The sequence below is a fragment of the Phyllostomus discolor genome, chromosome 5, assembly GCF_004126475.2.
Source record: "Phyllostomus discolor isolate MPI-MPIP mPhyDis1 chromosome 5, mPhyDis1.pri.v3, whole genome shotgun sequence".
Lineage (NCBI taxonomy): Eukaryota > Metazoa > Chordata > Mammalia > Chiroptera > Phyllostomidae > Phyllostomus > Phyllostomus discolor.
The window spans coordinates 174,391,540-174,452,487 of NC_040907.2; the positions used below are offsets into that span (position 1 = coordinate 174,391,540).

A 60,948-nucleotide genomic window follows, 5' to 3' on the forward strand; every position below is an offset into this window, starting at 1 on the left:
AGTGCGGGGCGCTCGGAGGAGGACGGGCGGGAGCCGGGGCGCAAGCTCGGGGCCCAGCAGGTCCAACGACGTCAGCCCAGGGCCCCGACCGACTGACGCGCGCCGGCCGACGCACGGCAGATAAGCGGGGGCCCGGCGGCGGCGGCGCCTATTGGCCGCGGGGGGAGGCCTGGGCGTGCGCGGGGGCGTGGGGCGCGCGGGGCGCGTGCGGCGCGTGCAGCGCGTGCGCGGGGTGGGTCCCGGGCGTCGGCGGAGGCTCGGGGCGCGCGTGCGCAGCTGGGCTGTCAGGAGCGAGTCCCTGGAGCACGGGGCGGGCTCTGACGAGCAGGGCTGGTTTACGCAGGCGCGGGGCGGGGCCGTGTCCTGGGGCGGGGGGCGGGGCCTAAGCCACTGGGGGCGGGCACTGGTGGTGGGAAAAGGACCTCGCGGGTCCGACCGGCTCGGCAGCCCTGCTGGCGGAGCGGGGACGGGCGTGTCCTGCGGGGAGACGTGCGCTCGCGGAGAGGACTCTGAGGCCGGCAACGGGCCATCTGTCCTGTTGCCCGAGGGCTTGCTGCCCCCCTCAAACGCGGTAGACAGTGCAGGAGAGGACCCAGGGGCTTGTCGGTGGCCTGCAGAGAGCCAGAGCAGGCCAGGCCATCCGTGACAACTGCGACACTGCCCGCGGCCGCCAGCCCCGGAGGCCAGCCCCGCGCCTGCGGGGGCGGCCAGGAGGCGGCCAGCTGCAAGCCAGACTCGCAGGAGGCAGCCCAGCGTCTCCAGCGACCGGAAGCCCCAGCACACCCCTGTGGCCGTCAGCCCCCGACGGCCAGGGCGCCATCAGCACCTGACAGTTCCCCGGGTCGTCCCGCTTCCAGCCCAGGGCCCACCGGAGAAGGCCAGGGCTCGCCCTGACCCCTCCGAGGTTCCCCGGCCCAGGCTCCGCGGGCCCCGCCTCCCTCCCCTCGGGGCACACCTGGAGCCCCTGTCCCCTGCCTGCCTTTGGGTCCCTGCCGAGCCCAGGGCCACGGGCCCCTGTGGCGGCGGCTCTGACGGAGCCGTCCCCCTGTCCGTCCCTGGGGTCCTCGTTTCCCGTCCTGACAAGGACATGCACTTAGTTTCTTCCCGGAGGCCGCAGCGCTGGCCTTTCCTTCCGCTGGACCCACGGTTCTCATTCTCATTCATTCAGCCAGTGTGCGCCGGACACCTCCCTGTCACAGCAGGCGGGGACGGCAGGGAACGCTCAAAAAGCAGATGCCCCACAGCACACAGGCAGCAAGTCCCCACAGTGTCCCCACCCCACACCGTCCTCTCCAGACCCGGCCCAGCCCCTCAGACCCCTTTGCTGGGGAAGCTGCCAACACCCAGCCTGCCAGCCCAGGCGCACAGGGGGCCTCTCCCTGGGCCAGGTGTGTTCCGATTTCTCTCAGCAGTGTTCTGTCGTTGAAACATTGGCTGGCAGACGGGGCCCTCAATGTTCCTATCTTAATGTTGCTGTAATTAGTATCACTGTCATATTTCGTTGGCTTGGTTACTGCTAGTACATAGACACATAATGGATTTCTGGGAGTTCTCTTCCACCGCGACCTGCTAGGCTCCCCCAAACGTGAAGCTTACAAGTCCTCTGAGTCCCTACAGGCCGTTTGCCCAGAAATGTTTAACTGGAAATGTTTCCTTTTGCCACCTGGGTCTCCCTCCCCAGGCGGAGCCCCCACAAGTCCGTGGACGAAGAAGGGGCGCTAGGGAAAGTCAGCTCACAGGGCAACCTGATGGTGAGTTCCTGGCCGGGCAGGTCCTGCAGGGCGTTGCACCCCAGCTGGCAGCTCCGGTCTGAAAGGCTTTGGGCCCGCCCTGCCCGTCATCACGGTGGGTCTGGGTGTGCGCACCCCTGAACTGCCCCCCTCGGCCCCCCCTCCTCCCGGAGCGGACGGGAGAGCACGTCCTCCTGCCTCGCCCAGACCCTTCCGCCGTGCCTCCTCCCCCTCCCCTGCAGCCTTCCTTAGTTCCCACCTGAACCTAAAATGCACTTTAAAAACTGCAAGGTGTTATTCTCTGAAGCGTTCATCTCGATCTTGCTCTCTTGGCTCAAATAAACTTTTCAAAGGACTCTCCACAGGTCTGGACACTCTTGCGCTGACAGGTCCCAGAAACCTCCATCCTGCGAGGACCCCACGGGAGGCTGAGGCCACTGGACACCTGCCTTTGGGGGGTGGTGGGTGGGGGAGGTCATAGCAGATGGTGTGCTGGCTGCCCAGGGGAAGACGGAGGACCCCACTCAGAGGGGGGGATCCAAGGAAAAGTGAGAAGTGGGGGAGGAAACTCAGGGACCTGAGTTTTCTTAAATGCATTTAAAAAAAAAAACATGTAAAATTGTCAACATAAGAAACGTCCAAGCCCTGGCTGGCATAGCTCAGTGGATTGAGTGTGGGCTGCGAACCAAAGTGTCCCAGGTTCAATTCCCAGCCAGGGCACATGCCTGGGTTGCAGGCCATGACCCCCAGCAACCGCACATTGATGTTTCTCTCCCTCTCTCTCTCTCTCTCTCTCTCTCTATCTCCCTCCCTTCCCTCTCTAAAAATAAATAAATGAAACCTTTAAAAAAAGAAAAAGAAACGTCGAAACCTAGAAGAATGTTTAGGAGTTTATTTGAGCCAAACCGACAATTGCCAGGAAGCAAAACCTCAATGGATTGAGAAAATGTTCCAGAAAGATGGCAGTTTTGCAGCTTATTTTATATGTTACAATCAAAAGAAGAGACAGAAGGGGGTTACGTGAAATCTATTGGTGAAAGGTGCGGGGGTTCGGAAGCAAAGCAGGGGTGTTACAGAACAGACCTGGGGGATGGGGAGAATGATATACTATTACCGAATGGTCCCGCCCTTGTGCTCCGGGGTCCCCCACCCTGTTCTAGGTCTGCCTTGCCCACCGCCAGGGAAAGCTGTCTCTCAGTGCCAGAGATGGGTGAAAAGGAAAGGGGTTATTTATTTAAAGAGTTATACAGACTTAAGAGTAATGACTTAATGTCTTCACTGAGACCCCAAAGTCCTTTAGGATACCCACAAACACACAGTCCTTCCTTCCCCCTCTGCCCAGTCCAGGGCACTGTATCTCAGAAAAAGAAATAGAAGTCTGTGGTTCTTCTCTGCCCAAGCCACGTGGTCTCAAATGGACCCCCACTGGTTGCCGTGCCTGGGTTTAAACCCCAGCGCCAATCTTCCTCTGCCGCACGGTTTCCGACTCCTCCCACAATTGGCCACAGCTGCCAGCATTCTGGTATTTTTTGCCAGCTTTACTGGGCTGCCATAGAAATTCCAGGCAGGTGTGGCCCTGTGGTGTGGAGCCAATCATCTCCAAGTTCTCACGCAGGTGCTATAACCAGGGGGAGTTGCCTCCCAGTTACGTCATAGGTTGAAGTCACTCCCATCCCCCTGGCTCAAAGCATGGCCACAGCAGTTTAACATACCCATGGAACCAGTTAAAGGTTATAGATGTGTTAAATGACTGTTCCATAGAGGTTAGCTGCAAAACTGTGGCTATTCGAAACAGCTCTCAGTGGCCCTGCTCCACGTGTCCCATCCCCCAGCTCAGACTCGTGGGGGTGAGGACACCCTATATATATGTATATTGTTCTAATATTTCCTGGACACCGAGTTCTGGACCCCATTCCAAATCTGGCTGCAGCCTGCCACAGGGGGACCTGGGATTGGACAGGCACACACTTCTTTTTTACACAGGTGGGGGACTTGGTAACAACCAACCATTAACACAACACCGACCCTAGCAACGAGGGGTTTGCGGTCTCAGCGCCGGCGCGCTGGCGGTGCCAGAGGGCCCCAGAAACAGGAACACCACGGGGCCTCCCGAGGAGACGCCATCGCAGAGGCAAAGACACCGCAGACGGGCTCCGTCGGGGAGGATGCTGGCCTAGGACACCGGCTGCCGGGACCGGCTTTGAGCCGGGGAGTTCTCCTCTCAGACCGTCCTCTGTGGTCGCCGTGGGTCTTGGGGTCCGCCTGTCCGCCTGCCAGGCCTCCCCCCGCCTGCCAGGCTCCCTGTGTGGCCCCTTTTCCTCACGAAATTAATGAACTGGGTCCTTTAAAAAACTAGAAAAAAAACTCTGCATAGAAGAGATTAATACATGTAACATTTTATAAAATAATAATGAAGTAAAATGAACAAGTTAAAAAACATTTGTCTTCATTCAGATTTTTTTTAATTAAATGTGAAGCCGAAAAGCCGGCATTCATGCTGCCTGTCACTGCCAAACCCGATAAGCAGAGACAGCGATTGATTCTTTTTTTTTAAGATTTTATTTATTTATTTTTAGAGAGGGAAGGGAGGGAGAGAGAGAGAGACATCAATGTGCGGTTGCTGGGGGTCGTGGCCTGCAACCCAGGCATGTGCCCTGACTGGGAATTGAACCTGCGATGCTTTGGTTTGCAGCCTGAGTTCAACCCACTGAACTACGCCGGCCAGGGCCGATTGATTCTTTACGGGGACTTGACTCAGGTGGCTGGTGGTCTGAGAAGATGGCAGGTTCACACCCTAACAGACCATCTCATCTTTTCTTCCAGGCCAAGGCTTTAACAGCAGGGAGTAAACCAGGTGTGGGGAGGGGTTTTGGAATTCAGAGGAATGTTGACTGGATTAAAAAACGGACCTCAGCGTTCTCGCCCTAGGCGGTGGTCTTAGCTGTGTGCTGGGTGGTGGCACCTCACCCCGGAGCACAGCGGCTCAGATTTAGTCTGGAGTGGCTGGCCGTCCGCCCCGAGGGTCACAGGCGGAGCTGCTAGGGGTCTCCCGGGGTCAGGGTGGTCCCACCCGCAGTTCCTGGAACAAAGCTTTTACAGGCATTGATCGCTAAGCTTATTAGCCATCATCTGAAACTAAAATTTCCCAACTCCTAGGTCCCCCATCAAAACGTGAGCACATGAAAAGATGCAGGGCTGGGAGCCAGGGGGTGGGCCTGGGGCCGTCTGGGGTCTGCCTGCGGTCACCCGGGCAGGCGAGCGGGAGGTGGGGGTGTTGATGTGAGTGGGCCCCAGCCACAGCCGGGGCACCGGCCAGCAGCACCAGGACCGCAGGTGAGAGGGGCCCAGCACTGGAGGGCGCCCCCGGCCCCCAGAGCAGCCTGAGGGGGACATGGTCCCTGGGCGGTCAGGCCAGGTCAGGTCAGACCTGTGTCGGGGGACCGTGAGGTGCAGGGGAGGGGGCAGCCGGTCCCGAGCTGGAGGAGGGAGGGGTGAGGGCCGCACTAGGCAGGGCACGAGAATGGCCGCCCCAGACCTGAACCGGGAGGAGGCCGGCCGTCCCCTCTGGTCCCGCAGTGACTAGAGCCGTCTCCCGCCAGGCTCCCTCCCATGGGGCCGGAAACGAGTCCCCACAGAAGGGAGCAATCCCGGCCGTTTCCCGGCAGCGCCAGGGGGCGGGGACTCTTCTGAGTGCGGGCAGGACACCCAGGGGTTGTTTTTCTACCTTCCCGGGGACTCGCAGTCCTGGCCGGGTGCCTGCTGACCGGTCACGCTGTTCCGCTTCCCTTTCTCTTCCAGGAAAACAGCTTTTCCACGAATTCCCACTGCTGCCTGTACTGCTCTGGGGCTATTTTTGGAGTCAGCGTGGTGAAATGTTTGGGATTGCCAGCACAGGGCTCGCACGGCGTCTCCGGCCCTCACTGGCCGCGTCCCCGCTGGCCAGGGAACAGGCCCTTCTCCGGGGGAGAAAGAGGGCGTCCGGTGAGAGCCGTGCCCTGCATGTGCCCTGCACGTGCCCCAAGTGCCCGAAACGGGGCGCGGCTCCGGAGCAGGGGCCTCTGCAGAGCTGCCCGGCCGCCCCCACGGCCGCCACACTTGTTTGTCCTTGTCTGTGAGGCAACAGCTCAGCTGCTCTGCGGGGAGGAGGAGGGTGCAGAACGGCCTGTGAGTTCCGACCGTGGCAGGGACCACACACAGAGCAAACACTGTCATGAGACTGGTCACATGGCGAGGGGGGGGCCGGCGGGGGCGGGGGAGGTTGGTTGCTGGGGGTAGGGAAGCAGGCCTGGCCCCCCAGGGGCAAACGCCCAGCCACCACACTCTGACTGCGCCCCTCCCTGGAAGCCCCCGGCCGCCCTGGGGTGACGGAGCTCATTCAGGCCACGCAGACGGCGCCCCCAGAGCCCCCCGCTGCTCAACCAGCCCCGTCCCCGGGGCCTGGGAGAATGGCAGGGAGGGCTCCCGGGAGGCACTGGGCGGGGTGGGGGGGGCAGGTCGGGCTTCCCAGCGAACAGTCGAAGCTGCCGGCTGGCCTCCGTGGGTGGCTAGGGCTGGTCCCCTACTTGCCAAGTGTGGGCACAGAAAAGGGGGCCCCCCGCAGGAGGGGGTGGGGCTGCTGGTGCGGGAGGAGCTGCGGACACACGGCCACATGCAGGGTCGCAGGGGCCAGGGCTGGAGGGGCTCCTCCGGGGCAGCGGCTGGGAGACGCCCCGCGGCCACGTGCGGGACAGCGGCTGCCCGCCTGGGAAAGGGCGATCGAGAGCTGAGCCCGAGGGCCCAGGGCTGAGGCCCAGAGCAGCTCCGCCTGCAGAGCCAGGTGGCGCCAGGGCCCCCGGTGCAGGAGGGCCAGGAGGGCCGGCAGTCCAGCAAGGGCCCTGTGCCTCCTCCCTGCCTCCCTCCTCCCTCCCCCCTCCCCGTGTTCTCTCCCAGGCAGAGCGGAGGTGTGCGTTCTCGGTCCTCTGACTGGTGACAGTCAGCCGCGGGGGCTGCGCCTTCGTGGGGCCCTTCCCCGGGACCTGGGGTGGGGGGGTGAGCGGGTCCCTTCCCACCCGGGGGTGGCTTCTCTGCAGCCGCACACGGGCGCTGGGCTTGGATAAGGGTACCCCCCCCCCCCCCCCGCAGGCAGCTCTCTCTGGCCCAGCACCCGGACTGGTGGGTGGTCTGTCTGCATCGGCTCTCGTGAGGACCCCCATCGCGGCGTCAGGGACAGCCTGAGTCACAGGGCCTAGGTGTGACAGCACACGAGTGTCTCGTGGGTAAGAGCCAGGGGAGGTGTCCGCTGGAGTCAGCCGCCAGCGTGGGGGAGGCCGGACGTGGGGGGGGGGGCTGGCGGGGGACTTTGACCACCCCTTCCCGGAGCCAGGCCTCCTGTGCGGCCCACGGCCACTGAGGAGCCAGCTGGCCCGTGTGGGGAGTGACAGCCGCTCACCCCCCGCCCCCGTCCCCTTCATTCGTATGTGTGCGGGGCTGTCCTCGGGTCCACTCCTGCGTGGGTGGTCGGGGTGGCACCGGGGCGGGACTCCCACCACTGGCTCCACACCGCCCCCTGCTGTGCAAGAGGCAGAAACCGGAAAGCGCCCCGGACGGGAAGGCGTGCGCGCGCACACACGAGGATGGTGGTGGCCGGCGTCGCGTTCACACCAGGCGGCCGGGGGAGCAGCCTAGGCGGCCCTCACCTAGGGAGAGTGGAGAGGCCGCCGCGTGGGAAGCTCACGGAACGCGGGGACTCCCGGCCGCACGGTGAACTGCTCCCGGTCCGGGAGGCGGGGAGGCTCGCCCCACGCGCACGCGGTGCGACCGGCTCCGTGGACTTCGGGCTGACCCAGCCTGCGGTGGGCAATACCGGAGGGGACCGGCCTGGGAGTGCGGGGCGCCATCGGCTCGCTCCGGGAGGCGGTCGCGTTCCGTGTCCTGACGGGGGTCCGGGCCGCAGCACACGGACGAACCCCCGCGGCAGAGCTCACCGACCGGTGCGCGGAGAGCTGAGCGCTCCTCTGGCCGAAAGTGCTGAGCCCCAGCGGGTGAGGAGCCTGCCGCCGCGCCCAGGGGTGGCGCCCGCTCTCTGCAGCTCGCTCTGAAATGCGTCGCCGGGGAGACGGACTGCGGGCTGGACCGAGGGACGCGGAGACGGTCTGGAGAGTGGACATGCGCATCTACAACCCTCCACGTGCCGCTCTGTCGACCTCCTCCCGCGCTGGGAAATCCTCATAATAACGGGGCAAAGGAGCAAAGGCGCAGCGTTTCTCTAAGTTGTGGACGTGGGTCCAGAGGCCAAGGGCGGAAGACCACCCCTTCGGCACCTTCGCGGGGTCCGCCTGCAGGCGTGGCGGGGAGTCCGCCTCAGGGATGGGGCTCCGGGGTCCAGCCTGTTGCTGGGAGACGCTGACTTGATCGTTTGTGGGCTTGCCCACCCCGTCATCTGGTTCACTCGTGTGTCCACTCGAATTTCTGAGCACCCACTGTTTACCAGGCGCCCGATGAGCAGAGGCCTGGCTTTGGCCAAGGGGGGGAGGGGAACAACCCTGGGTGAACACTGTGGGAACAGGTGGGGGAGGGGCGTGTGTGTGAGACTCAGTGCCAGCACAGAGTTGTGCAATGTTTACACTTCGCACAGTGTTTACACACAGTATGTCTATGCAGAGGCTGCACCGTGTTTGTGTACAGCGTACAAAGCGCACCCACTTTCTTACAGTGTGCATACAGCGTGCACACAGCGCTGCTGTGTTACAGGGTTCACGTGCTGTGCATGAAGCGCACACACTTCGTTACACTGTTTATATAGTGTGTATGAAGCGCGCACACTTCGTTACACTGTTTATATAGTGTGTATGAAGCGCACACACTTCGTTACACTGTTTATATACTGTGTATGAAGCGCACACACTTCGTTACACTGTTTATATAGTGTGTATGAAGCGCACACACTTCGTTACACTGTTTATATAGTGTGTATGAAGCGCGCACACTTCGTTACACTGTTTATATAGTGTGTATGAAGCGCGCACACTTCGTTACACTGTTTATATACTGTGTATGAAGCGCACACACTTCGTTACACTGTTTATATACTGTGTATGAAGTGCACACACTTTGCTACAGTGTTTTTTATGTTTTATTGAGTACGCTATTACAGTTGTCCCATTACCCCCCTTATTCCCCTCCCCCCTGCACACCCTCTCCCACCCACATCCCCCCCTTTAGTTCATGTCCCTGTGTCATAAGTTCTTTAGCTTCTACATTTCCCATACTGTTCTTGCCCTCCCCCTGTCTATTTTCTACCTACCATCTATGCTACTTATTCTCTGTCCCTTTGCCCCCTCTCTCCTCCTCCCACCCCCCTGTTGCTAACCCTCCATGTGACCCCCATTTCTGTGGTTCTGTTCCTGTTCTAGTTGTTTACTTAGTTTCTTTTGTTTTAGGTGTGGTTGTTAATAATTGTGAGTTTGCTGTCCTTTTACTATACATGTTTTTTTTTCTTCTCTTTCTTAGATAAGTCCCTCTAACATTTCATATAATAAGGGCTTGGTGATGATGAACTCCTTTGATTTGACCCTATCTGAGAAGCACTTTATCTGCCCTTCCATTCTAAATCAAAGCTTTGCTGGATAGAGCAATCTGGGATGGAGGTCCTTGCCTTTCATGACTTGGAATACTTCTTTCCAGCCCCTTCTTGCCTGCAAGGTCTCTTTTGAGAAATCAGCTGACAGTCTGATGGGAACTCCTTTGTAGGTGACTGTCCCCTTATCTCTTGCTGCTTCTAGGATTCTCTCCTTCATTTTTACCTTGGCTAATGTAATATGATGTGCCTTGGTGTGTTCCTTCTTGGGTCCAACTTCTTTGGGGCTCTCTGAGCTTCCTGGACTTCCTGGAAGTCTATTTCCCTTGCCAGATTGGGGAAGTTCTCCTTCATTATTTGTTCAAATAGCTTTTCCACTTGTTTTTTTTTCCTCTTCCCCTCCTGGTACCCCTATAATTCGGATGTTGGAATGTTTAAAGATGTCCTGGTGGTTCCTAATCTTCTCATTTTTTTGAATTCTTATTTCTCCATTCTTTTCTGTTTGGTTGTTCCTTTCTTCCTTCTGGTCCACACCGTTGATTTGAGTCCCAGTTTCCTTCCCATCATTGTTAGTTCCCTGTGCATTTTCCTTGATTTCACATAGTGTAGCCTTCATTTTTTCATCTAATTTGTGACCAAATTCAACCAATTCTGTGAGCATCCTGATCACAGTGCTTTGAACTCTGCATCTAATAGGTTGGCTATCTCTTGGTCGCTTAGTTGTATTATTTCTGGAGCTCTGATCTGTTCTTCTGTTTGGGCCATTTTTTTTTTTTTTTGTCTTGTCACACCTGTTACGTATTGAGGGGCGGAGCCTTAGGTGTTCCCCAGGGCGGGGCCACCCAGACACTGGGTTGTGACGTTGTATGTGGGGGTGGGGTCCAGGAGGGAACAATGGCGCTTGCTCCACCCTCCATCGGATTTCAGTCCCTTCTGCCGCTTCCCCCAAGCAAACTGGGCCCTTCTGGTGCTAGTTCCCAGATGGGTGGGCTTGTGCACATTCTAGGACCCCGTGGGTCTCTCCAAGGAACTCTCCTGTGAGGCTGGGAGTCTCTCCCTGCGCCTCAACCCCCACAGGTGTTTTCAGTCAGTGCCCCGAGGCTGTATTTCCCAGCACTGGGACCCTGGGACCGCTAGGTCAGCCAGATGCCTTGCATGCAGTGCCTCGCTTCACAATCACCACCTCGCTGGGTCTGCCCGTTGCCACCCCGGGCCCGGGGTCCGCCCACTGTGGTCTCCTGCACCCGGGATGCCTTATGCAACCAGTCCCACTGCCCGTTGTGCTGCAACCCCTCTCCGCCGGCTGCCCGACTCTGCCCCTCCCACTGGTCTAGGTGAATCTGTCTGTTTTAACTCCTTGGTTGTCAACTTCCATACAGTTCAATTTTCTGTCAGTTCTGGTTGTTATTCTGTTTCTAAATTGTTGGTGTCCCTGTCTTGGTTGTGCGAGGAGGTGCAGTGTGTCTACCTACGCCTCCTCTTGGCCAGAAGTCTGTTACAGTGTTTATGTACTGTGTATAAAGTGCACACACTCTGCTACAGTGTTCATATACTGTGTGTGAAGGGTACACACTTTGTTACCTACCGTGTGTAAACACAGTGTGTCTGTAGTGCAGACTGTGTTACTGTGTTTGCACGCAGCGTACAAGCGCACACACTTCGTTGCAGTGGGGCAGGGGAAGTGCCCCGGGACCTGGAGCGTGGAGAGCTGGTGGGACCTGCTGAGCTGCCGGGAGAGGGTAGGAGGGGCTGGGAGGCACAGGCCGGGTGGCCCCCCCGGCAGACACGTGTGCATGCATGTAGACACAACATGTGGTCAGTGCCCCGTGGGTGTTTTCAAGGAACTGAGTGAAAGACACGCCTGCAGGTGGAACAGGGAAGACGGGCGTCTCAGTTCACGTGGACAGCTGTACAAGTGGTCGCAGACTGGGCGCTTCAACAGCAAACACCGTCTCCCACAGTTCGGGGGGCGAAAGTCCCGTCGGGCTCTGGGGGAGCCCTCCTCCAGGCTCAGATGGCGGCCGTCTCGTCGTGTCCTCCCGTGGTGACTCTGGTCACCTCTCTGGTGGCTCTAGAAAGACGCTCATCCCATCACATGGCTCCCACACCCCTGACCTCTCGTCTCCTCCCCGAGACCCCACCCCATGCCACTGCAGTGGAGCTTGGGGTTCAACACACGAATCTGGGGGGACACACTCTACAGCAAGAGACTGGACGGGTGGGCTGGGACCGTCCACTCAAGCCCGGGTTTACCTGCCACGGAGGCTTGGGGCTGCCCACGCCACAGGTGAGGAATGCAAGACCAAGTGGGTGAGGCTCCTCCGTCACCAACGAGAAGCAGCAGAGCTGGAACCAGACGGGGCAGTGTGGCCCCTGAGTCTCTTGACCTTGATGCCACGCTGGTGACGGCTGCTGGGTTTGGGGGCAGGGGCATGGAGCTGACCCTCCGTGGGCGCCATCAGAGGGTGTTGGCAAGGGCAAGGTTAAGACAGCATGTCTGGCCCCAACTGGTGTGGCTCAGTAGACTGAGTGCCAGCCTGTGAACCAAAGGGTCGGTGGTTCAATTCCCAGTCAGGGCACATGCCTGGGTTGTGGCCAGGTCCCCAGCAGGGGGCATGCAAGAGGCAACCACACATGGACGTTTCATTCCCTCTCTTTCTCCCTCCCTTCCCTCTCTCTAAAAAGAAATACATAAAACCGTTAAACACACACACAGCATGTCTGGCTACTTAGCCAAGGTGGGCGGTCAGGGCTCGGCTGCCCCAGTGGCCTGACTCCCAGGGTGGGTGTCTTCCCAGGTCCAGCCCAGAAGCGACGCCTCTGCTGCTGACGAACTGAATGAGTCTGAGTGTAGTTTGTATGACCGTTCACCTGCCATCCATCCACCCCCACCCCCCGGCCACCCACCCCCTCGTCCTCTGTCCGTCTCCAGCACCCCCCCCGACTCAGGACGGCCCCTCAGCCCCCATTTTCCGTGACCCTGACGTTCTCACGCGTCCAGGACAATGGCCCTCAGGCTGGGCTGGTCAGGCGTGTGCTGGCTGCGTGCCGGCACGACTCGGGTCGGGAACACCACAGACACCGTGTTTTCCTGTTACCGCATTTTAAAACCCGTTGTTGATGCTGTTACAGATGCCCCGACTCCCCCACCGCTCCCCCCACACCCCGGGCGCTGTGCACCCTCCATTACGGCCCTTGAGGCACGGGGCGCTGTCAGTTCACTTTCACTCCAGGCGGGGGCGCTGCCTGCCAGGCTCCCCGCCGTGCACACCTTTCCGGTCGTGCTGCGTGAGGGTCTCGGGAGGAGACGCGGAGAGGCCTCGCGCAGCCGCAGTGCCGCCGGTCAGCAAACGGGTGCTCAGGAGCCCCCCCCCCCCAGCGGTGTGTTCGGTGTCCCGGGGTGCCCCCCAGAAAGTGACTGACCGGTAAGGGGGTTCGGCTGCTCCGCTGGTATCAGCTGCAAAAGGACAGATGGCATTGGGCCCCTCTCAGGGTGGCTGAGGGACAGTGGGGGGGACAGTGGGGAGGGGGGACGGGGGGGGCAGTGGGGAGGGGCCCGCAGCGGCCCCCTTGGAGCAGGAGTGGGGTGCCCACTCGCCTGGAGGGAAGGTCACTGGGACCTTCGTCTACACTGCTGACCGGGCGCTTCGGGGCGGGGGTCGGGGGTCTGGGGACAAAGACCGGGGGGGACAGGCCGTGGGGAGTGGGCCCAGGCGTGAGATCGCCGTGTTCCGTGTGCACGCTCACGCGGTGCTCTGGCGGCGGTGGCGGCCCCAACAGCCAGGGGCGGAGGTGCCCAGCCACAGGGGTGCCCGGGGCCGCCCTCCGCGGCCGCGCCGCTGGCCCGGGCTCGACCAGCTCACGGGAGCGGCGGGCGGCGGTGCGGGTGCGGACGTCGTGGGGTTTAACACGCCCGACCTCGCTGACCAGGCCCCCCTGGCTGCGGCGGCTGCCCAGTCGCCGATCAGCAGCCGAGACCACCATGGGGCCTCCACGCGGCGTCACCCACGGGGCAGCCCAGCCGTCCCCCGGGTGTCACTGGAGTGCACGCCCATCCGAGCTGCGGGTTTCCTTCCCGCCCACCGGGCTCCTCCGGGAGCTCCATCGGGGGCTCGCCGCGGGTCCTCGCCCTACGCTGACCCCTCTGCTGCGCCTCTGACTGCGGAGCCACAGCGGGGGGCGCCGCGGGCCTTGGGAGTCCGCCCTGTGTGGGGAGGGCAGGGGAGGCCGGGAGGGCCTGTTCGCGGTGGCCCAGGCCCTGGCCGGGTGGCTCAGCTGGTTAGAGCGCCATCCCAATGCAGCAAGGCTGTGGGTTCGATCCCCGGTCACGGCCCGTACACGAATCATGCAATAAATGCACAAGTACATGGAACAAGTTGATGTCTCTCTACCCTCTCTAAAATGAAAATAAATAAAATAAAATAAAATAAAATAAGGTGCCCGCGGTGCCTGCTGGGAGAGAAAACAGCCCTGGCTGTGTCTTGACCAGTGACCAATACACGGTAGTGGCCTCCCCGTGGCCAGGAGGCAGGGTGCAGGGTTGGGGCAGAGGCTGAGCAGGCGCCCCCTCGGTCCCACCTGCAGGGCCCGCCTGCCGGGCTGTGCCCTCTGGGCCCAGAGCTGTGGGGTCTGCGGGTCTGTAGGCCTTGGCACCCAGGGGAGGCGAGCATCCCCCCCGGGGACATTTCACCACCGTGAACACAGGCTTCCCTGACACCACGTCTGCCCTTGCTGTGCGCTGCGTTTGTTGGATGAACTCGCTCACCTCCCCCGGCTACTCTCCGGAGTGGGCGTGGGCTCCCCCCCGCTTTGCCGGTGGACCCCAGACCCGGAGCACCCGGCGGCGGGCAGGGTGGGCCCCGCGCCAGAGGCCGGGCTCGCCCGCGCTCCGGGACGCGATTCGGAGCAGCCACACAGGACGTGCCCCCCGCGAGTCCGCAGGAGCGCCCCTCTCGCCGGGGCGGTGCGAGGCGGCGCCGGGAGACGGGGAGCCACGGGTTAACCGACAAAACGCCCGAGTCCGCCGGGCTGCCGACATCCCGCGCGAAACGGGGGTGAGTAACCCGGGCCGTGAACGGGGGTTCATCATTGGGTGCGGGTCAGGGCGGGCGCCGGGCCGCCGCCGGCGTCCCCGCCCTCCGCGCGCCCCGCGCAGCAGCCGCGGAGCTTCTCCGCGGAGGCGTTTTCCGATCCGAAGCGACCCCAAGCCCCGCTCCGCTCCGTGGGAGAACGCGATGAGCAGAGAAGGAAGAGGTGGGGCCGGGGTGCCGCGGAGCCGCACGGCCGGCGGCAGGGAGTGTCGGGGGAGGGCCTGGGTTTGGGGCGCCCGCCCGCGGTGACGCGCGCCCCCCGCCCGCCGCAGCGCCACTGCAATGGCCGAGCGGGACCGTCGGACGCCGCCGCCCGCCCGCGGAGAGCTTCGGTGAGCAGCCGCGGGCCGCCGCGGTCCCTCTCCCTGGTCCCCGTCCCCTGACCCCGCCCGCCGCCGCGGTTAGGCAGGGCCTCTGCGCTCCCCGCACCTGGCACGGCGCGCCCGGGGCTCCGGCGCTCTGCGTGCGCGGGGGGATGGCCTGGGGTGCCCCGGAGGCGGCAGAGTCAGGTTCGGACTCCCGGGGCGTCCGGGGCGGGGTCCTTCTGCCCCTCCAGGCCCCCAGGGCCCCGTCTCGCCCGCGCTCCTCTCCGGGGAACCGCTGCGGGCCGCGGCGCACAGGCCTGGCGGGGGGAAGCGCCGGGTGGCGCAGGTGCGCAGGAGGCCTCGGGCTCGGGCGTGTCTGTGTCGCCGGCTGATCCGCCGTCAGGAAGGCGCGGCCTCTGCGGGGGGTTTTATTTTTATATTCTGGGGTCCGGTTTTGCAGTCTCACGTGTTCGAGTTCCCGGGTGGCAGAGTGGCTGTCGGATGCTGACCGGAAGCCGCGGAAGGAGGGTTCGGTTGGGGTCCGGAGGCAGAGGGGGGCCGGCCTCAGGTTTCCCAGAGCAAACCTGCGCGCCTGGCCTCTGACCTTGCCCTTGGGGAGGGGCCGAGGGGATGCTCCCTTCCCCTTCACGCTCTGCTGGGGGGCTGTGACCCCACACTCCCTCCCGGCAGTGAGGGAGGCCGGAGAGGTTGCCGCTGCCCCTCCTGCCTGCAGATCTAAGGGGCCGGGTGGTGAGGGCCCAGCGGGCTCTGACTGAGGACGGTGGGCGTGGGAAACGCCCCTTTGCCTGGGCTGCCGCCAGGGGGGACCCGGCTGGGCCCGGGGCGGGGACCCGGAGGTGGCCGGGGAGGGTGGAGCGGAGACAGACGCGGCCCTGCGTCCGCCGGAGCTGGGGGTGAAAGACCGGTGCAAAGGGCCCCCAGCCCCCTCGCTGTTTTTCCGAAAGCCGGTTCCTGCCCGTGGATCAAGGCTCTTGGGCAAGGCCGCGATGCTTCCTCCACGTCACTGCGGGTGCCTCTGCGAGTCGGCCCATGGATGGAGTCCACCGTAAGGGGCCGGACTTCCCTCCTCGCAGTGTCCCCGGGTCTGTGCACAGAGCGCGGGGCAGGCGCTGGCTCTCCGGAGGAGGGAGGCGGCCCCGGACAGGTCCCGTCCGGCCTCCTCGCCTGGGCCCCGCAGCGCCCGCGGGCCCCTCGGGCGGGGGCGGGGGTGGGGGGGCTGCTGTGTGTCTGCAAAGAGCAGGTGCGACCGCCGAGCCGCTCAGGGTCCCGGCCGCCGACCGGGAGGGGAGCGAAGGGCCCGGATCTCTCCCCTGACCCCCGACCCGGCTGCACGTGTCCACCTTCCCCCAGAAATGACACGGTGGGAGAGGAGGGGTCTGGGCCGGCGCGGTTCAGCTGGGGCCTGGGGGAGGCATCGTTTCGATTTACGTGGGACTTCCCGGCAAACCACCGCATCCCGTGCTCGTTTATTGTTTCGGGGTCTCGTGCTGAGACGTGCCTGGCGCTCGCCGTCCAGCCTGCCGCCCCCACCCGCTGGGAACCAGGTCCAGCAAGGGAGGGGCAGCAGCCGGGTGGGCACCGGTGTGTGCAGGTCAGACGCACCATCGGCCCACGGGCCTGGTGCCCCGGCAGCCACACGCGGGGCCGCCTGGCCCGGTGACCGTCGGTGGCGGGTGGCGGGATCATGGCCAACACGTTCTGGCGTCCGGCTCAGCGTGCCTTTGCCTGTGCGACGTCTGTGTGACCTGGGAGGTGCCGCACGGTGGGCACCGATGAACAGTCGTGACAAAGCGAAGGCCAGAGGGAGGGAAGAGGGACGACACAGCCGCCCACCCGTGGTGCCTGCCCTGGCCTCACCGCCGGTGTCTCCCGAGTGACGGTCCGTGGGCATCAGCCGGGGGGCGGGGAGCAGGCTGCTGGGGACCCCGGAGAGGGCTGAGGGCCCCTCGAGGGGCCTCCAGGCGGGAGGAGCCGATGCCACCTCTGGGCACCAGGCTCAGCCGCGTCCCCAAGGGGCCTGCAGGGGAGGAAATGATGGTGTCAGAGAACCACCCAGAGCAAGGAGCCTGCGACCGGAGGGGGGGGGGCTTGTCCACATGGAACTGTCGTCCTGGGGCCTCCCCAGGCCTCGTCCTCCGCTCCGGGCCCCTCCCGCCCACCAAGTGGCCCCGGTCGCCCTCCACCCTCCCCAGCCGCCTGGAGGGTTTTACGGGCCAAGTCAGCGCCGCATCTGGGCCCTCCGGGCGGCGACCCCTCTGCTGGGCTCTCGCGGGGCGGCCGAGAGGAGCAGCTGGCCGGGCGCCGAGTCTGTCTGCCTCCCTCCAGTGACACGGCCCCGCACAGCGGCCGCGCCGACGGGAGACACGGTCCGTCCCCCAGACCTGGAGTGGGAGAGCCGCCCTCGGCCGGCCTTCCTCCTCCTCCTCCTCCTCCTCAGGCTGGTCTGTGTCTCGGTGTGGCTGTGCGCGAGGTCCGTGCCGCTCCGGGGGCCGCGGGCTCTGGGTTTCCTTCTTCGGCGTCTGTGACGCCACACGACGCCCTGATGGGCGCCTCCTGTGTTCCGAGCCGGGACCTGCTCAGCTTCCGGCAGCTTCCACCCAAGCTCCTCTGGGTCGGGGCCGCCGTGCCAGGTCTTGGACGATCTGGACGGAGGCTCGCTGTGGCCCCAGAGCACTTCCGCCGGGAGAGCCCCCGCACGGGGTCCCCACGGGCGTCGGGGCTTCCGTGCCCACGGTGGTGGGCACCTGTCTGTCGCTGGGCTTGAGCACCCGCATTCGGGGGGCCTCTGGCTGAGGCCTCGGAGGGCAGAGGGTGGCGTTTGCTCCCGCCTGACAGCTGGGGCACCTCATGGGGGTGGAGGGCATTTCCCCCCAGCTCCCAGGACCTCCCCTTGCTCCCCTCCCCTGAGGGGGCGCAGGCCTGCATGCACCCAGGCCCCGGGGGTTGGGGGCAAGTTGGCAGACACTGGGGGGTGCGGCCCACAGGGTCAGCGGGAGGCTGGGCCAGAGCCACCACGGGCAGCCCCACCAACGGGCCAGTCCCTGCAGGGCTGATGCCCAAAGCCAGGCCCACGGCGGTCAGTGGAAGCAGGGCCGGCCGGAAGTGCCCATCGGGTGGGGTCACCCCCGAGTCCAGGGGAGGGCACGTGAGTGAGCTGAGGCCAGGGTGGGTGGGCGGGCAGCACCTCGGACAGCACCCGGTGGCCGCCTGCAGGAGGGTGTGGGGGCGGGGCCCCTCCCTGCCGGCTTCTCCCAGCCTCCCAGGGCCCCTGCTCCCCCCCCTGCTCCCTCCCCCCGAGCCTGAGGCAGCCAGCCGCTCAGCTCTGTGGCACCGGCCGCTCGGGAGGCTCATTAGGGCGGATTTCTGAGGACCCCGGGGCCCATTGTGTTCATTCTGCTTCCCCAGGAGCCGGGGCAGCAGTGCTGAAAGCCGGACTCTTAACTGGGAGGTGGACAGAAAAGTCTTCTTTCGACACAAGAGGCTCATTAGTGACCACAACGTCCCCCGCAGTGCCGTGCAGAGTGACAGCCGTGCCGGTGCAGGCCACCAGTGTGCCTTGGGGCAACTTGCCTTTGGTTTGAGAAATGGCACGAACCCATTAAAACGCAGCGTCTTTTTTTCCTGCCAACGTTTGGGAGGAAGTTACGGCAAAGCTGGCTTTGCCAAGAGGCCCGTAGGCAGCGACGGGATCGGAGGGGGGGGGGGGGGGGTGCCCACAGGCTGTCTGCAGGCGGGCCCCCCGGGGCCGGTGCGGGTGCCATGAGCCAGGGTTTGGAGAAGGCCTGCCGTCTCTCCACCCCCTTCCTTTCCCACCGTAGAGCTCCGTGTGGAGGTGGGACCTTGGCCGGGGGAGCCGGAGGGGCGGGCAGGGGCTTCACGAGCTGCCCCCTCACCCTCTGCCCCAGCAGGGTCTGCGGTCCCCTGGGGTCCCCGCAGGGAGGGGCCCCGTCACTGGCTCTCTCCCTTTGGAGGCCCCGGTCCCCCCCGCCCCCCTCCTCCCCTCTGGTCTGGCTCAAACGTCTGCTGGCGGAACTGCCACCGCCTCCGTCCCTGTCCCTGTCCCCAGTGCGTGCAGGTAAGCGCCACCAGCCCTGGGGCCCTGGGGACCGGCCTGCCCTGGCCTGCCGGCCCGTGGCCAGCAGTGGCCTGTCTCCCCGGACGTCTGGCTGGAGAGTGGGCAAGCCTGAGTCCAGGGGGGCCCCTTCCTGCTGTGTGGGGCGCCTGGGTTTCCGGTCCCTCCTCGGACCCGGGTCTCCCTGGTGGCAGTGGGTCCTGCTGGCAGCCAGCTGGCCAGGGCCGTGGGGTGGGGCCTGCCACCGGGAAGTGGCCGGGCCGTCCTTTCTAACGTCCCCACGGCTCTGTCCACTCTGCCTGTTTAGCCGTGGCCCCGCCACTTCCCCCTCCCCTGTCCTGGGGCAGAGAAGCCCTTCGAGGATGGAGGGACCGCCCGTCAGCAGCAGAGGAGAGCCCCGGACGAGGGTGCCCTGGCTGCTGCCGGTGCCCCTGCCTGCCTGGACTTGTGCGCCTGTCTCTGTGGCTCACCCCCGGGGGACCCCGCTGAGGCCGCAGCTCCGCCGCGTCACAGCCCGTGCCAGCGCCCCCAACACTGGCCGCCCCGAGGCCGACCTGAGAGCGGAAGCTTTGGTGGCTGCCCTACCGCGCCTGACCCTCCGAGGCTGTGTGGCGGCCAAAGACCCCCCCGGCTCGGGGAGAGCCCTCTGTGCCCAGTCGGGCCGCCTGCGTCCGGCCTGGGCCTCGCCCCGGGAGCCTGTGGCCTCACTGCCGGGGGGCGGGGGGGGCGCTCCGCAGCCTGTGTGGGGTCAGAGGTCGTGGCGGGGGCCAACCCCGAGGGCATGAGAGCGTCCCGGAGCAGGTGGGCGCACGCCCAGGGACCCCGGAGGCTCCCCCGTGGGCAGGGGGACCTTGCTGAGGGATGTCGAAGGAGGGGCTGGAGGGGGGCCCACACGAGGGCCACCACCTAGTGACCCGGTCGGCACCTGTGAGAGGACCCGCCATGTGGGGCTCTGGCCCGTGTCCCCTGAGCTCCGGTCCACGAGGGTCCCTGCCAGGTCTCTCGGGGTCAGACAGCTGCATGTGGCTGCCCCCCTCGGCCTCGGGGTGTGTGCTGCTTGGTGGCAGGAAGCGGGTCCCGGCTGCACTACGGCACCGCCGTGTGCCGGTGGGTGCCCGAGTGAATGCTGGCAGGTCGGCCTCTCCTGGCACAGTGCGCGGCCGGGGCCTGGGGGCATCTGCCAGGGGCCACTCAGCGTACCCCCTTCCAGCGACTGGGCAGCCTGCCAGCCTGAGGGTGGCACTGCCCTGGGGCCGAGAGTGGAGGGTCCGTGTCACTGGGGATGGGTGCGGGGCCTGGGCTGCGGGAGAGTGGACAGTGTCCCCTGCTGGCCGTGGGGTGACGGGAGTGTGGCGTCGTCTCAGCAGTGGTGCGCTGAGGACGCCGGCTTTGCCGGACTCGCAGACCCTGCTGGGTGACCCAGCTGGCCGTTCCTGGGGGCCCTCGAGGGGGAGGGTGGGCGGGGGCTGCGGTGGGCCCTGACCGGTCCTCGGAGTGTCTGACGGTGTGTCCGCTCCCCTCCTGACGGAAGCCGCCTCACCCACCAGGTGTGTCCAGCCCGGAGGACACCAGGCCCCGAGGGCAGAGGGTGGCGCTGCCTCGCCCTCAGGGCAGCTGCGTGTGAGCCCGTGTCCTGTGTGGCCTTTGTCCCCTCAGGGGCGCTCGTCTCCCCCAGCACGGCCGGCGTGCGGGGCCCTGGGCCGGGACAAGGGCGGCTCTGTCCTGCGTCTCCAGCCCCATGAAAGGGACGTTATCCCGTCCTGGCCAGGGACACCCGCCCCCTCGCTCTGCCCGGCGTGAATGCGGCGGCTTCTTCCTGGTGGCTAATCAGCGCCGGGCGCCGGGGCGCCGTGTCCGCACCAGGTGCCGGGGCGCAGGGCGTGGGGAGCCCCGGGGGCGTCTCGACGACGACGGCACCTCGACCGGGGCCCCTCCCGGCTGGACCCCGAGGGGCGGACGCTGAGCCCAAACACCCGAGCGCCCGAGCCGGCCACCCCCATGCACTCCCCCTCCCTCGGGCCTCGGGCGGGCGTCCAGGGGGGCCGCACCTGAGTGTGCCCCGTCCCATGGTGCCGCTCGCTGGGACCCGCGTGCGTGCAGGGGTGCACCCATGGGCGAGGGCGAGGGCGAGGCTGGGGCAGCGGCAGGTGGGGAGGACCTGGGTGCAGCGCTGGGTGGTGGCGTCTGCGGTGGAAACGCAAAGGGGGGTGAGGAGCTGACTTCTGACGCTGGGTGACGGGGCCCCGGACCTCGCCCTGCAGGTGAGCCCAGGTGTGCCGGGTCCCGGCGGGTGGTGGGCGCGGCCTCCAGAGGGAGGAGATGGAGGGTGTGGGGGGGGAGCTCTGCCCTTCCCCCGAGGGGGCTCCCGGCACACACTCCGCCCGCGGCGAGGGGCAGGGCTGGAGCGTCACACGGGCTCTGGCGTGAGGGTGCGTGTGCGCCGTCCCCCCAGCAGCAGCAGGCGGCCCCGGGCAGCCCGGAAACCACGCCAAGTCGTCCGGGTGCAAACACTGTTCCTGGGAGCAGTGGCTCTGGGCCCCCAAGCCCCTTCACGGCCTGGGGGGGGGGCGCCCACAGGCGAGCCCCTGCTGGAGCCCCAGAGCTGGGGGGTTCTTAACAGGGTTCGCCCCGTCGATGCGGGAGGGGTGGGGCGGGGGCCTCTGCTGCCCGGCTGGGCATCCGGCCCGCGGCACCGGAACCCGGGTTGCTCTGCTCGCCTCGCGTGCGGGCAGGCGGGCGGACCCTCGGTCCGGCAGCAAGCATTCGTCCCTCTGTGGTGTCTGCCGCAGCCCCCAGCCCGGGCCCGCGCTGTGGTGTCAGCACTGCCCACAAGGAGGCGCTGTCCCCAGGGTGAGCGTGTGCCTGGGAAGTCTTCCGTGGAGCCGAGGTCCACCCCACATTGTCCCCCTAGTGGGAGGGAGGCCACTCCCCTGAGGACCAAGCTGGCAACGACCCCCTGGCCCACGTCAGGGGGGACCTCAAACACCCACGGGTGTCCACCTCGGAGTAGAGCCGGGGACTCACCGGGTCGCTCCGGCCCCAGGTGGACGACCCAGCGGTCCGTCCGGGGACAGAGCCAGGGGCTCCCTGTCGCCTCCAGGGGCTCCAGTGGCCGCCTCCAGGGCCTGAGGGACGCCCCTCGGGATGGATGTCCGCCCCGAGGACGAGGGCTGCACCGAGGGTCCTGGGCTGCGATGGCAGCCTCCGGACGGGCGTGGCCGCCGCCGGTCTGCCGCGGCTCAGAGCAGGGCCCCGCGGCCGGTCCCCAGGCTCCACGGCACCACCCCACACAGTGGTCACTCTGACCCCACCGGAGCTCAGACTTCCAGGAGGAAGTGGGCTGCACCGGGAGAATGGGGGGAGCCGGCAGCCGCCATGGTTTCAGAAAGCTCCTCTGCATCAGGGCGGGGCTGCCGTTGGACAGCACTGGGACCGCCGGCCCGCCGGCCCCCAGGGCTCTCCCAGCAGCTTTCTCCTGCACGCAGCCGCGGGGGGAAGCTGGGGGCCCAGAGCTGGGGGGCCAGAGCTGGGGTCCTCGCCGGCTCATGCACCTACGGGGAGCAGGGAGGGGGGCCGGGAGGTGGAGGAGGCCCACCACTGGGGTGTCAGTCAGGGAAGGAAGCAGATGCCCGGGGCAGAGAGCTGGAGCTGCGGCCCCTGGAAAGAGTGGGGGACATCGTCCCAGGCCCAGAAATTCCTGCATTTTCGCGCCAAAACCTGCTGACGGGGAAGGGGCCTCGACCGGGCCTGGCACGGCGCTGAGACCCGAAAGGGCTTGGGGCACCCACACGCCAGGGGGCCACCGGACCCCGTGGGCCCTGCTCACCCGGTGGGGAAACAGCTCAGGGACTCAGGGAAGAAGCACAGCGGTGTCTCCCTCAAGCCCGAGGCTTGAGATGAGGCGATGGGGACCCCCAACCTGGAGGAAGGGTGGCGAGCAGGCCCACAGGGGGCCCGGGTGTGGGGCGGGTGGCGGTGGGGTGGGGCGGGCCCAGGCCGCTCTGGAGGGACCGGGAGAGAACGACACAGGTACTCTCTCCGCCCCCGAGATGGCGTTTGACCAAGGGCAGCACCCACGCACAAGCTCTAAAAAGCGTGCGCTCGGCACCCGGGACTGCAGGGCGACGCCCCGACTGCTCGGGGCTGTCTGCCGCATCCACAGCGGACGCGCTGCCTGGCGGCGGCGGCGGGCCCGCGGAGAGCGGTTCTCCTCAGGAAAGAAACAGGGGACGGGGGACGACTGTCTCCCTCCCGCTCGCCCGGCCCGCGCCGTGGGGGGGCCGCACACAGAGCGTGGGGACCGGAGAGGAGCAAACGGCCCTGCCCTTCCACGGAGCAGGTCCACCTGGCTCCCTCGGTCTCAGCGGGTTGCCCGCACAGGCGAGAACGGGGACCCCGGCTTCTCCGGTTACGGAAGGAAGAGGCACCGACGGGCGCACGAACGCTGTCGGCGATCGCAGCAAGTGCGTGAGGAGTCGTGGGAGGCCCCGGAGAAAGCAGAGCAACGGCGTTGGACGACGGGGCAGCCCGGACGGAAGGGAGCCAGATCCGCTGCTGCCCCGGAGGCCGGACCCCCAACCCCGGCGGGATGGCGTCCTCGCCCGGCTCGCCCTCGGCAGTCCCCACCCGGACCCTCCCGGGGTTCCCACGGCAGGACCAGGGCGCACGCTGACCAGGGGGAAGAAACGGTCCGAAAAGCCAAGTGTGCGGAACCGGGAGGGGAGAGGAGCCCCAGCAGACACGGAGGCCTGGACACGGCTCAGCGAGCGGCGTGAGGCTGCCGCCGCGGGATCGACCCGAGACCCGCACGGGCACGGGGAAGGGGAGGGGGGGGGGCATTCTGCCCCCGGGAAACGGAGCGGGCGGCCGCGCCGGCGTCATCAGACCAGCGGAGCGCGGACTCCTCGCTGGGGAGGGCGCACACGGGCTCTCCATGTGGGGGGCCCAGCTGCTGTGGCTCCCCGACCAAACCCACCGGTCTGGGTTCCCCGGCGATCTCAGACCAGCTGGACACACACGCCCCCCCCAGCAGGACCCACTGGAGCCCCCCAGGACCTGCATCCCCCCCAGGAGCTGACGAGGTCGCCCTGTGCCCTTCGGGGTCCGCGGGCGCCTGTCTCACCAGCCACACCGTAGGCTCTCTCCCCCGGGTCTGGTGCATCTGTGCGCGACCCCCCTGTGGAGTGAAACGGCCGGTCTCCCCGTCACCCAGGCGTCTGCAGTGGGGCAGGAGTTTGTTCACAACACGGACCTTGGAGCTGCATGAACCGGGGGGATGCTCTGAGGGGGACAGGACACCCAGGGGCCCAGAGCGGCCGGACACCAGGCAGGCGCGGGGCCGGCTGCCCAGCATGGCTTGTCCTGGCCCCCAGTGCATGGTTCCGCCACCGGGCACACGGCGGGAGGCCCTCAGGGCCCCACACAGGGCGCTGCCGTTCCTGGGGGCAGAGCCAGGCAGACGCCTCACTCCCCACCCCACGGCCGTCCACGCGGCCCCCCAGCGCACAGGAGCCGGGTGCTCCCGCGGCGCTGGTCTGGGCGGGGGCGGGGGGGTTCATGCCCGGGGAGCGGTCTGCCACCCTGCCTCCAGCCCCTGCTCAGCGCCACGGCCGCCCGCCCGCCCCGGGCACAGCCACGGCGCGGCGACTCCCAGCTGCGAAGTGCAGGCTCACTCTGCTGAGTCACAGAGCCCTGGGCCGCCGCCCGCAGGCTGCTCGGAGCTCGGAGGAGCCGCAGGTCACCCGGTCGCCGCGCAGACGGGTGAGGAGAGCACCAGCTGTGGGGGAGGGGGGCGCGAGCGTGGCCGTGCGGCCGCGCAGGGCCCAGCTCCTTTTGGGGGGCCGAGGGCTGCCTGCACAGTGGTTCCAGCCGGACCCACGCCCGTGCTCAGAACGCATCCGCGTGGGCCGGGGGTCAGCGGGGTGGACGTGCTCTCCAGGGCGCAGGCGCCTCCTGGGAAGATGCTGGGGGCCCCCGCGGCCCGGGCCCTGCGTGGGGGTGGGGGCCGCCCTGCGTGTGAGGGGCCACCCGGTTCCTAGGACATGTTTCTCATCCCGTACTCCTCAGTCTTTCTCTGACGGAGCGCAGTCTGGCCGCCCTGGGGGTGGGGGTGGGGGTGGGTGCTCAGCCTGCCTGTGCTCATTGTCAGGTGGGGTGGGCGCCCCGCCCCAGGCCCCCCGCTCCAGGTGCAGGGGAGGAGGGTGGGACTGCTGGGCCTTGCGCCCCCTTTAGGTGCAGGCCTACGGAGGGACCCAGCTGCCCTCGTGGCCCCCGACCCTGGGGGGCGCCCTCAATCCGGAACCCCAGTTTGTCCGTGGACCCCACGCCAGACTCGGCGAGCTCCGGTGTTCTGGGGAAGGTGACGGCTTCTTCACTGACTCCCAGCGCTTGTTTCTGAAGGCGGCGGCTGTCGTCACCTCGTGCCTCGGTTTCCCCGGTGGCTCAGGGACGAGCGGGCTGTGCAGAGGGCACCACGGGGGATGAGCAGGAGGTTTTGCCGACCGAGAGGCCGTGGGACCGGCCGAGAAGGCGGGCGTCCCAGGTAGGGAAGTCCCGGTTACAAGTCAGGGCACCTGACTTGTCTCTGACGGTCTCTGCACGCCTGCTCCCACACCGCTCCCTGAGGGAGCCGCACCGGTCGGCCAATCCCGTGTGTCACTCATGGCTTCAGAACTCCTGACTGTAACGCTGAAATATGACGAGGTTCGGCCCGAGTACACACCCGAGAACCCGCCCCGCGGGCACGAGAGTGGACGGACCCAGTGCTGCATCTCCGTTCCCTCCCTTTCTCTTCCGAGGTGCTGCCTGCCGCTCCCCCCGTCCCGTCCTGGGGGCCGTGGCTCCGCCCCTCCCGGCGGACGAGCCTGTGCTCTCAAGGACTGCCTGTCACTGCAGCCCTACTGTGTGCTTCTACGCCGACACACAGTGTGTCGGTCGTCACCCTGTTTCGTGCGTGGCGGTGCGGGCGTTCCTGGCTCGCTCACCCCGTGCCGGTGGACGGGGTTTGGGGCGGCCGCCGTTCCTCGCCGTGGGGGTCCCAAACGAAGCCGCTGTGAGCGCCCAGGCCCAGGTCTGGGCACGACGGCGCTTCCGTTTCCCGGGCTGAGGCTGCGCCTGGGCCACACGGCGGGTGTGGGACTTTCTGAGACACTGACCAGGTTTCCCAGGACAGTTGGACCGTTCCTCACCCCCAGTGGCCGTGCATGGGGGTCCGCACCCCCACCTGCACCTGCGTGGGGGTCAGTCGGTGCTGGGCGTGGCCCACCTCTCACTCCCCCTCCCGCCCGGTGGGCCGTGGTGTCCCCGTGGGTTCGGTCTGCGTTGTCCCGAGGACAGGGTGGCGTTGGCATCTGTCACGTGGCCGTCGGCTGTCTGGGCACCTGCGTTGGTGACAGCCCCCAAGTCTTTTGCTTATTTTTAAAACTGAGTTGTCTGTCTTTTACTGCTGAGTTTGGGGAGTTGTAAGACACATTCACACACTCGGGGTACGAGTCCTCCAGCGGCCACGTCACAGCTGCATGGCCGGAGGCCCGGGAAGCAGCTGGTCTCTCGGGGCCGCGCGCTGACCCTGGTGTCCAAGTGCGAGCTGGTTCTCAGGGCTGAGCGCTCGGAGCCCACAGCCGGCGCGCAGCTCAACACCGACCGGCGGGCTGGCGGGCGGGCGGGCCGCCTTTTCTCGCCCCCCCCCCCACGGGGGAAGGGTCGCCTGTGCCGGTGCCCTCGGATACCGTGCTGAGCAGGTCCCCCGGTTTCCGAAGAGCCACCCCGGGAGTCACAGCTCTGGGTCGGGGCCCAGCAGTCCCCTCCGCCTGCTTTGACCGGCCAGCCCCCTCAGGGCTGCAGCCCGAGCCCCACCCCGGCCCCCGTCCAAGGACGCCCCCAGCCCCTTTCATCCCTGAACTTCACTCAGACCCCCCCCCCTGTACGTGATGAACGAGCGCAGTTCTCACGGGGGAGCAGACCTTCCCGCCGCCTCCGATGGAGCACGCACACTACCAGCCACCAGAGCGCCCCGTGCCCCCTCCCCGCCGCGGGCAGGTTGTAAAACGCCACCTCCCAGAGGTTTTCCTTGGGCGGCCGCCATGGTCACCGGGCAGCCACAGTCCCACGAATGAAACTCGCACCTCAAGCTGGGGTCCCAGCCGGTCACTCCGCAGGGGCAGAGCAGATGCTCCTGCGTGTGGGTCCCTGTTGGGTGCGGAGAGAGGGCCACCGGCCTCTGGGACCAGCCTGTGGTCCAGCCAGTGTCCTCGGGGCAGGTGAGCGGCCAGCCTGGCCCCCGTCCGTCCCTGCGGCCCCCGGCCCCAGGCCTGAGGCCAGCCGCTCACCCAGGTGTGCTCTCCCCCGCAGGTGAATGAGAACATGTAGCAGAACGGCAGCGAGCCGACACCTGCCGCAGCTTGGCGTGCACAGCCCAGCCCACACAGGCGGCCGCCCCCCGTGCCCCTCGGGCCACCCCCACCATGTCCAAGAAGGGCGTGGGCGGCCGGAGCAAGGGGGACAGGGCCGAGGCCCTCGCCGCACTGCAGGCCGCCAACGAGGAGCTGCGGGCCAAGCTCACCGACATCCAGATCGAGCTGCAGCAGGAGAAGAGCAAGGTGGGCCCCCACCCCACCCCTCCCCCCGCCTTCCCGCACCCGGGCTGTCCACAGCGGGAGGCGGGGTGGCCAGGTCTCTGCGGAAGTGCCCACCCGGTCAGTCCCGGCCCCCAGGGCCTCTCGGAGCACCTGGGAAGGACTGACAGCTCTGGGGGAGGGGCACCACCGGACCCCGCCCATGGGTACCAGTGGGGACACAGGCCCCTGCCCCCGGGGACAGCCTGGGGCCTCCTCCAGTGGAAGCATTCCTGGATCAATGCCCCTCCCCGGGGGGTGTCCGGATTGGCCTAGAGCCCAGATGGGTCGGCCCGGCACAGCCCTTGGCCAGCTGCAGGTGACAGCCAGCCCCGGGGCAGGTGTGGGAGCAGCTCTGCGACCCAGCTCGGAAGCCTGGCCCTGGAGGGGACCTTGCAGCTGGTGGGGAAGGCTGGGCTCGTGCCGACGGGGACCCCTGGGACCTGGGGGGTGGGGAGGGACTGGTCAGAGGCGCACACCCACTGAGCACTGTCCCTCGGGCCCACGCTGCCCCCTCCCCTCATGGCTGGGGAGGCGCCGGAGGTGCCTGCAGGCCCGTGGGCAGGGGCTGCAGAGAGGAGGCAACCTCGGGGGCGGGGCAGGGGGAGGCCCCAGGGCCGGATGCCCTCCCAGAGGCAGCGAGGGTCCCGGGCTGCGCACTGGTGCCTCCTCACGTCCCTGCCGGGGACCTGGCCGTAGGCGGGAGCCAGGCTACTCGGGGCCAGCTGTTTCTGCAAGTCCCCGGCCTCCGAGTGAGGTCACAGGCCCAGGGGTGCTTGGGGACACGTGCACCTGACGTGGCGTGCAGGGTGCAGGGCCCACGTGCAGTGTCGGGGCACAGCCAGGCCGTCCGCACCCACCTCCCACCCGGCCAGGAGGCTGGGAACAGCCACCCTCTGGCCCTCGCCCCCCCGCCTCGGGCTCCCTGCCCTGGGACCAGGGGACGGCGGACGGACCTGCTGCCCGGAGAACAGGCCCCAGGGGCCCAGGGACGGGGTGGGGGCCAGGCGGCGGCTGACCAGTGGCCCAGTGGCTGCTCCGAGAGCTGGGGAACCCCCGTCTCAGCACTGCTCTGTGTCGGGAGCCCACGGGGCGGCCTGGGGGCCTGGGGATGGGCGGCGGGGGGGGGGAGGTACCGGGTGTCAGTGCCAGCGTCCCCAACAGGCCTGCCCTGTGGGTCAGACACGGATGTGGGCAGAGGCCTGTCCTGCGACGACGAGGTCCTGGGAACGGGGCTGCCGGGTGGCGGTGAGGTGGTGCAGCCTCCCGTCGAGCAGCGGCCTCCGTCCCAGCTGGGACTCAGCCCCTCTACCCTTGACCCCTTCGGGGGTGTCTCTCCTCCCGCAGTCCCCCTCCCCGCTGCAACCCCCCCCCCCATGCACGGCACCTCCTCTTCCCTGCCGATGCCCACGCAGGAGGTTTTCGTGAAGGGGAAGGACACGTCGTCCCTCGGGAGGGGGCGAGCTGTGCTCTGGGGCCTCAGGTGGGGCTGTCGTCCTGGAGCTGTGGATTGGGGGGGGGGTGTCTGTTTGGACAACTGAGTGTCAGGTGGCTGCCCCCCAGGGTCCCGGCGGGAAGCAGGGGCCCCCCTCCGCGTGCCTGGAGACAGGCGGTGGGGTCTGCAGCTCCGTCGGCGGGCTTCTCCTGTTGTCTGGCCCCCCTCACCCCAGGCTGACCTGGGTCCCCGCCATCCGTCACCCCATATGGATCCTGAGCCCCAGCTTTGTGCCCAGTGGGGGTGCAGGGGTCTCTTAGCCGAGGTCACACGGTCAGATGAAAATAAAACGCTCAGGAAAAGTCGGAGTGTTTCCAAAGTCTACATATCAGGCGTGGTGTAGACAGATGGTGCAGCTGCTGGTGAGGTGTCCCCGCTTGCCAAGGATGGCACAGCAGGTGAGCGTGAGGCCCGTTATCTGGGCAAAGGCAGGCAGGGGTCCCGCTGCTCCTCACCGGTCCCTTTGGGGGCGCCGGCTTCGCCCTCGGCCGGCCTGTCCCTGCGGAGCAGCAGAGCAGATTCCGGGGACCCGGTGTCTAGAGCTGGCCTTCAGCCCGGTGCCCCTGGGATGCCCGTGGGCGTGGAGACACGCTCCGCCCACGAGGCTCCTCCCCTTTCGCTCGCACTTGAAGGAGAGGGTCTCGAACCGCGAACGGCCGCGGCGGTGGCGCCCCAGCTCGCAGACGCAACTGACGTGGTGACGTCAGTAACCCCGCCTCCCTCTCGCCCGCAGGTCAGCCGCGTGGAGCGCGAGAAGAACCAGGAGCTGAAGCAGGTGCGCGAGCACGAGCAGCACAAGAGCGCGGTGCTGCTCACGGAGCTCAAGAGCAAGCTGCACGAGGAGAAGATGAAGGAGCTGCAGGCTGTGCGCGAGGCGCTGCTGCGGCAGCACGAGGCCGAGCTGCTGCGCGTCATCAAGATCAAGGACAACGAGAACCAGCGGCTGCAGGCGCTGCTGCACGCCCTGCACGACAGCGGCCCCGACAAGGCCAAGGCCGCGCTGCTGTCCGAGGCCAAGGAGGAGGCCCGGAGGGGCTTCGAGGTGGAGAAGGTGAAGATGCAGCAGGAGATCTCGGAGCTCAAGGGCGCCAAGCGGCAGGCGGAGGAGGCGCTGACCGTGGTCATGCAGGCCGACAAGATCAAGGCCGCCGAGATCCGGAGCGTGTACCACCTGCACCAGGAGGAGATCTCCCGCATCAAGAAGGAGTGTGAGCGCGAGATCCGCAGGCTGGTACGTGGGCCGTGCGGCGGGGGTGGGGGGGCGTGGCGTTGAGGGGGCCGCTCCTCCGCTCAGGCCCTCACCGCGTCACTGGTGGTCCGGGGGTCTCCGGGACAGGAGGACGCAAGGGTACCGTCCATAGGGACAGCTGTCAGGCAGCTCCGCCCTCCGCCCCTCTCTCTGCCCAGCTTTACCGCCCGCGTCCAGTTTGGGGCAGAGCAGGAAGTCCGCAAGTCAGCTGCCCCCACCCTGCCCCCACAGCGGTTCTGAGAGCCTGCCCTTCTTAGGGACCCACAAGCCAGGCAGGGCTGGTGTCTCGGTGGCACGAGTCACTTCACCCGTCACGGGTGGGCTCTGCAGCCTGCCCAGCTCGCCGGACCCAGAGAGGTGCAGCTGTAGGGCCCCGGGTGGTGGCCCTGGCCCCAGACCGTCCTGCCAACCCCGTGCCCGCTCTGAGGCTGGGCGGCATGGATGGCCAGCTGGCAGGGCAGGCTCGGCCCCCTGTGCCCCCCGGGGGGGAGCCCGTGGCCCCTGGCAGGCCCCGAGTCCCCCGTGTGAGTCATCAGCACCTGTGGGATGACCCCCGGGGCCCGGATGCCCTTCCGTGGGTCCCAGCACGGCCCCGCACCCCGGCCACCTCCCCTCCTCCCCTGGGCTCTGGTCTCCAGAGACGCCCCCACACTGCGCCTTCACCACCTCACACTTCCCAGGGGGGCTGCCGTCCTCCGGCCCCAGGGCCCGGCGGGGACGCCGAGGCAAACAGGACTCTGCCGTGGTGTGTGCACGGGGACCCAAAAGCTCCCCACGTCCCCTCTGCCGGGGGTCCCCAGCCCAGCTCCCCCCATGGCTCCCTGTCATGCCGCCCCCACTGTGTTCATCAGAGGCAGGCGCCCTCACTTCCCTGACCAGAGGCCAATGTGGAGCCCGCAGGTCCCTGGTCCCCTCACCCCCGGCCGGAACCCCGAGGCAGCCGAGGGCGGCTCTTCTGGCTGGTTCTTCGGGTGTCTGTTCCAAATTCTCAACAACGCGCCGAAACTCCCACTTCCCGGCTCCTCAGTCTCAGCCCCTGCTGCGCTCTCTCCACTCCCGTGACTCACCGTGTCCCGGTGTTGGCCAGCGGGAACGGGGGGACGGAGGGGACTCCCGTGAGGGGCCATTTGCAAAGGTGCAGGCAGCGTCTCGGGAGACCGACGGGGTGGTGGCAGCCGGGCCGCAGGCCCCCCGGGAAGGTGGCACAGACGAGGGCCTCGGCCCAGCCGCAGCGCCGAGGGGCAGGTGCCGCAGTGCCGCTCCTCCTGCCTCGGTTTCCTTTTTTTCTAGACAGTTATGTTTCTTTTGAATCCCACAGAATTAGATTTTTTTTAATGTATTGATTCGAGGCAGGGAGAGACATTGACTCATTGTTGCACTTAGCTGTGTATTCATTGGTCGGTTCTTGTACGAGCCCTGACTGGGGGCGGATCCGACAACCTCGTGGGGACGATGCTCCAACCCGATGCTCCAACCCGTGCAGCTGCCCAGCCAGGGCCCCCACCTTGGCTTCTGTGACCCTGTTGGCCACACCCACCCGGAAGCAGTGGCGGGGGCAGGGGGGCTTGGCCCAGGATGGAGGGTGGGGAGGGGCTCACAGGGTGCTTGGAACTCATCTTAGGCTAAATAAATAGATACATGCATTCTTATTACTATGGAAACATTGTCCACCCAAGACCCACAGTGTCCCAAGACCCCGTTACCTTTCCTGTCCTCACTTCCGTTTTCCCTGGGGTTAACTTTTCATCTGCTGAGTTTGCTAAGTGCCTATGGCCAGTTCACCCTGGAATGTCCAGCAGAAAGGTAATCGAAAGCCTTAGGGCTCTGTCCGTGCACCTTGTCCGGAGACCTCCTTCTGGAGCATTCTCTCCTGCCTTGGCGGGACTTCTCCCCGAACCCGAGGCGGCTCCCTGGTGACCCGCCCCCTCCCAGGTGTGAGACCCCCCGTCGAGTTCCCCCTTTTACTGTCTCCTTCTGCCCCTGGAGGGACACACCCTGCACCTTCTCCCTGGGGAGCAGAGGGACGTTCTTGTTCTCCCGTGTAGCCGGCTGTGGGGTTACAGGGGGAAGTCCCCCCCCCCCCCCCCCGGACTGGGGAGTGTCCTGCGTGTCCTCAGGCTTCCCGGGCTCCCAGCGAGGAGCAGGACGGCCTTCTGGCCCCGCCCCCCGTCTCTGGAGAGCAGGGACCTTCTAGGACAGCCCCCTCATCCTCGTGGTCACCGAGTGTTTGTTCCCCCAACCTGCAGGGGGGCCGGTGGGGGGGAGACTCAGGCCCCCCCGCCGGGCTCTGGAAAACTGTCTCCTGCTGCTTCTCTCATCGGCTCCTTCCGCCTCGTCCTTCTGGAGCCCCCTCGGCCCGATGCCGGGCCTTCGACTCGGAACCTCAGGGTTTCTTTGTTCTCTCGCCGACCTGGGCTTTGCCTTCTCCCTTCTGGGAATGTGCTCAACCTTCTCTGCTGACTCTTCCGTTCGATTTCTTCCGTTTCTGCCATCGTGTGGGCAGTGCCCAAAAACGTCTGTTTTCTGAAACGATCGTCTGGCCGTCCCTCTCTCGCCCACAGACACGACCCGCCCCGTGTCTCTGAGGAGGAGGGTGAGTGGGCTCTTTGAGAAGTCTCTCGCGGTCCCTGCCACGTCCGTGCACCTCAGAGTTCTCCGAGTTTCCCATTCTGACAGCTGCGTCTCGTCCCCGGGGCTTCCTTCCGTGAGCGGGTCTCCCCTGCTGTCCCGGCACCCCAGTGGGAGCGGTCAGCGGGGCGGTGCTTTAGGTGGGCCAGAAGGAATGCTGCCTTTGGCCCTGGCCGGTGTGACGCAGTGGGTTGAACGTGGGCCTGTGGGCCACAGGGTCGGGGTTGATTGTGGTTGCCGGCCAGGTCCCCAGTAGGGGGCGCATGAGAGGCAACCACCCATCGAGGTTTCTCTTCCTCTCTTGCTCCCTCCCTTCCCCCTCTCTCTAAAAATAAATGAATACATAAAATCTTAAAACAAAATGAAGAAATTCTGCCTTTTTGTTGGGGTCTTTTCCACTATTATCTTTTTTGTCTTTTCCCACTGAGGAATTGGAGTCAGGGCCCTAAGGCAAAAGAAAGAAATTAAAGGCTCCAGACTGGGAGGGAGGATTGCAACTGTGTTTCTCTGAAGGCGACTCGACTTTGCCCATAGAGACCCCTGCGGAGTTGCCCCCAGGAACTATTTCAGTGAGCTCAGCGAGGTTCAGGACACAAGACCGGTGTGCAAAAGCAACTGTGTTTTTATGCAGCAGCAACAAATAATTCAAATTAAATACATTTAAAAACCCACTCATGGCACAAAAAAGAATAACATATTTAGGAATAAGTTTAGCAAAAGACGTGCGAGACCTGGACTCTGAAAAGGACCCATGTGGCCGAGAAACTGAAGACGAGCAGAACATTAGACAGACTCCCGCGGTCACCGTCAAAAGGAAGCTCAGCCTGGTCTGCCGCCCGCACTGCCACCCAGGTGGCTGCGAGGACCCCGCCAGGCCTGTCCCAGCCCCAGCAGGCCTCCTGCAGGCTGGAGACTCCTGCCCCCAGCGGGGCTCCCGTTCTGACTCCTGAGCAGTGTGGCTTTGTGAGCTGACACCTCACACTCCCGGGGGATCTGATTTGTTGTTCTTCTTCCATGGCTTGGTGCTTACTGTGTCTTGTCTAGGGAGTTCTTTTACCCTGGAGCCACAAAGCATTTGCTTTTTCTTTTTTAAGGTTTTATTTATTTTCAGAGAGGGGGGAAGGGAAGGGGAGAGAGGGAGAGAAACATCAATGTGTGGTTGCTTCTCGTGTGCCCCCGCACGTGCCCTGACCGGGAATCGAACCAGCGACCTTTTGGTTCACAGGCCCACACTCGATCCACTGAGCCACACCAGCCAGGGCCACGTGGGCATTCTTATAGGAGTGGGCTTTCTGGTGTGTCCCACCGTGGTCCCTCTTTGAGCTCATTTGTACGGACTGTTCTCGCTTTTTTGTAAGAAGTCCTGATTTCTGGGGGCGTGGCCTCCCACTTGGCTCTTCAGGGGGAGCTGGACCCTTCCTGCCCGTTTACCTTCCGCGCGACCTCAGAGGCATCCCTCCTGTGTAGGAAAGTGGTGGAACTTCCGTTGGAACTGTAACTAGACTGCGGGAGGGTAGGGTACATTTTAATGAGGGTAGAGGCACGATTCTCACACGAATACACAGCAAACACAAGCCGGAAATTCTCCTGAACGCTTCGGTTGATGAGGGAGCCAGCAGCGCGGCGGTGCAGCCGGTGCAAACCAGGGTTTGATCCAAAGAGACCAGCTGTGTCGGCGGGGCCGTCTGTCCGTCCACCCGTGGGCAGGAACGTTCTCCTTCCTGACAGCCCCCTCCAGGTCTGTCTCTGCAGAGTCTAGGTCAAAGACGAAGGTCAGAGGTGAAGGTGCACACACGCTGAGGTCAGACAGCCCTCAAGCACTTCCAGAAAGGGAGACAGGAATCTTCTGATTCCTTGTCTTCCACACTTGTCCCTGCGGGGGGAAGAGCCCACCGTCAGTTTGCCCCCCCCCCCACCACTTGTCATTTCGATGCTCCTTCCCCGCCCTCCCCGGAACCGACCCTGGAGAAGCCAGGTCCCCCAGGGCCATTTCTGGCCGATTTTTTCCCAGTTGCAGCTGACACTCAGTGTTATTTCTTCCTGCTTCCCGGCGCACATCAAAGCGGTTAGACCGCCGGAACGAAGGGGTCCCCGGGGAGTCCTAGTGCCCACCGGGGGCGCACGCAGTAATTACAGGGCTGTTGACGGTTCCCCGTGCTGTCCTTACGTCCCCGTGTGGCCAAGTCCTCACCTTCCTCCGAGGGGAAGGGGGGGGGGCCTGCTCCGCCGCCCGCCCGCCTGGCTCTGACGCCCCGTGAGCTCCGCCGGGTGCCCCTCCCCGGCTGCTGGCGGCTTTGAGGACGGGACTGCGGTGGGCGCAGGCACGGTTGCTGCACCCTCAGTGCATTCGCGGCGATGGAGCTCAGACTGTTATTAAAGTTCCATAAAATTGAGGAAGTGCAGGCAAAGCCAATTTCCGCTTTCTCGTAATAATCTGTGATGTATAATATCACCCCGCCTCAGCCCGTTGCCGAGGCGACAGCTGGTTACAGCGGAGTCCGAGCCAACAGCAGCCATCAAGCCCCATCAGCAGGCTGCTGCTGGCGGGTGGGGGCGTGGCCGGCCTGCTTCGGTGCTCACAGGCACCTGCCTCAGGTGCGTGGCAGGCAGGGCACGTGCGGTCCTCACCGGGGCAGAGCCTGGCCGAGTCTGGGCAGCAGTTAGGGTACGGAAGCAACGTTGTCACGTGGTGGGGGGTGGGGGGGTTGTGGGCAAGTCTTCTGTTTTTTCTGGAAATCGCTGACCGCAAGCTCCAGCCGCCACCCGCCCCATCTTGTTTAGCATGCTTGTCAGCGGAGCAGGGGTGCACTCGCCTGCATGGTGCAAAGTGGGGGCGCCAAGGTGGGGCCCACCCAGGGAGTGCCTGGGAGCAGGCTCTGGTCCCCAGGTGGGAGCTGCCACGGCTCTGGGTGGGGACAGTGTCCATGTGGCGCTGCTGGGGTTTGGGGGGCTCGGCACGGTGGGGCAGTGGGCCCCTCCTGTCCCCGGGCTCCGCGATGGGGGTGGGGGGGTGCTGGTAAACGCAGGTCCCCAGGCGCCACCCGGAGGCTGTGGTTCTGTGCCCCCAGGCTGAGCGCACTGCTGGGGGGCAGTCAGGGTGTGGGGGCACCTTCTCCCCCCTCTCAGGGGGTCCTCCTGGCCCAGCACCCTCCACATTCCCCCACCAGGGACCCTCCCTCCCTCCCTCCCTCCCAAGAGCCTCCCTCCCTCCCAAGAGCCTCCCTCCCATACACCGCTGTTCCTGGGAGTGGGGCGTGGGGCATGGGGCAGGGGGAGGGGTGGGTGCCGAGGGCCAGGTAATAGGGTCCTGGAAGGGAAATGAAAGTGATTAAGGGTAGGAGGATGGACAATCGGTGGTGGTTCTTTCTTTCTTTTTAAGAATCTATTTATTTACTTATTTCAGAGAGAGGGGAAGGGAGGGAGAGAAACGTCCCTTTCGCAGGCCGCCACCTGGGGACCTGGCCCGAAACCCAGGCATGTGCCCTGACAGGGAACCGAACCGGTGACCTCTTGGTTCACAGGCCAGTGCTCAGTCCACCGAGCCACAGCCGCCGGGCTCGGTGACGGCTCCCACTGGGCAGTGAGGTGTGTCCCCTCCCACCACAGCCACGTCCTGACGAATGAGAACAAAGGGGCGGAGCTTCACTGAAGCCCCCGGGAGAGCAGAGATTCGAGGTGGGCCCGTGTCCCCCACGGAGAGCCCCTGAGTGGCCAGGACAGAAGACCAGGCTCAGAAGCATGTTTTCTCCGGGCACCACGGTCACCACAGTCACCACGGTCACCGCGACTGAAGCAGAAGGCTTGTTTGAGGGGTTGAAAGACAAGGCTGGGCCCGACCGCGGTGCTGAGTTCACCGCTGCGTCCGGGCGGTGGGAACAGGTCGAGGAACGAGCTCCCTCCGCAGCCGGGCCGAGAGCGGCGAGCCGTGCGTGGGTGCCGGTGTGGAGGCAGCTGAAGCGGCGTCGGACCCCCGGACACGCTGGCTGTGGGGGGGTAAAACCACTTCCCAGAGCAAACATTCGACGTGGGTGAGGCCTCCGGGTTCTGGGCCTGGGTGCTGCTCCCCCCAGGGGCCACGCTGAGGCCGCGCGTCCAGGCCTCTCGGGACAGACGGCAGCCCTGCATGGGGCGGTGTCATCAGCCACCGGCTGCAACCGCGTGTGCCGGGGGCGGCCCGGGGAGAGGCGCACGCTGGGTGCCAGTGTCCCTCCCACGGGAGGACGCCAAGTCCCAGAGGGGCCCGCCCTCCTCTGAGACGCCCTTCCGAGCTGCCAGGCCAGCGGCAGGGCCATCCAGAGCGGCACTGTCTGGAGTCGACCGCAGTCGGAAGTGCTCCTGCACGTCCTCCTGTCGCCGGTGACCCAGGCCACCCTCAGGAGCTTCTCCCGGCAAACAGCAGCCCTTGGATCCCACCGACGGCCCCTCCCTGAGGAGGGCCTTTGCCCAGGCCGCTGCCGAGGAAGATGCCGGTGCGGTTCTGGAAGGACCACAGCACCAGAGGCTGCGTCAGGGACCTGGATGGAGCTGGGTGTGACATCTGCCCCAGAGGAGCGCACGGGCGGCATCTGGAAGAAGGCGATTAAGAGGCTCACTGGGATGCCCTAGGATTTGCGGGGGGCGGGGGCTGAGGCGGCTGCAAAGATCAAGGCCGCGGGGGAGACGGTGAACAGCCTTCCCCCAGGGTGCCCCGGGGCGCTGGGGCCCGAGGGTGGGTTGACGCGCAGCAGCCGTGGGCCCCGGGAAGGGGACGCAGAGCTGCAGGAGAGGCGAGAGAGGGAGGAGCCGCACGAGCAGAGAACGGACAGCCCCCGGGCAAACCCACGGCGAAGGCTCTGGCGGGGGCTTCTGTAGCAGGCTCACGGGGCTCCTGTGGGAGTCGGCGGGCTCGGACCCTGGCCCAGAAGGGCTTCTCGGACCCAGAGGCTGCTCGAGACGCACCGTCTGCCCTGAGCACGCCCGCGATGAAGAGAGAACCCGCCACCGCGGGCGAGTTTCTCAGGAGTGGAAGCCCCCACGCCCAGGAGGGTCTCGGCCAGGCCCTCGGGCAGTGCCCCCGACGGCCTCAGCCGCCCAGGAGATGTGCCCGGCCGCCCCCGCAGACCGTCCCGGGGACAGGGTGGGGGGCAGGGTGGGCGGCGGGCCGGCTCCAGACCCTGGGTAGGCCTCGGCTGACGGGCGTGTTTGTGTCTTAGTTTTCAACCAAAATAATTTTTAAAATTTAAACTTGAAAAATAGAAAAACTACAGTATAATGGAATAAAGAAGAAGCATTTTTTGGAGAGCTGTACTACGTTTTAAGCGAAGCCGTATCACGAAAGAACTGAGGAGTAAACAAAAAGGGGTATAAAGTGAAAACGTTCCAGTGAGGCAAGGTTAACCGATTACGAGAGAAAGAAAAGTGACTTTTGTAGCCGAGTGACCCCTGGGGGAGGAGCCGGGTCACGGTCTCCAGTCGCGTCCTGGCCTCGCGTCGTGCCCGCCCACCCGCCTCGCCCCCCCTCTGGGCCGCGTCCCTGCCCAGCGCCCTGCACGCGGTGCCGTGTTCATCCCTCACGCCCCGGCGCCGCGCCCCGCCCCTGTTCTACGTCCCCGTGTGCTGGGAGCCTCAGACGCTGTCATCGCCTGACAGCCGCCTCGGGGCTCAGTGCAGTGACAGGTGTGCAGGCCCTCGGCCCGGGGCAGCAGACCCTGTGGCCCAGGTGAGCGGGAGGGGACACCACGCAGCCCAGGTGAGCGGGAGGGGACACCGCAGCCCAGGTGAGCGGGAGGGGACACCGCAGCCCAGGTGAGCGGGAGGGGACACCGCAGCCCAGGTGAGCGGGAGGGGACACCACGCAGCCCAGGTGAGCGGGAGGGGACACCGCAGCCCAGGTGAGCGGGAGGGGACACCACGCAGCCCAGGTGGGGGGGGGGGGGGGGACACCACGCAGCCCAGGTGAGCGGAGCGGCAGGCTAGGCCACCTGGCTCTGTGTCAGTGCCTCTGCCCGTTTGCACAACGACGAAACTGCCAACGGTGCATTTCCCAGACCGTGGGTGAGGGGCAGGTGGCTGCAAGGGAGTGGGAGGTGTGGGGACGTGCTGTTGACTGAGAAATGCCGGTGCTGACGCTGCACGCGCGACACCCGGGGCTGTAGGACCACCCCCTGGGAGACACGGTCACTGACCCTAAAGTGAGGTTCCCATCAGTAAAAAATCAAACCCTGCCCTCTCCTCTGTGGGTCACCACGTGGGGCGACCCCCGTGGGAGGTCGGCCTCCAGTCCTGACGGCCCTCTCACCCGGCGGACCCAGTGGGCCGATCGCACACAGACCGGCTCCTGCCTCCTGACGAGAGCAGAGGGGCGTCTCCGAAGCGCCCGTGCGACAGCGGCTCATCAGCCCGACCCTCTTCCCACCCGCCCCGGCGTGCTTCCACTCGCTGACTGTGTCGCCCCTGCGTTGCCGTGCGTCCCAGCACGCGGGGACTCAGCAACTGCGGATTTCCTTTATTCTCTGCAGCCCGCCGCTTGCCCGTAAATTCCAAGATCTGGGCTAATTAGACGTCGCATCTTTGTTCCCAAGCCGACTTCAGCAGATGGCTGATTTATTAGCCAATCGTAACCTCAAACCGCGGCAAAGCAGCGAGATCGCCTGCCCTGCGCCGTTGTTTGAAAATAGGTTTCAAGCCGTCTTCTTGCCAACCCGGCGCCATATGTGGCGATGCCCACGGGCCGCGCCTGCCCGTCTGACGCGTGGGCGGTGGCGCACTTGGCTCTGCCCCGTGCCCCCCAGGCCGCTCGCCTTTGGCCAGGATGCACCTGCGGCTGCCCGCCCGGAGGAGGGGCTGGGAGGCAGGTGGCTTCTCGCAGCTGTTAGGAGGTGGAACGCAGGATCGCTGCCATTCGGGGCGAGGGGGAGGGCTCGTGGCACGCACTCGGGGTGGGGGCCCCTCCTGATGCTTGTGCCGTCTGCCTGTTGCTATGGTAACATAGCTGCACCCTGCCTGCGTGTGTGATTGTGTTCTGTTCTCCTTGTAGATGGAGGAGATAAAGTTTAAGGACAGAGCAGTCTTCGTGCTGGAGAGAGAGTTAGGGGTGCAAGCCGGGCATGCTCAGCGGCTGCAGCTCCAAAAGGAGGCTTTAGATGAGCAGCTGTCCCAGGTCAAAGAGGCCGAGCGGCACCCGGGCAGCCCCAGACGGGAACTTCCTTATGCAAGCGGTGCAGGAGACGCCTCAGACCACTCGGGAAGCCCTGTAAGCACCTCCCTCCCCAACTCCCGCCGACCGAGAGTGCAGGGACCCACCCCCCGTGCCCGCGCCGCGCGTCCCTGCGAGGCCAGGGGGGCCAAGCCCAGGTCTGCAGCCCGAGGGCCAGGCCCTGGGCCCCTCGGCTTCCCTGCCCGGCCAAGAGCACAGACAGACCTCGTCCTCCCTCCTTCCCTGCTCACGTAGTGCGCAGCCCGGCCTCCGCGAGGTCTCACCCGAGCCGAGGGGTCCGAAGGTTGCTGAGGGCCCCTGGTGCTGGCTGCAGCTGCGCGGCTTCCCTTGCCACGTCCGGGCTCTGCCTTCTGGCAGCAAGGCCGGCTCCCTGCCCCCCATCCTGGATTTGATCCCCATGCAGCGATTTCCACCATCTGCATCACCCATCACCCTCCCACCTGCTTTCCATGTGACCATGACACTCTCCTGCTCACCCCTCGGCCACCGGCACGGCACAGGGCTGGCAGTGGCCGGCCCTGACGCCAACCATCTCCACATTGCTGCTCCTCATTCGGGGCCTGGGGAGGCTGCGGGAGAGGGGGTGGTCTGAATTCCTCAGATGCCCCACGTGGTCCTCCAGGTAGGCCCCTAGCCTCTCCTGCACCTGCTGAATGAGGAATCACCCCTCTGTCGTTCTGGACACGCGTGTGCGAACCGAACCAGCCCTAGGTCAGGGACACTTCCAGGGTAGAGGATGACACTTGGTAGCCCTCTTCTGCGTGGCTGAACCGAATGAGCACCCGCCCCAGCACCTTGCCTGCTCCATTGCGCAGACCCCTGTGCCGCTCAGACAGGACCCAGTGGTTTCGCTGGTTCTTCCTGAAGTCTCAGTGGTTCCACAGGGGCCTTTCAGATACATAGTCCTGGGACACTAGCTTTTGGGAGCCTTAGATCCAATGTCGTTCTCCAAGCTCACTTAATACTGGGGAAGTGAATTCCGGCCTGCGGGCCCCCCGGACCCTCCCCAAAGTGCAGCCAGCCCTGGCCCAGGATCATCTAGGGCCAGTTCTGACGCTTTCGGGGCGCGCCGAGGTCAGGCAGCCTGCACGTGCATGCCCTCGCCCTCCATACTCGCATCTTCCCGTCCTGTCTGCTTCTGCGTCCCACGCCATCTCGCAGTTTGCTGAGCAGCGGCGCTCCAGCCCCTCGGAGGGACCCCCCCCGCCCTGCCCCCCAGGCTCCGGCCTCGTGACACTGACGCGCTCTGGGCCCGCGCGGGTTGGGGTTTGCCGAGGGTTCTGGGTCTACGAGCAGTTATTTTGCAGTTGGCCTCTGTTTCAGGAGCAGCAGTTGGACGAGAAGGATGCTCGGCGCTTCCAACTTAAAATCGCGGAGCTCAGCGCCATCATCCGGAAGCTGGAGGACCGGAACGCGCTGCTGTCGGAGGAGAGGAACGAGCTGGTGAGTGTGGCCGGCGGTGGGCTGGGTCCCCTGGGTGCCAGGGGCTTGGCTGCGGGGCGGGGCGCCCACTTCCGGAATTCCCCGTGGGAAGGCCCCCTGGTGAGCAGGGCAGGGCTTGAGTCTAGGCCTCCCGTCTGGTGCCAATAAAACTTTATTAACAAACGCGGTGGCGGCCACTTCCGGGCCCCGGGGGCTGGTGGGTGGGTCCCTGCGCCTGTGATTGGGTGGCGCGTCCCCGTTCTTCTCCGCACGTTCTCCTCCGCACGTTCTCCTCCGCACGTTCTTCTCCGTACGTGACGGGCGTGCGCACCCGGCCCTCCGCGGCCGCCCCGCCGGTTCCGCTCAGCGTGAGGACCGCGCACGGGGACCTGCCGGGCCTCGGTCCCTGCTAGGAGCACCGAGCTCGCCGTGGCTCTGTCTCGCAGCTCAAGCGTCTCCGAGAAGCGGAGAGTCAGTACAAGCCCCTGCTGGAGAAGAGCAAACGGCTGTCTCGGAAGAACGAGAGTCTGTCCCACGCCCTGCGGCGCATGGAAAACAAGTTGAAGTTCCTCACGCAGGAGAACATAGAAATGGTAGGGACCCCCCCCCCCCCCCCGTGTCCGCCCGCCAGCAGAGGGCGCGCGCGCGCGCGTTTCCCGGACGACCTCTCCCGCTTCGCACCTGTGAGGTTCGACCCGGTGCCTGCGGCCCTTGGAGGGCGAGGGAGGGCGAGGGAGGGCGGGGCGGGGGGGGGGGCTCCTGCGGGGAGAGACTGAGCAGTCGCACCGCCGGTCCCAGGCCACCACCCCGCTCTGGTGGGATCGCGGTGGTGGGGGCCCTGGCACAGGCCCTGCACAGGGCTTGGAATAGGGATCCGGGCGGGGGGCTCCCCTACGGCCGCCGCCACCGGGCGGAGTGGGGGATGAATAGCTGGTGTCTCGTGTGTCCCTTCTGGTCCTGAGGGCCCCGGAGGCCATGAGTGAGAGCGCGCAGTGTGGGGAGGCAGATGTGCCCCCACTCCCTGCCCTGCAGACCGCCCTGGCTGTCACACCCTGACTTGGGAGCAGCGGTGGGGCAGGACCTGGCGTGGGCGGCCGCAGGGTCCCCTGCCGCGGGCACCGGCCCAGAGCAGCCTCGGTTTCCCCGAGCTCTGCAGCCCGGCGGGAAGGCCCTGGCTCCCTACCACCCGCGGGGACGGCCCCGGGCCTCTCGGTGACGGCCTGGCCGGTTTCCAGAGACAGAGAGCCGGCATCATCAGGAGACCCAGCTCCTTGAACGACCTGGATCACAGCCAGGAGGAGAGAGAAGTCGACTTCCTGAAGCTGCAGATCGTGGAGCAGCAGAACCTCATAGACGAGCTTTCCAAGGTGAGTGGGGCCGGCCGGCGGGCGTCACCCGGCTCCGGGCCGCTCCCCTCCCTGTGCCCTTCTGCCCCCAGAGGCCGCACACCCTGAGCCCCGGCCCCGGGGTCTGCGGCCAAGGGGCCCCCCGGGAGGTGGGGTTGTTTGTCCTCCTGGGCCCTCCCCGGGTGCGTCTTGGGCCGCGTGGTCCCTGCACCGGAGGCGGCTCTGCCTGGAGCTCAGAGCTTCCCCTCCTCGTCACCCTGGACCAGGGGTCTCGGGAGCCACACCCCCACCAGTGTCAGGGTCGGGCTCCTGTGGCCACAGCCGGGGGCTGAAAACAGTAGTGACGCATCCCCCCAGTTCTGAGGCTAGAACCCCCACACCGAGGTGCTGGCAGGGCTGTGCTCCTGATTCGAGGAAGCTTCCGGGGGCCCTGGGCCGGGTAGTGGCTGTCTCTGCCTGTCTTCGTGGGGCCCTCTCTCTGGCCCCAGGGCAAGCACCCGTCCTGGTCCAGGATGGCCTTGTCCCGGGACCCCGAACTTAATCCACTTACAAATGGAAAGACCCTGACCCCCCAGCCCAGCTTTCTGGCTGTCCCTCATCAGACCCTCATCCAATCGCCCTGGTTCCGGCGCATTCTGCTGCTTGTTGGGACCCCAGCCAATGGCACGGCCAGGCCCTGCTGCCTCCGTAGTTCCGTGTCCTCGGGCAGCAGCGGGGACAGTGGTGTCCTCCTCTGGGGCCGGTGTGGCACGTGGCCGGAGGTGCTGTTCTGCTGGCTGGCGTCTCCTCCCAAGTGACAGGAAATGGGACAGAGAGGTGCCCCTGCCCCGACGGGCTGGGCGTTGGGACCGCCCCCAGGCACCCCCCCGCATCCCGAACCTGAGATCAGGGCTCTCGTCTCGCTCCGTGACTCGGCCCCGTGTCCTGGAGAGGGTCCCGTCCCACAGGGTGGGAGCGGGAGAGGAAAACACCCACGGAAACGCCCCGCCCCCCAGCTCTGAACGGCCAGCAGGTCCCTCCCTCCAGGGCCCTGGGCATCAGCTGCGGGCGGCAGGAAGGACGAGGGGACCGCCCTCCCCAGGGGGCCAGGGGGCGGAGCCACATGACTCTGTGGTTGGGATGTGGCAGAGGTCAGGGGGTGGGTGCAGGGCTCCGGGGTCCTGGGGGCAGGTCACACCCCGATTCTCCGGACCCCTGTCCTCTCTTCCCAGACCCTGGAGACGGCCGGCTACGTGAAGAGCGTGTTAGTAAGTACCACTGGCCCTGTCGGCCCTTGTCCCCATCACCCCTGCGCCCACGGCTCCTCCCGGGTCAGACAGAAGTGGCCGGGCCGGCACCTGGGTGGATTTGGTGGCCGCAGTGGCGCCTGCCCCAAGGCTCTGCCGTGGTGACTGAGGACACCTGCCGGTCAGTGGGCCGCATGTGCCCCAGCAGCCGGTGGCAGCACCCAGTGACGCTCATGTCCGAGTTGTTTAATCAAGCACTGGTCTGGGGGCGCCCCTCCTGGGGCCCTTCCCCCACCAGGGTGTCCCAGCCGGCGTGGACCGCAGTCTGGGCCTGGCTGCTTCCGTCACGGTCACGGGAAGGCAGCCCAGCTCCCCGGAGAGAAGCGGGTCCCAGGTCCCCACACACGTTCACGGGGCCACGCCCACCGGTGTCTGAGCAGACGTCTGCCCAGAGCACGCAGGGAGCCGGCCCGTCTGTCCGCTCGAGGCCCGTTTCCGCGCCTGCCGCGCAGGTCCCCGGACCCCTCGCTCGGCCCCCCGGCCAACCACCGCCTGGGCGGGGGGTAGGGGGACGCTGCTGAGTGTGGCGAGCCGGGCCACCCCCGAGCCAGCAGCGGAGCTCAGGTGCCGGGACGGCGGGGCAGTCCGCCGGTCAGAGCGGCCACTGTCCACTCAGCGGCCACAGAGGACGCCCACCTGCACATTTGGGGCGGACGGAGCTGCTCAATTACTCAGAACCGTCCCCTCCACTGGTTTCTGCAGGAGCGGGACAAGCTGCTGAGGCTTCGGAAGCAGAGGAAGAAGATGGCCAAGCTCCCCAAGGTGAGCTGGGGGGGCGCCCGGGGGGGCGAGGTGCACACTCCTCTCCCGGTTCTAAATCAGAGGACCCAGCCGGATTTCTTCTGAAGCCTTGTTTTGAGAGACTTTATTTACTTATTTATTTTTATTTATTTTTTTTAAAGGATTTTATTTATTTATTTTTAGAGAGGGAAGGGAGGGAGAGAGAGAGAGAGAGAGAAACATCAATGTGTGGTTGCTGGGGGTTATGGCCTACAACCCAGGCATGTACCCTGGCTGGGAATTGAACCTGGGACACTTTGGTTCCCAGCCCGCGCTCCATCCACTGAGCTATGCCAGCCAGGGTGAGACTTTATTTATGTATTTATTTTTGGAGAGGGGGAAGGGATGGAGAGAGGGAGGGGAGAAATGCCCAGCAGTGGGCTCTCGCAGGCGCCCCACCCGGGGACCAAACCCAAAACGCAGGCCTGTGTCCTGACCGGGAGTCCAACCCCAACCTCCGGTTTGTGGGGCAATGCCCGACCCACCCAGCCACACCTGTCAGGGGGGCCTCCCTGCTCTTGATTTCCCACGAGAAGGCAGGAACTCGGGACACTGGTGAGCAGGGGCAGGCTCTGTCCCCCCTGCTGCCCGGCCAGGCCCCGCAGCCCTGGGGACGGCCGCCTGCGGGCCGCAGCCCCTCCCTGGAGGACCTGGGGCTCTCTCTGCTGCCCAGTCCTTTTTGATAAACCCGTGATTTCCCTTGGAGGTGAGCTGGGAGAGCCTCTAAAACAGACTCCTGACCTGGTTTTTGCAAAGCGTGTTTTTGTTTGGTCTTGAGCGGTCCCCGGGGTGTGTCACACACGCTCGTGTGGGCCTTAGAAAGACCCACAGGTGGCACGGGGGGTGTGGGGTCATCTCAGGGTCCTTGGGCACGGGCAGTAGGCACTGGCAGTGTGGGTGGGCGTGGGGAGGAGGCCGGCTCTCCCCGCCTGGGCCTGCTCTCCGGGCGCCCTGGTGGGACAGGAGCCCTCAGCCAGGAGGGCAGGCTCCCAGCCGACGACAGGGCGTTGGGTGGTGAGCTGGCCGCCACGCACTCTAGCCTCCGTGGGCAGTGGGCCGTCCGTGAGCTGGAACTCCCAGGGCCTGGGGTGGGGGTGGGGAGAGCCGGGGTCACCGACATCACGGAGGAGCCGGGGGGTGGGGGGCGTCCCTCAGGTAGGGCCCTAACGTGCGCTGGGGGAGCACCAGCTGTTGCTCTTGGTTTTGCTTTACCCTGATTTGCGTCGGACGACACTTTGAAAACACAACAAAAACGAGTGGCTGCACAAGTGGCCCCTTGCCAAGTACAGGGCTGGCGCTCACCCACTGTGGGTCCCACGACGTGTCCCCTGCAGGGTGGCATCCGAGTGCCGCTCCTGGGGGACTCACAGAGCCGGTGCCCACCGCCCCGTGTGGTCCCCACGGTGATGGCGGACTGCCTTGCTGCAGACCCGGCCCCTCCCGCGCGCTCTCTCCCAGCTCACTGCCCCACGGCCGTGCTGAGCCGCGCCCACCTTGCCGCGAGGCTGGGGGCCGGGACAGGGCCTGGAGCGCGCAGGGGCTCCAGGCTGGGCAGCGGGGGGGCCGGTGGGGGCGGCCCGGAGGCCCCGGGGGCTGCTGGCACTAACGCGCGCCCCTCCCCCAAAGCCGGTCGTGGTGGAGACCTTCTTCGGGTACGACGAAGAGGCTTCTCTGGAGTCCGACGGCTCTTCCGTGTCCTATCAGACGGACAGGACGGACCAGACCCCGTGCACCCCCGAAGACGACCTGGAGGAGGTGACGGGGCAGGCGGGGGCGGGGGCAGCTCCCCGCAGAGGTGGCCGCGTCCCCCACAGTTGTGGTTCCGCGCCGTGAGAAACGTGCTCTGCGGCCGCCGCCCTGCCGCCACCCCTTCCTTCGGGCACACGCCCGGCCTGCCTCGCCCTATCCGGTGCCCCCTGCAGGGGGGAAGAGGGGCTGCCTGTGGGGGAGGCCCGGCCCCCCTGCCTGGGGTTGTCACCACCGCCAGGGGCGCGTGCTGGGGTGCGCCTGGGCAGCAGAGGCTTTGTCTCCGATGGAAACACGGCCAGCATGTCCCCCCCCCGCCCCCCGCAGCCCCTTGTTCTGGAAGGGCACCGCCCTCAAATCCAGGCAGTCACCTGAGTCTGTGCTGATGGGTCCTGCCCCCGTGGCCAAGGGACAAGGAGTGGCTGGTGGCCCAAGGCCCTGACCAGGCTGTGGAGGCCGTGGTGGGGCCGCCCCTGGTGGGTCCCCGTGGCCACGGAGCTGCTGAGCCACCTCAGGCATGGCAGTCACCTGCCGCCAGCGGGGCTCGGGGCGCAGGCTGGCGCTGGGAGGGTGGGGCCGGGCGAGGGCTCCCGGGCCCCGTGGCTCCGGACGTCGCCAGCCCGTGCGACCCTGGCTTGTCTTCCGGGCAGTGAATCTTTGGGGCCCAGCAGGGCCTCAGAAGCAGCCACTGTGGCAGTCCCCTCCCGCTCTAGGGCAGCAGGTGTCCCTGCAGCCAGGGGGAGGTGTTGGGGGTCCCAGTGCAGGAGGGGCCCGGAGTGTGGGGCAGGTGGGAGGGATTTGGCCATCTGGTGGGGCAGCTGCAGCCTGGCTCTCCTCCCTGCCTCCGGTGGGCGGGGCGGAGCCGCGCCGAGCCTGCTCGGGAGCGGGGGAGGGGTCCGGCCAGAACCGGGCCGCGGGCGGAGGCCGGCGCCAACACGGGCTCTGTGCGCCCCTGCAGGGCATGGCCAAGGAGGAGACGGAGCTGCGGTTCCGGCAGCTGACCATGGAGTACCAGGCCCTGCAGCGCGCGTACGCCCTGCTGCAGGAGCAGGTCGGAGGGACGCTGGACGCCGAGCGAGAAGTTAAGGTCTAACTGACTTCCACTCTGCTGCCCCCACCCCGAGAGACCCCGGTAGCTGGTGTGGCCCAGTGACACCCCCCCTGAGGCTGAGAGCCAGCGGCGGGGAAGCCGTGGGCCGGGCCGGGCCGGACCCCGGCGGAACCTGCCGGAACCTGCCGGAGCAGGTGTGCCAGTGAGCCTCCAGAGAGCTCGTTGTCCGGCGCCAGGCCGCCGAGGGGGCCGCCGAGGGGGCCGCGGGGCCTGCAGCACCTTGAAGGTGAAGTCACCTTGGTTGCAGACCCGGCGGCAGGGAGCCGGCACAGGGCCGGCTTTCGGGCGCAGGTGGTGCCGTTTGCCGAGATTGGCCATTCCCCCAGCACCCACCCAGCTCAGAAGCTGGGCCCACCTGCCTCCCCCCCTCGCTGGGCAGCCCCATCTCCTGGATGCATGGGGCCTGGGGTGCCCATGGCTGTGTCTCTCCTGGGAAAGGTCGGAACGCAGGGCTGACGGCGCCCCCTGCTGGCTGCCAGGGCCCCCTGCGAGGGCCCCACCGGAAGTCTCCTCCCACCCACCTGACTGCCTGTCCCCGGGCTGCCTGGGCTCCAAGGGGGGCAGCTGCAGGAACTGTGGTGGCTGGGCAGGGGGTAGGCCGCGTCCCCGTGGAGGGAAGGGCTCTCCCGAGCTTGCAGCCCTGGGGCCCGGGGTGGGGGGTGCAGCTCTGCCCCCCCAACCCCATTGTGGGAAGGGGCGGGGAGGCCATCTGCCTGTCATCCTGGGCCTCAGTGGCGGGCTGGGCGGAGCTGGCCCTCTGGGGCAGCGGGGGTACGGCCCCCTCTGGAGCTGCCCCCAGGGCCCTGGGCCCCACTCCTTCCTCCGGGGGTCATGCCCTGTGGCGGGTGTAGCTGGTTTCCTCCTCCGGTCTTTCTGGCATCCAGGGGGCGCCTGTTGTGGGACCCGACAGAACATGCCTCCAGCTGTGCCCCTGCCCCGGGGGCGGGGGCCGCCCCTCCTCTGGCCTGAGAGGAGAGAGGTGACCGAGGACAGGATGCTTTCTCGTGGCAGGGACTCGGAGTGTTTCCTCCGACACTGTTTGGGCCTGGTCCTGCCCCAGCGGCATCGGGGCGGCCGGGTGGTTGGGCCCAGCCCCCTCCAGGCAGCGGGAGAAGCGGGGGGGGGGGGGGGGGGGGAGCCTTGTCTGTGTGTCCTGTTGGGCCCTGGAGAAGCCTTTGCTCAGGCCACACGCGCATGGGTGGGCAGCACGGCCTCGAGGTCTTTGCCTGGGAGTGAAGTGTCCGGAGGGACGTTCCCGTGCAGGCCCTTTGTTGGAAGTCCCCCCCCCCACCTACTGCACCAATCAGGGACGCCTGGCAGTGGGGGAGTATAGGGCCGGGGCAGCCCTTCTGCTGGTGGTCCCTGGACCAGGAGGACCTGGGCTTAGACCGCCGCTCCCCTCCAACCTGCAGACGGGGGCGAGGCCTGACAGGCATCCGGTCTCCGCCCCTGGGCTCTCCCCAAAGGCTTCCCCTCCCTCCCTCCCTGCTGCCCTTAGAGGTGGGGGAGGCCGAGTCGGACACCCCCTGAGGGCCCTGTGCCCCGCTGGTCCCACGTGCTCTCATCCGTTTGTCCTGGAAGCTGTTCCGGGCCCGGGGGGCGGGGGGCGGGGGGCAGGAGGGCCCATCAGGGTGAAGCGCCCTGTGGTTTAGACCCCAGAGGGTGCTAACTCGCAGGAGGGGTCCAGGGCCCTGGAGGCCCAGGAGGCGCTTAGGGGGCTGGTTCCCCAAACAAGGGGCAGGCTCAGCAGAGTGGGGAGCCCAGGGCCGGCAGAGGGCGCCAGGGTGTAAGGGCGGGCACTGTCGGGGGCTGCTTTGCGAGCCCCAGCAGGCCCAGGCACTGGAGGCTGTTCCACCCCGAAAGGAGGGTCCTCGGCAGCCCCTCGGGTCGGAGTACAGGCCCTCCCACCATCCAGCTCCCTTCTGCTCGGCCCTGGGGCCTGCCTGCCCTTCCCTCGGGGCGCCTCGCAGAGCCGCCGACTGCCCGCTCTGTGCGGACGCACTGTCCTCGGGTCCCCGTCGTGTGGGCGTGTCCTGGCTCTTAGGGAACGCTGGACGTCTCCCCTCCCGCCCACAGACCCGCGAGCAGCTCCAGGCTGACGTGCAGAGGGCGCAGGCACGGATCGAGGACCTGGAGAGGGCGCTGGCCGAGCAGGGGCAGGTGGGCGTGTCCCTGGGGGGCCTGCGTGGGGGCCGACCAGCGTGGGGCTGCCCAGGGGGCCCAGGAACAGGGGTTGTCCGGAAGCTGGGTGTCGAGTCCCTCTGTCGAACCCTCTGTTCTGCAAGACCGTGATTTGAGTGTGGGATGTGCGGTCTGACCCCGCCGTGTGCTCTCCTCTCCCTTCCCGCCCCGCCCGCAAGGACATGAAGTGGATCGAGGAGAAGCAAGCCCTGTATCGGAGGAACCAAGAGCTTGTGGAAAAGGTGCGCCCGGCCCGTCCGCGCGTCGGGCGGCTCCCTGGGGGAAGCGCCGTTGCCCTGGGCACACAGAGGGGTATGGGTCACGGCGGCCCTACCCGCGGGCCTGCTGTGCTGCCCCAGCCTCCTGGGGCTGCTGGAGGAGGGGCTCACGGCACAGGGGCTGCGGGCCGTGGGCCGCGTGTCAGCCAGACGCTGCTGTGTCCTTCAGACCGGCCCCCGAAGCTCGGGACAGCCCTTCAGCCCCGTGGGTTCAGTCGGGGGGGGGGGGGGGGGGGGGGCCCACTGCGTTTCCCAGTCCTCGGGAGGCCCCTGAGGACGCGCCAGAGGCTGAGCTGCCGTGGGCACCTGGGGGGGGTGTGGCCGCAGGGCAGGTCCGCTGGTTGAACCGGACGTGCAGACTGTCCCTTAACCGGTGAAGGCGGCTCTGGAGGGCGGCCTGGCAGCCAGAGCACGCGACCCGGCTGACAGCACCCCCCAGCCCCGGACTGGCCTGGGGTCCGGGAGTGTGGCCCCGGCCAGGGTGAGGCAGGGGTCACGGGCACGCCTTACTTCCTCTCTCCTGGGAGGGACCCCTCTCCCCCGGCCCGTGCACCTGGCCCTGAAGCCTGAAGCCCCCCCACTCCCCCAAATTAGCCGAGGGGCAGGGCTCAGCCAGGCCCAGCAGGGTGGAGCCACCTGGGCCAGGCGCCCCAGCCGGCCCCTGTCCCCACAGAGAGAACCGGGGAGTCGACCTCACGTGACCCCGGCGTCCCCCCGCCTCTCATCTCCCAGATCAAGCAGATGGAGACGCAGGAGGCGCGGCTGAGGCATGAGGTCCAGGACGCGAAAGACCAGAACGAGCTGCTGGAGTTCCGGATCCTGGAGCTGGAGGTGCGCCTCCTGGGCGGGGGCGGGCGGGGGCCACCCTCGGAGCCCGGGGGAGGACGGCTGAGCCGGCCTCGGCTCGGCCCTGCTGACGCACGACCCCAGGAGGCCTGGCCAGGGCGGGGGGTGCATCTCTGCGTCCTCGGTGCCGTGCGGGGACCGGACGCTGCGGCCTGGCCCTCACCCTCCGCAGGGACCTTGGCCTCCGTTGGGGGAAGAGGGGGGTCAAGGCTACCCTCGTGGCCGCGCTCACCTGCCACCAGCCACTCCTCTCTGCGAGGGCGGCCGGGACACGCGGGCCACCTCTGAGGAGGGGAGACAGTGGCCCGGGCTGGTGTCCGCCTTGCTGGCCGCCCGCACAAGGTTCACGACCTCCCTTTGGGTCCTGGCCGCCTTCGGGACCCCTGGCGGCCAGGAGGTCATGACCCCACTGGCAGGATGACTCCGTCCTGTATGACACTGCTGCCTGTCTTCTCTGCGTCTCTCTGGGCCCCCGTTCCCACCGTCTTGTTTTCTGATGCCCCTGCACCCCTGAGGTGGGGGCTGGGTCCCCACTTGCCCACCGAGGAAGCAGGTTGAGTCCAGATGGAGCTGCCCCCAGGGTCCCCCATCCACCTCCCTGGGGTGGCAGGAAGGCTCTGCCACCACCTCCTGTGCGTGACCGTCCCCTCGGCCTCCGGGGCTCGTGCCTGTGTCCTGTTCGAGGACGTGGCCACACCTGCCACTGTCCCGGGGTCATGCTGTCCTCAGGCCTGTGGGGAACAGTGGGGAACAGGCCCGTGGGGGACCTTGGGGTCCCCGGTGGGTGAGCGAGGGTCCTGAGGCCCGTGGGAGCCTGGAACCCCACCCCCGGGGGCGAGTGCACATGGGCTGCCTTCTCAGACACGTCCTGCAAGGGTTCAGCCAGCGCCGCGGCCGGGGCCTCGTTTACACACGGGCCGTGTCGACCGTGTTTGGTGGTGGCGCCCCGTGTCCCCGGCCCGCCCCTAGCCCGGCCGGGGCCCAGCCTCGCTCTCTGTCTAGGAGCGGGAGAGGAAGTCACCCGCCATCAACTTCCACCACACCCCCTTCGAGGACGGCAAGAGCCCCCTGCAGGCGTACTGCGAGGCGGAAGGCATGACGGTAACCCCGCCCCGGCGGTGCCCTGCCCGTGCCCCCGCCCGCCCCCGCCCGGCTGGCGCTCACCTCCCGTGTGTCCCCGTGTCTTTGCCTCCAGGACATCCTGGTCGCAGAGCTGATGAAGAAGCTGGACATCTTGGGGGACAACGCCGTAAGTGTATGTCGCTCTCCTGGCTCGTGCATGCCCCTCACGCCGACCGCCCCGAGGCCCCAGCCCCTTGTGCTCCGGGCGGGCCCCGTGAGTCCCGCGGCGGCCCCGCCGCCAGCCGCCCTGCCCGGCCGCCCCTGCCCGTGGCCAGAGCTGCTGCCGGTGCGCGCCCTGCCTTCGGGAGAAGTTCTGTTCCATCTCGTGTCTCTCCTGGGCCCGTGGGGGTGGCGACCAGCACCCGAAAACGTGGGGGGGCTCGGGGTCTGCGCTCGGCTGGAGTGGGGGCCCACGCCCAGTCCCCCAGCAGAGACGCTCTGTCCACATGGTCTCAGTCCCTGGGGTCCATCTGTCGCTCTCCGGGCCCTTGCTGGGAGGGGCCGCAGCTCTGTGGGGAGGCCTGGATGCTGCAGGCCGGGGAGTCCCACTGCCCGTGTGTGAGAGGGCGGCAGGGCCCGTGAACAGTCCTCACGTCTCAGTGAGGGCAGATTTCCAGTTTCATTAGCAGATTCCCAGAACGGGTCCTAATTACTGAGGGGACAGAGGGAGTGTAGCCCCTCATGCCACCCTCCATCCTCTGTCCGTCAGTCTACCTTCCATCCATCATCCACCCCCCACCCACCTCCCGCCCAGCCCCCATCCGTCACCCTGCACCCATCCGTCACCCTGCACGTGTTGCGTCCCCTGCCCAGTGGGGGGATGGGCTGTGCTGGGCGGCAGCCCCGCCCCACACCCAGGACGTCTCCCCACAGTCACCGACACACACGAGGTCTGTAGCTCCCCGTCCCCGCCACTGCTCTCGAGGCCGAGCGAGGCCCACAGTCAGATGAGTGCACGGCCCACAGCGGGGGGGGGAGAACAGAAACAGTGCATGTGACTACACCCCCCCAAACCCAGGTGTTCACACGGCCAGGCTGGCCCCCTGAGCAAGGAGGAGTGTGGGGCTCCTGGCCCTGCTCCCAGCGCCACGCCCGAGTTGGGGATGCAGCGGCACAACCCCCGTGGACAGAGTTGCCTCTTTGCCCACAGCAGTTGGTCATCGGCCCCCACCCTGTGCGGACCGCGTGGGTATTGGGTGGCAAGAGACCCCCATGCTTAGGGTACTCCCACCGGGAGTGGTCCCATGGATGCCCAGCCCCTGCCCCGGCACTGACAGAGGTGGCAGCCGGGGTCTGAGCGGCCTCAACATGGAGTACCCGCGTCCCCCGAGGATGCTGATTGGCCCCAACGCCAGCCCACCCCGCCCAGAGGGGCCACCCAGGCAGGCTCCCTGGGATGAGACATGGCTAAAACGTGCAGAAAAGGGGCGGGAACCCGGGGGCGGGGGCGGTATTGGGCACGTTTGGCCTTCACTCCCCAGTTTGCACGTGGTGTTTCCATGGCTCAGGCTCCACGCTCTGCGAAGAGCAGACTCGGAACCCGGCGAGGGCATGGGCAGGGGCACATTGCCACCCGCCTGCCTGGTGCGCGGCCCGCTGGTCCCGCCTTGCCTTGGGGGCACTCGCTCAGACCACCGTGGGTGCTGCGGCAAGGGGACGGGCGGGGACACACGGGAGGCACCCCGAGTGACCAGGGTCAGGAGAGGAGGCCAGCGAAGAGCCTGGGGGGCTGTTCTAGCGTGGCACTCTCAGCTGCGGCCCCGGCCCCCCATCCTGCACCCGTCCAGTCAGGCCCCCTGACTGTGCACCCCCATTCCGCCCCCCACTGTGCACCCCCATTCCGCCCCCCACTGTGCACCCCCGTTCCGCCCCTCCACGCACCCCTCATGCACCCCTCATGCGCCCCGGGGGCCCGACTCTCTCGTGCATGCTCTGCTTTCGGACGCAGAACCTGACGAACGAAGAGCAAGTGGTCATCGTCCAAGCCAGGACCGTCTTGGCCTTGGCCGAGAAGGTACCGGGACCGGATGCTCCTGGGGGGGGGGGGGGGGCAGGTCTCGCCCTCCGGACTCGGCTCAGAGAACACACTGCCCCTGGGAGGAGGGAGGCGGGAGGCGGGCTGCGGGGGCGCTGACCCTGCCGGCCCCGGAGGCCTGGCACACGCAGGCGGTGGAACGCGCCTGTCCTGCATGTCTGCACGTGACGGAGGGAGCCCGCTCTGCCCTGGTTTCCCCCCAAAGGCCGGGGGGCGCGGTGGGCCTCCGAAACGGTCAGCGTTGTGTCTGACCTGCCGAGACCCTCCTCTGGGGGCCGCCCAGCTTGCCCGGGCTCCCCGCTCCTCAGCTCCCCTGCTACCCGTCCCCAGCACAGTCCCAGCCGGCCCAGTGCGCCCCCTGCTGGTTGCTGGCGCGCCCACCCGGGGGCCTCCAGCAGGAAGGGGTGTCCGGCGAGGGGGAGGCGCAGGGGCCAGGACGGGGAGAACCCCTCCTGCACCCCCTGGCCGAGCTCACGGGCACCAGCTCCCGCTGCACCCCCCCCCCCCCACTGATGACCCTCCTGTCCCCGGGGACGGGCTGAGGGCTGGGCCTGGACGTGGCCTGCATCCTCGTCACAGGGACGTGGTGGGGACCACCGTGCCAGCCCCCCATCTCCCGGCGAGAGCGGGGCCCTTCCTCTGCGGGGAGACCTGGGGGGCATACAGGGGCCTCGCTCCCCCCTGGACCGTTCCTGTGGGGCGGGCAGCGCGAGGGCCCCCAAGGGTCTCAGCCGCCTGTCCTGCTGCCTCCAGTGGCTCCAGCAGATCGAGGAGGCGGAGGCGGCCCTGCAGCGGAAGATGGCCGACCTGGAGAGCGAGAAGGTGGGTGGGCGTCCCGGCGGGCAGCCCGCCCCCGGCCGCAGCGGGCCGGCCCCGCGGCCCCGACACAGGTCCTCTCGTGTTGCAGGAGCTGTTCAGCAAGCAGAAGGGCTACCTGGATGAGGAGCTGGACTTCCGGAAGCAGGCGCTGGACCAGGCCCACAAGGTGAGGGCCACGTGGCTGGGGCACCCCTGCAGGAACGGGGGGCTGGAAGTGGGGAGAGCGGGTCCCATACCTGCGGGGCCGGGCCGCAGACCCCCGCCCTCGGAGGGCCTGGGCCCGTGGGACCCTTTCGGGGTCGCGGCCTGCCTCTGTCCCTCCGGCGCCCCCCGCCCGGCGATCGCCCGGCTGTGCTGGCCGCCTGTCAGCAGACACTCTGCCCCGAGCACACGGGCGTGGGCACAGGGTCCCGGGGACGCTGGGAGTGAGTCGCTGAGGCGGGGTCCTGGGCTGCGTGAGTGGGAACAGTGCGGGGTCGGCAGCACTGCCTCACCGGGGGCACCCCCCCCCCACTGCCAGACGAGCTCACCCGCCTGGCCCTGCGGAGCAGCGCCCCCTCGGGGAGCCCCCAGACTTCTGCGGGAGTGCAGCCCGCCCCGCCTCCGGCAGGCGGTCACCCCGTCCACCGCTGTCACCTTCGTCCCCCGCCCCCTGCAGTCAGCACCTGCCGAGTTCTGGTTCAGGAAACGCTGTCCCCACCCCCGGCCCCGGCCGGGCGGCCCGAGGTCTGGCGGGAAGCGGGTGTGGGGTCCGGGACTGAGCGTCCGGACCCCGGGAGACCTGAGGCCAGCAGCCCGGCCCCTCCGGGTGCACGGAGGTGTCGGTTCCCCTGCCTGGGCTGATGGGGGAGGAGGAGAGCGTCCCACAGGTGGCCCCGGCCCGAGCTTGTGTGCGCAGGGAGGCGGTGGGCACCCCCCCAGGTTCCCGTGGCGCGGACTCGAAGCCCACGCTCAGCGGCGTCTCTGTCAGAGCGCGGCATCTCCCAGATGCAGTGTGCCTGCGTCCTGAGAAGGGGCCGTCCCGGGGCGCGGGCTGCGGTGGCAGCCGGGGACGGCGCCTCCTGTGGCTGTCAGGAGCAGTGCCGTGGAAGCGAGGGCCGAAGTAGGGCGCCCGTTTTTTTCCCCATTTCTTAGAATGTCAGCTCAGCCTAAAGGGCTTTTCTTGATCGTTTTGCCTAAAGGTAAACATTCGTTTTTGAAGGTGTTACATTTTTTAAAGATTGTATTTATTTTTAAAGAGGGGAAGGGAAAGAAACATCAGTGTGTGGTTGCCTCTCGTGCCCCCCTGGCCCGCAACCCAGGCCTGTGCCCTGACTGGGAATCGAACTGGCAACCCTTTGGTTCGCAGGCCAGTGCTCAGTCCACTGAACCACACTGGCCAGGGCTGAAGGTGTTGCATTTTTGATGGGAAGATGGGTTTCTGTAGTTTGAGAATTTGGTTTTTTCAAAGGTTGTGCCCATGACACTTTCCCAGAGGAAAACCTCTGAAGGTCCCCCAGGTCAAACGGCTCAACTCTTTCGCGCTGGTAACAGGGCGCGCATCTGGGGGCTGAGGTACGGCGGGGACCAGTTTGTGTTGACCTGTGTTGCTTTCTCAGTTACGACAGGGTTTTGGGGAAGCAGCTGAGGGGTGAGGCCCACGCCCACTCTGGTCTCTCCTTGTCGCCGTGTCCCCTCCGTGGCCCACCCGGCTCACACAGCTCAGCCTGTCCCCTCCCTTGGCCTCACGCATCAGCCCTGACCTAGGGCCCGGCTGCCACTCAGCCGGGCCAGCCTCTCTGTTCTTCCTGGTCTTTTACTGGGGGGGCTCTGGGGGGCTCAGGGGGGCTCCAGGCCCTCCCCCGAGATCCAGGGGAGGTGACTACAGTGGCCCCCCAATAGTCGCTCTTGTCCTGGGTCCACGGGGAAGCCGTCCCCCCGCAGAGGCCCCTGCGCAGAGCTGGCCCAGGGCTCCAGATTGCTGGGTGGCGCTGTGGCTGGAGGGGGGGCAAGCTGGTGGACCTGGGCGACCCCGAGGCCCAGTCCTGCCCCCTGGAGGAGGAGGATGCGACCCCTTGGGGACGGGTGTGCTCCAGGCCTGCTCCCCAGTCCAGAGCGGCGCTCAGCGGCGCCCCCACCTGGTGTGGGAGGAGCCGGAGTGAACCTTTGTGGGGACCCAGTCCACTCCCCCCCGGTGGCAGGGAGGACGACAGGGGCCGGGCCTGGGCTGGGGACAGGCGGGCGTCGAGCACGTGCCCTCCCGTCCCTCCTGACACACGCCCCGGAGCGCTGCCCGCCTCCTTCCCCTCTGGGGCTCCCAGAGCCGGCCTGGAGGTCTGTGAGCCAAGGGAGGGGCCTTCCCTCCGCTGCTCTCCCCTCGGGGACCCCGCAGGCTGCGCCACCCGCCCCCCGGGCTCGCGTGTCTGCTGACTGCGCTTTCCCAACGGTGCACGTCGTGTGGCGGACCCGGTGTCCGTGCTCGACTGCCACGGCGGCCAGTGTGGGGGCAAGGAGCGCCCTCCGCACGGGGGCTCGGGGACGTGACCCCAAGGCGCCCGGCCCCCAGCTGCAGAGGCTGACCTCTGCCCTCCCGCCCAGCACATCCTGGAGCTGGAGGCCATGCTGTTTGACGCGCTGCAGCAGGAGGCGGGGGCCAAGGTGGCCGAGCTGCTGTCGGAGGACGAGCGGGAGAAGCTCAGGGTGGCCGTGGAGCAGTGGAAGCGCCAGGTCATGAGCGAGCTGCGCGAGCGGGACGCCCAGATCCTGCGGGAGCGCATGGAGCTGCTGCAGCTGGCACAGCAGGTGCGGGGGGGGGAGGGGAGAGCATGGAGCTGCTGCAGCTGGCACAGCAGGTGTGGGAGGGGGGTTAGAGGATGGATGGGAGCGCATGGAGCTGCTGCAGCTGGCACAGCAGGTGCAGGGGGGAGGGGAGAGCATGGAGCTGCTGCAGCTGGCACAGCAGGTGCAGGGGGGGGGAGCGGATGGATGGGAGTGCATGGAGCCTCTGCAGCTGGCACAGCAGGTACAGGTTGGGGCCAGGGGGGTAGTACCAGGAACAGGCTATCTAGTAGCCGCACCCCAGTGACCATAGCCTTCCATGGCCACGCCCTTGGGTGAACCCTTTTGCCAGGCTGTCTGCTCTTCCAGACCAGCCTCCTGGGCCACACTGTCCTGGGCTCTCGGTGCACGTCCCCTCTCCTGGCACCCCTGACCGCCGGGTGAGGGTATGGTGAGGGTGCCACCTGGCGAGCAGCAGCTGCTGGGTTGGGGAGCAGCCGCTGGTCCCCTCCAGCGGGTCCCTTTCTAACGGGGCGGGCATGAGGGGTGCTGGCCCAGCAGAGGACCCAACCTGAAAGACACCCCTGCCTTCCCCCGTGTGTCCCCGAGTGGTCTGGGAGGACCACGGAAGTGGACCCTGCTCCAAACGCCCCAACACAGTGGCTGTCAGGGACTGATGTCTGAGCAGAGGGCTCCCAGCTGCCTGGACCCTCAGCCCGGATCCAGGGCGGTCAGTGTGAGGGCTGTCACCTGTGTCCCCACGCCCGCCAGGCAGGCTGTGGTCAGAGCATGGCCGCCCCAGGGCCCAGGGTGGGCCCCCCAGGCGCTGCAGGCACAGGCAGACCGGCATCGGGTGGGCCCCGCCCACCGGGGGCTTCAGTCCGTGACTCCCGCCCCGTTCCCCGGGGCGTCGGGCTCTCCGCTGGTGGTCCAGCGCGGCCGGAGGTGGGAGGGGAGCGCGGCCTCGAGGGGATGGCTGTCCCCCGGGGGGTCAGGGCCAGCAGACCCACCGGTCCCAGAGCCGCACGGGGGATGGGCTGAGGCTCCGGGCCTCACGGCGCTGACCAGATCCGCAGACCGGCCCTGGTCAGCACGACCGCCAGGGCCCACGACCAGGGCAGCGGCCGCCCCACAGCCATGTGTGCGCCCAGCCCCTGCGCGACGCCTGGGGAGGCTTCTCCCCCGGAGGGGCGCTCAGTTCCTGAAGCCTGTCCCCCCCCTTGGCCTTGCAGAGGATCAAAGAGCTGGAAGAGAGGATAGAAGCTCAGAAGAGACAAATCAAGGAGCTGGAGGAGAAGGTACCGTGAGCGCGGCTGTCGGGCTGCTCTGGCGCTGGGGCGCCCCAGACCGGGGAGAGCCGGTTGGTCACCAGTGCGTTGTCCTCGAGTGCAGGCTGGGTCGGAGGTCGCGCCCCAGGGCGTGGCAGCTCTGGGCCAGGAGCCCAGGTCTGGGGCCTGGGGCGCCCCTTCTGCCATGGCCTGCCCCCCAGACCTTGGGCTCCACGTCTCCAGAGGCCTCGGTTCCTGCAGTGGTAGTGGGGGCGGCGGGGGCGGGGGGTGGGGCGCCAGACCAGCGACCCAGGACCCCTGAGAGCGCGAGGGAGCATTCGGTTTTCCCAAGCCCCCCAAGCACGCTGGACAGAAACCCGTTTCTGCAGCACGGATGCCCCCCAAGGACGGACCGTCCGTCCACTGTGGGACTCCTAGTCCTGGTCCCTAGCCAGTTGCTTCCAGGGTCAGGAAACGCTGCTGGTTGGGTGGTTGGCTGGGGGCCGCGCCGCTGGGGGCTCGGGGAGGGCTGTCCAGCCCTTCTCCTGACCCCCAGCCTGGGAGCCATGGGTCACAGGCGCTCGGTCCACGCGGGGTGATAGTGTGACCTGGTGCTCCCCGGGCCGGACCGCACGGGGCAGGCCTGGGAGGACCCTGACTCCTCCTGGGGGGTTTGCCTGGTGTAGGGCAGTTTCCCCCCCGAAATGCAGGGGCAGTTCAGTGCTCTCTAGTGACCACGAGTGATGGGATCTTGTGGTCAGCCCTGCCGGGGGCGGGGTCTCATGGGCAGCATGCGTCCTGGCGGAGGGCCAGCAGGGCTCTGTGCTCGCAGGATGGAGGGTCCCCTCCCCCCGGCCCACCTCTCCTGCCAACAGCCCCTGCTTCCACCGAGTGGTGGTCACGGCAACGGCAAACCCGCCGTGCCCAAGACGGCCCCTGGGGCGGCACAGGGTGCAGCTCCCAGCCCGGCGTCCGGCAGACGAGGGTGTACGCTTCGGGTGTTCGCGGGACAAGTGTTCGTGGGACGCCGGGGCGGGGACACTGGGCTGGGGGCTCCAACCTCGCGGCGGGGGAGAGCTGCGCCCCTTTGCTCCTTAAAGAGCATCTGTCAGGATCAAACGCTGGAACCTTCATTCTGTTCTGTTAATCCAGCCGAAGTAGCTCTGGGCTTCCAGGTGGTGGGTTTGAGGCCCGACATTCTCTGTCCGAGTTGCTCTGGGCCCTCCCCCCGGCCCCGTGTGCCTGCTGCTCCGAGTGCGAGGCGTACCTGGGGCGTTGCTGGCGCTCTGTCACTTGCTGTGGGGCTCCCAGGGGTGCGGGGCGCCCGGCTCCCGCAGGGCCCCTCAGTGTTGTCAGCCCACGGCCACTGGCGGCTCCGGTGGCCGTCCATGCGGCCGGTCCACCACACAGAGGAGGCAGCGGGGCCCCTGGGAGGCGAGGGCACCGGCCAAGGCTTGCTCGTGCTGCGGACCCACCGGCTGGCCCTGACGGTCCCCCAGCCCTGCCCCCGGCCCGGGAGGGGTCCCCGGGAGTGTCTGTGTGGCAGCAGCCCCGTCACTCAGACGCAGGGTCCCCACGGCCCTGGAGGCCCAGGCCTTAAACCACCGGACGCCAGCCCCCGGCATGGCCCCTGAGCCCCAGGCGCCCCCTGTTCTCGTTCTGTGCTGTCTGTGACCCCCCTCTTTCTTGCCACAAGCACTACAAACTCTCTTTTCTCTCTCTTCCCTCTGTGTCTCCTCCCTCCCCTCCCTTTTCAGTTTCTATTTTTGTTCTTGTTTTTCTCCTTAGCTTTCATTCTCTGGTCGTAGCTCGCCTGGGTGCCCTGGCGTGGTGAGTACTCTCAGCTGCCGTTCCGGGGTGAGCGTCCGCCCCGCCCCCGCCCCCGCCCCCGCCCAGCAGCCCAGGACCCTCAGCTGCCCCGGGGCCAGGACTCAGGGGGGCCGGCGTCGTCAGGGGGCAACCGGGCGCTTGCCTTCCTTGCGGGGGCAGGAGGGCAGGA

The 60,948-nt window shown here is 66.9% G+C and overlaps 3 protein-coding genes across 3 annotated transcripts in view; 1 reads left to right on the forward strand and 2 right to left on the reverse strand.

Annotated features, from left to right (window-relative positions):
• BNIP3 (BCL2 interacting protein 3) overlaps positions 1–115 on the reverse strand; it is an 8,626-nt gene extending 8,511 nt beyond the window's left edge. The window contains exon 1 of the mRNA XM_028512677.2: positions 1–115. This exon is cut by the window's left edge and continues 124 nt beyond it. The gene's annotated coding sequence lies outside the window, so the exon portion shown is untranslated.
• Positions 116–14,059: 13,944 nt separating this feature from the next.
• On the reverse strand, positions 14,060–24,150 carry LOC114497018 (collagen alpha-1(I) chain-like). Its single transcript, XM_028512676.1, has 10 exons — positions 24,025–24,150; positions 23,152–23,441; positions 22,600–22,692; positions 21,798–22,324; positions 20,822–20,957; positions 17,329–17,497; positions 17,112–17,220; positions 16,559–16,718; positions 14,805–14,997; positions 14,060–14,740 (listed from the first exon to the last, which is right to left on the reverse strand). Exons 1-10 carry the CDS (start codon positions 24,148–24,150, stop codon positions 14,060–14,062), a joined length of 2,484 nt encoding a protein of 827 aa, XP_028368477.1.
• Positions 24,151–27,000: 2,850 nt separating this feature from the next.
• JAKMIP3 (Janus kinase and microtubule interacting protein 3) lies at positions 27,001–60,583 on the forward strand. The gene is made up of 21 exons (XM_036027536.1): positions 27,001–27,370; positions 29,614–30,111; positions 39,773–39,988; positions 41,276–41,395; positions 41,821–41,967; positions 42,610–42,741; positions 43,932–43,967; positions 44,709–44,768; positions 46,413–46,541; positions 47,491–47,619; positions 49,720–49,803; positions 50,004–50,066; positions 50,835–50,933; positions 51,951–52,049; positions 52,144–52,197; positions 54,019–54,084; positions 54,859–54,927; positions 55,013–55,090; positions 57,502–57,705; positions 58,914–58,979; positions 60,287–60,583. Exons 1-21 carry the CDS (start codon positions 27,236–27,238, stop codon positions 60,581–60,583), a joined length of 2,781 nt encoding a protein of 926 aa, XP_035883429.1. The 5' UTR covers positions 27,001–27,235.
• Positions 60,584–60,948: the final 365 nt, after the last annotated feature.

What these genes read in the sequence shown, in the direction of transcription:
- LOC114497018 (XM_028512676.1), bottom strand. Translation starts at nt 24,150, where the DNA reads ATGCACTGGGGGCCAGGACAAGCCATGCTGGGCAGCCGGCCCCGCGCC. An exon ending in ATGGGACGGGGCACACTCAG is followed by an intron (nt 17,498 to 20,821) that starts GTGCGGCCCCCC and finishes CTGCCCTCCGAG; the next exon opens with GCCTCAGCCAGAGGCCCCCC. An exon ending in TCCAGATCGTCCAAGACCTG is followed by an intron (nt 17,221 to 17,328) that starts GCACGGCGGCCC and finishes GTGGCGTCACAG; the next exon opens with ACGCCGAAGAAGGAAACCCA.
- JAKMIP3 (XM_036027536.1), top strand. Translation starts at nt 27,236, where the DNA reads ATGTCCAAGAAGGGCGTGGGCGGCCGGAGCAAGGGGGACAGGGCCGAG. An exon ending in CGCTGGCCGAGCAGGGGCAG is followed by an intron (nt 49,804 to 50,003) that starts GTGGGCGTGTCC and finishes CCCGCCCGCAAG; the next exon opens with GACATGAAGTGGATCGAGGA. An exon ending in TCAAGGAGCTGGAGGAGAAG is followed by an intron (nt 58,980 to 60,286) that starts GTACCGTGAGCG and finishes CGGCTCCCGCAG; the next exon opens with GGCCCCTCAGTGTTGTCAGC.